Below are 72,089 nucleotides of genomic sequence, written 5' to 3'. Positions count from 1 at the left end.
AGGTTAGGTGGATTGGCCATGCTAAATTCGCCCTTACTATCAGGGGAACTAGCTAGTGTAAATGCATGGGGTTATGGGGATGGGGCCTGGGTGGGTTTGCGGTTGATACAGATTCGATGGGCAGTAGGGGTGGGGATTTTGAGAAATGGGGATCAGGTAAGATTTACACACAGAGGAAACTAGAACCCAACAGGGCCACATACAGTTAGTGCTGAGGTAAATAGATCTCATTTCTGCTGGTGTAAGTTCTGTTTCCTGCAGTGTGCATCTTACAATTTTTAAGAGTAATTTTTCTGTGAACAAGATTTATAAAACTATCAAGCTGTCAAGCTATTTAAATTTCCTCTTCTTTAAATTTTGAAGAAGATAGCCTGCCTGCATCAGAGTTGAAAGAAATCAGTTACTTGCAACTTCAATAATTTTTTGTTGACATAAGATTGAAGGTTATCATTATAATACTATTATTGCTTGACTGTTTCTTCTATCTATCATTATAATAGTAGGTGGCATGTAAATTCATTGTTTGATTGACAGCTCCAAGAGGTTATTAAGGGGTTAACAGACTTTAATGTGGAGTTATGAATACAAGTGTTTGTTTTCATTGAGAATTAAGTACTTGCTAGGGATTTAAATGTATTGAATGGGCTTTTGTGGTCCTTGAACATTCTCAGTTACTGGATCAGTAAGAAGACTCTCACTCTTGAACAAGACCAAATTACTTTCTGGGAATCATTGCGCTATCACTCCAAGAAAGATATTCAAAAACTGAAGTGAATTAATTACATTTTGAAGAAACTATCCCAGGTCTGTATTAAACCCATTCTCAATCGGGGAGAGCTAAGCAGCAAATCCATCAACATGCCACCCACAAAATCTAACAACTGCAGCACAAATGCATTAATTGGCACAGTGGTTAGCACTGCTGCCTCATAGCGCCAGGAGTCTGTGTTCGATTCCCAGCTTGAGTCACTGTCTGTGCAGACCCTGCATATTCTCCCCATGTCTGAGTGGGTTTCCTCTGGTTTCTTTCCACAATCTGAAAGTTGTGCTGGTTAGGTGCATTAGCCATGCTAAATTCTCCTTCAGTGTACCTGAACTGGTGTTGGAGTGTGGCAACTCGGGGACTTTCACAGTAACTTCATTGCAGTGTTAATGTAAACCTACTCCTGACATTAATAAATAAACTTAAAAACTTTAAATTCTACCTCGCAATGAATACATAGGCATAATCTGAATACTAGTCAAATAGTCATCAGCCTCAAATAAACACACAAGATTAAATTAAATTACACCTTGAATATTTATCAAAATTCAAGTGCCATTCTTGTTGTATGGTCCAATAACGAGAACATGAAGATGGAATCATAGAGTGCAGAAGAGGCACTTTGGCCCATCGAGTCTGCACCGATATGGGAGAAACATCTAACCTACCATCTAACCCCATTTACCAGCGCTTGGCACATAACCTTGAATGTTATGACATGCCAAGTGCTCACCCAAGTGCGTGGATTTATGGAGAATATGAAGATGAACATAACTCTGTACCAAATTCTCCATAAATCTAGCTTTTACTCACTGTTAAGCACTGGAATTGATTTAGCTCAGTTGCATAAATGGAAAAAAGATAGATCCTTCATTTTTTCTGCTCATTCAGATTCTCAGGTCACTCCAAAATGTTTCACAGTCAACTAATTACATTTGTAGTGTCATCACAGTTGTTGTCCAGGCAAACGCAGCAGGCAATTTTGCATATAGCAAAATCCCACTAACAATAGTAGATCTACTCCAGTGCTGATGGTTGAAGCATATGTTGTAATATACATTTAACAATGTGAGCATGTCTCTGTATTGTGCATTCCAGTTTTAGGTTCACTTTCACTTTAAGGAGCAGAGTAGAGAACAACTTTTAGGGTCTCCAAGGTAGGCAACATTATAATACTGTTCCCGTATACCTAATCTTACTCCCTGAACACATTGGGTGAAATTTTCCTGTCCCGCCCACCACAGGAATTGTAGTGGGCGGGGAGGTGGACCGTGCAAATATCCATTGACCTTGGGTGAGACTTTCCAGACTTGGGGCAAGTATGGGTGGCAAATCCTGCCTATAATGTACTTAGCCCAATCTTTATGAGTGATTGGTGCCCCATTTCTGATTCAGCAAATGAACACAAAGGACTTACATCTGTAAAAGAACACAAAATGTTGACCATCCAAAAATCAATTTTTTGAAAATTTGCACTGAAGCAGTGGCGAAATGCATATCTTTATGTCAAGGGAGTTTGGAGATTGGATGGAAATGAGTGTAAGCCACTTATTCCTGATTCTTTTCAATATTATGTTGAATTCACAAAAATACCTCTAGGTCTCACTATTGTCCTGGCAAAGCTTCAGCTCAAGCATATTTATTAAATTTATACTGATTTGGAAAGGGTCTAAATTTATGCTGATACTTCTAAACACGATAGGACACTGAGCTATATTTCTAGTGTTCTGTGGAGTTAATTTTAAGTGTTGTTTTTTAATTTGTCCTTACTTGAAGCTCACAATACATTTTGCATTGATCAAGATCTTTTGGTTAACTCCTCTGGTGGCTCAGGGAATATATTGAAGGAATGGTTGAGACATATAGACATTGAAAGTCCAGATTTGATCTGAGGACTATGCTGAGTTAGCTGATTGCATCGAGCTGGCAGTCGGAACTTTATGATTTATCTATTTTATATTTATTGCCGTACAAAACACATAGGCATGGTATTAAAAACAAGAACAGCAACCACAACATCAGATTATACATACATAGACAATACTTTGAGTAGGGATGTTAGCATTTACCTTAAACTTTATGAGCAACTGGTATGCCCACATCTGGAGTATGCACATCTGGAGCACACATCCACAGTTTGAAATCCCCACTTTTGAAGGGATATACAGTTATGGAGAGTGCAAAGAGGTGTTACTAGGAAAATGGAAGGCATGAGGAAATATCTTAGAGGAACGTAAGAACTCTTGGATTATGATCTTTAGAGAAGAGAAGACTAATTTTTGATTTAGTTGAAGGGTGGAATTTTCCCGTCCAGTCCGCCATGGCGGTCCTAGCAGGCGAGGGGCAGACTATGCAAAGGTCCGTTGACTGAGTACAGGATTTTCTGGATTTGGGGCGGGCATGGCCAGAAAATCCTGCCTGGGGTTTATAAACTAACATGTGGCCTTACTAGCCTGAACAGTTTGTTACTCGCAGTGACAGTACTTTGCATGGTTGTCTGTATAAACTGCAGAAATTTGGTCCATATGTTGACATTCACAAATGTCTTTTTCACATAGAATTGTTGATACACGGAATGCTTTGCCTGATTTTGTATAATGAGTCAGCAGGTGTGAATTGGGAATGAGAATATGAACCTATCTTTCCCATTTCTGAATAATATTAGGTGACCACCGCTCAAAATGTGCATGTGTACAAGTTGGAAGAGAGCAAGCCAAGATGTCCATTGAGACAAAATAGTCTGTCAGTGGTCAAGCCTGGATTATATCTGGGGTCTTAGCATCATACTTGCACTATTCACTCCAAATAACTCAGTGCCAGCATTAAGATAATTCTAGGCCTCTTTGTCAAGGCCCCACACACAGATGAAATGAGATACAGGAGTGTGACCCACACCTATGGAACTGCATGCAAAAACGAATCAACGCCTTTATGAGGCAAAGGTCGAGGGTTGGCAGTGAAAATAATTTTTCATTGACTCCTTGAGCCACCACAGATATGCTAAACTATCACATTAGGAAAGACCTGATCCCTTAACAAAATAAATCATCAAGCAAGAAGCCTTCCCTACTTACCAAGATTAGGCTGAAGATTAATAGTGATCCTTAGATCACCAAGTTAAAGTCCAACAGCTTTATTTGGTATCACAAGCTTCCAGAGCACTGCTCCTTCATCAGGTGAGATGTTATATCACTTACCTGATGAATGAGCAGCGCTCTGAAAGCTTGTGATACCACATAAACCTGTTGGACTTTAACCTGGTGTTGTGAGACTTCTCACAGTGCCCATCCCAGTCCAACTTCACTTCATGATCTTTAGATCACCAAGCCTCAACTTACTGACAAATGCACAATATTTCAAAATAATTGTGATCACCAGTCTATTAACATCTGGAGCATACATCCACATTGTAGCAATTCACTGCTACAAAACCTTACAAATATTATCAAAGTGATATTCACAAATATATTGTTGAACTAAAATGATCTATAAAACCTACCTTTTAGTAAATGGATGGTGAGGATTACAGGCTACTATTCAAAAATTTGGGTTTACCTCAGAATGTCATCCTTGGCTCAATGGTAACATACCTGTCCCAGAAGGTTGCTTGTTCAAGTCCCACCAGTGAAATGAGCCTATAGTCAAAGCTGATACTTCAGTGTGTACTGAGGGAGCGCAGAAACTATCTAAGGTACCAACTGAGGTGTTGAATTGAGGCCCCATCTGTTTGTTTATATGAATGTTAAAGAGTCCATGGCACGACTCTGAAGAAGAACAGAGGGTGCCCTCGCTACAATCAATATTCATTCTTCTACCAACATCACAACAATAGATGATCTTGGCCAGAAATTTCCTGTCCCACAGGAATTGTAGCGGGCAGAACAGAAAATTCGAAGGAGCATTTAAAAGTCTGTTGATCTCAGGTGGGAATTCCCAGTCTTTGGGCACAAGCAGCTGGAAAATCCCACCCCTTATTATTATCTCATTGTTAGTTTTGGGAGTTTACTGTGTATAAATGAACTGCCCTAAAATATAACAGCGGCTGCATTTTAAAAAGTATCTTGTTGGCTGTCAAGCAACTCGGATATTTCTGAGGCTTTGAATGGTGCTATATAAATGCAATGCATTCTTCTTTCAGCAATGTCCTCAGTAACTGCCCAGTTTCTGCTTCCTATCCATTTTCTATCCAGTACAGTATCCTCTCACTTTCTCACAATTAAAAATAGTGTTTCAGGATGTCACCGGCGGCTGTTCCTAATGCACAGGTTACAATACAGCTCCTGACACGTAACTAACTATTCCTAGACCCCATAAAAAATGAAAGTGCAGTGATTCTTTTCAGGGGGGTGGTGGGTGAACTAAATCCTATGCAGTTCTGTAGGGTAGAATTAAGAGCCCGGCAGAAACCTCTCCAAGATCAATGCATGGACAGCTTTGATCTTGGAACGAGCTCCTTTTGATTACAACTCTCAAAGTGTCTGCCTTGTCTCCCGAGAGTTCTGGAATCAAGCTTTTACTTTAATCTCTCCATCATTAGTGCTGCTTACACAGGAAGTTGACACTTCCCAAAGACCTCTGGGACTTTTGCTCTCAGGCTGAATTCTGAGGTTTGAACATCCACATGAAATCTCTTAACCATTTTCTACTTTCTTTTGCTGTCATGTTAAAAACATTCCGCACCCTGTGTCCTAGAACCAATTCTATTTTAACCTAAACATCTTTTATATTTAAATAGTATTTGCTAACCCATGCTTAGTTTTGCTCTCCTACACCTAACAATTTGTATTATATTAATGGAATCAGATATATCACTTCTGAGGAAAGAAATCGGGATGAAATGAAAGGCATTTAGATTCTGTACATCAGTAGGAATCTCATATGGCTTTTATTGATGTATTTATTTATTCATGTTTTCATTCTTTGTTTTCTCATTTCTGCTGTGCTGTGCGGAGTGTAGGAACTGTGCCTAAAGTGAATGGTAAATTCTGCGGCATTTCTTAAACACTGGTTGAAATAACCAGGTTAACGAATTCATTTGAAATTAACGTATCTAGGAATTTTACACAAATGCATTAACCATTTCATTAAAATTAATACCAAGGTATATCAGTCAGCTGGGACACTAGTGGATTCCCTGATAGTGGAGGGGTACCTTTTCTTGTTCAATCATGGGACATGGGTGTCCCCAGCCGGCCAACATTTATTGCACATCCCTAGATGCCCTTGCAAGTTACAATGTGACATTGTGAATAAAAGTACATCTAACTTTTTTTAAAGCAATCTTTCAAACTTTGTCAGGAATTAAAACTATAACGGTTACGGATACAATAAAGCCATCAGTTATAAACAGCTCGGACCCAAACAGGATGGTGGACAAACCGTCAGAAATGTCTGATGCTTAGGCACTAAGTGTTATCATCATCAAGAGCCATCACAAAATCAATCTGCAGTACTCTAGGGGGAATAAAGAGCACTCCACAACATGGACGTGGTATTGAAGGCTATTGAAAACCAAAGAAATATCTTGGACTATAAAAAGAGACAGTTTCTGGAGGGTGAACAGAGTTGATTCACCACACAGGACAGGAAAGAACTGTACCCCAATTATTCAATAGATCACTGAGGACAATACAGTTTGATCATCTGCACTCTCACTCTCAGTCAGGTATGCGCAGAATCACAGGTAACAAGGCCTCCTGTTACATTGCTTGACTCCATATCTCTCTCTGCTCCACGTTTGATGGTACTACCAGCTGTCACTGTGAAATTTCTTCACCTTGCTAACTTCTCTCACAACCTTCAAAATGGACCTCTTTACCATGCTTTCAGTGCCTTCCCCCAGTCTATTTGCTCCTCAGTTTCCGCCACCAAATTGGAAGTGGTTTGTAAAACGGAAAATGAAACCACAGATTGTCAATCGGGCTTAGACTCTGTCAACATTACAGTCAGGAACAATGGGGTATTTAAGGTATATTCAAGGGCTGGAAAATGATGGAACTCCATTGAGCTGGTAGTTCATTATTTTACGAGGCACTGCACACTGAACATGTTGCAGATCAAAGACTTCAAGTGCAATGCCGGGCAGCCTCATTAACTTCAAGTCAAAGCTGTGTGTGCCTACATTGGGGCAGAGTGCAGAGCTGTGCAGATTGGAACTACCCAGCACCAGGTGAAAATGTCATCTCCTCTCTGTCAGAGGACTGCAAAGGGGTCTGCTGTCACCTGCAGCTTCTGAAAGGGAGCCAGGAAAATCTGTGCTGCAGAATGAGTTGTACTATGATTTACAATCCTGTCAGCTGATCAGAGGTAGGGAATGGGGGTGGGGGTGGGGAGGTGGGGGGGGGGGTGTTGGTGGGGAGGGTGGTGATGCATGGTGATGAAAGTGACCTGGCCACTTCAGAATTTGCACAAATGACAGGCAGGAATACAGATGTTGATTCAGAGCTGCCTGAAATCACCATACCAAGGTGATCTTCAGGTCTGCCAGGTCTAGAAAGGGCAGTCCAGCCATAACACCCCTATCCTGGTGTAGAGTGGCAAGGTCAACCCCTTGCCATAGCCTGAGCCCACCCAACCCCCAGGACCCTTGAGAGACCCTTCCTGTGCAGCCTGGCATCAGCAACAGAGTAGACGACGACTGTCCGTATCTTCTCGAGCAACCACGGGTCGCAAGGTGCCAAGCCAGGATGTCAGTGCCATGTTGCCAGGGGCAATTCATTGTTGGCCATGATGTGTGGCTTGAAGGGGACTAAATTGACGTCTGAGGGGGAAGGGAGGATAAGTGAGAGGGGTTTGGGCGAGAGGGGAGCTGAGTGGAACGGGGGTCGACCCACCCTCATGCCTACATGATGTGTGGGAGAGTAGAGGTGGGGGGGAGTGAAGGGGCCACCCAGAAGAAACTCATGCAAACACGGGAGAATGTGCAAGTTCCACACAGATGGTGAGTCACGACCAGAATTGAATCTGGATCCCTGGCGCTGTGAGGCAGCAGTGCTAATCATTGTGCCACCATGCCATCCCATTTCTTTTGATTTTTTTCGATATTTTATCTGTTAATACATTTCCTAAAAGACACCAGCACAACGTGGGGTAGGGTGTTAGCGTGGATAGAGGATTGGTTGTCAAATAGGAGGTTGTCAAATGGGTGCTATTCGGATTGGCGGTTGGTGACTAGTGGGGTGCCCCAGGGGTCGGTGCTGGGGCCTCAGCTATTTACCATTTATATAGATGATCTGGAGGAGGGAACCGAGTGCAGGGTGTCGAAATTTGCTGATGACACCAAGATTGGGGGAAAGGCAAATTGTGCGGAGGGTGTGGAGAGTCTGCAGAAGGATCTAGATAGGCTGGGCGAATGGGCCAGGAAATGGCAAATGGAATTTAATGTTGGCAAGTGTGAGGTGGTCCACTTTGGTAGGAAGAATGGTAGGAAGGACTATTACTTACGTGGCGAAAAACTGCAGCAGGCGACGGTGCAGAGAGACCTCGGGGTCCTTGTGCATGAGTCGCAAAAACCCAGCTTGCAGGTGCAGCAGGTGGTCAGGAAGGCGAATGGGATGCTGGCCTTCATAGCGAGGGGGATTGAATATAAAAGTAGGGAGGTCTTGCTGCAGCTGTATAGGGCATTGGTGAGGCCGCAGCTGGAGTACTGTGTGCAGTTTTGGGCGCCGCACCTGCGCAAGGATATTTTGGCCCTGGAGGGAGTGCAGAGGAGGTTTACTAGGCTGATACCGGAGTTGAGGGGATTGAGCTATGAGGAGAGGCTGAATAAACTAGGCTTGTACTCGTTAGAGTTTAGAAGAATGAGGGGAGATCTCATTGAGACGTATAAGATGATGAATGGGATGGATAGGATAGAGGTGGAGAGACTCTTCCCGCTCAAAAAAGACAGTAGGACTAGGGGGCACAGCCTCAAGATAAAGGGGAGGCGGTTTAGAACGGAGTTGAGGAGGAACTTCTTCACTCAAAGGGTGGTGAATCTCTGGAATTCTCTGCCCGTTGAAGTGGTGGAGGCTGCCTCGCTAAATATTTTTAAGAAGCGGGTTGATGGGTTCTTGATAAGAGAGGGGATTAAGGGTTATGGGGAGAGGGCGGGAAAGTGGAACTGAGCCACAACAGATCAGCCATGATCTTATTGAATGGCGGGGCAGGCTCGAAGGGCTAGATGGCCTACTCCTGCTCCTATTTCTTATGTTCTTATGTTCTTATGTACGTGTCATTTTAAGTAGGGATTGGGGATGAGGATGAGCTGAGGGAGTGAGTTCCATTTGCCACTAGCCCTGTCTGTGAGGTTTGGGGTAAATTGTGGATGCAACATATTGTCAACTTGATGCTGCCAGCCCTGTAATATTTGAATTCCAGGGACAGGGATATATGGCCTGCTGCACATTCCTCGCCATAAAGATGGTGGCTGTGTATGCAACTGCGCAGGCGCAGTGTTGACAGCCATTTAAAACATGCAGTTCAATGGGTCTCGGCAGACTCATGTTGGACTTGATTCCGATTATGTAACACTGAGAGGCAGGAAGAGGTGTTAAACTCTTTGCATTCATTTGACTGGTAAACAGCAATGATACGTAGCACCATACAGCTAACTGTGTCCTACTAATTTTAAATGCTGTCTTAAAGAGTCATTACATTTCTTCACAAGCTATTCTTCATTCTTATTGTGAGCACACTTAATTCAGAAACTTTATGGAGTAATGCAGTTTAACCTGGAGCGCACTCCTCTCCCAGCCGAGAACTGTGTTTAATAGCAAGTCAGGTGAAGTAATCTGAGATGCAAACGGAATGGCAGGTCTTAAACTGAATTGTAATGTACATAGGGTGGAATTTTCCCATCCCGGCTGCCATGGGAATCATAATGGGCAGGACAGGATCATATAAAGGTCCATTGAGCTTGGGCAGGAATATTTGGTCTCGGGGTGAGCGCGAATGGATAATCCCACCCATAGGCCGGAATTTTACCGGATTGCCTGCCTCAATTCTGGGCTGGGCAAAGCTCGGAGAACGGCATTTTCCATTGGCCTCAGGTGGGATCATATGAACCTCGGGAGGAGGTGCCGGTAAAATTCCGCCCATGGTGTGCTTCCTTCCCCTGTCAATGTTCACTGCCTTGGGTGGCCTTGGAGAGGGAGCACATGGTGTCCACTGATACACCTGAGTGATTCTGTGATCTGTAGGCACCAGGGGAGATGGAGGGGGGGTGCTGGGGAGTAACATCACCCTTGGGAATGATATTTTGCTTTTGGTGGTTAAGCTTCCTTTCACCTTTTTGTGCTGGTTATAGTGCCCCGCCAGAGGCTTTCTGTCACCCCTCACATTTACTGATTTTTATTTAGCTTATTCATTTTTGTTTTCCTAAAGCAGCATAGTGTGTTTCCATCTTGAATTGCAAAGGAATACTTCTTGTCAGATAAGATTATCTTTGTGCGCAAGTATTCGGGGTTGGTTATAAACAAGCACAAGGAGGATATAAATGAAAGCCAGTGACTTCAATGTGGTTACATTTTGACATACTTCCATGAAAGCTCGTACAGATCATTTGGAATTCCAATGGTTGCCAGGCAAAGCTGATAATTCATGTGATGCACTATTCTGAATCAAATAAATATGATGTTACGCTTGATGCCTTTTGATTTTTAAAAGATAGGACCTTCGTAGACTTATATTTAAAAAGGCCCATTGATTTTTGTTGGCAAGATACTTATGGAGTCAATTGTTTATTGTTTCCTATGTCCATATTTACATTGTATAGAGTGACAAGGTGATGTAGTCACATGACTGTAATGGTGAACAGGACCACCAAGGGTCAAGTGAAATTAATATTTCAAATGTTCTTCTTCAAAGAATGTTTTTTCTCTTCACTTTTACATCCTTGTTGACTGATTTCCACAATGACCTCACCAAACCACACATCTCTCAAATAGTATAACTTAGAAGAATTAATATACAGGGGGAACGCAGTGTACAGGTCCATAGTTCCCTGAAAGCTGCAACACACGTCAATAAGGTGGTCAAGTAGGCGTACTGCATGTTCACCTTCATTCAGTTGGGGCAGAGTATAAAAATTGGCAAGTCTTATTGGGTTGTATAGAACTTTAATTAGGCCACATTTGGAATGTTGCATACAGTTCTGGAGGCCACATTACCAGGAGGATGTGGAGACTTTGGAGAGGGTGCAGAAAAGGTTTACCAGGATGTAGCCTGGTTTGGAGGGTTTTGGCTGCAAGGAGAGATTGGACAAACTTGATTTATTTTCACTTGCATGTCAGAGAATGAGGGCTGACCTGATAGAACTTTACAAGAGGTATGGATAGTCAGGAATGTTTTTCCTAAGGTAGAAATAACAATTACTGGGGGACATAGGTTGAAGGTAAAAGGGGGTAAGTTTAAAGGAGATGTGAGAGACACGTTTTGTACTTAGAGGGTGGTAATTGTTGGAATGCACTGCCAATAGAGATGTAGAAGCATATACAATAGCAACATTTAAGAGGAATCTTGGCAGATACATGAGTAGGCAGGGAGTAGAGGGATACAGACCAAGTAGAGGCAAAAGGTCTTTAGTTCAGAAAGACGTCATATGTCAGCACAGGTTTGGTAAGCTGAAGGGCCTGTACCTTGCTGTACTGTTCTTTGTTCCTTGTTCTTTGTTTATAGCAGGTTCCTAGTTGGTAACTGTTACAAACAGGTGAGGAAGGTAGGATAGTTTCCCTCTGTTTCTATTCCTTGTTTGGCTGCAACAGATTTTTTAAAAAAGAGAATGTGCTTGTTAATTCAACAAGCGTTTAGCTATGAATAGCTGTACCTTCATACAGACACTTATTTTTCCATTGAGGAATAGTGGAAGGATTCCCGAGCTGATCATTAGCCTGTTGAACTATGTTGTGAATGCTTTTTCCATGGCCAGCTAGTCCTGGCATTGCATTTGAACCCAAATGCTCTAGTCCAGACATAGAGACACTGTTACTGTGCCACAAATCTTCCCCTGTGATGATTAAAGACACAAACAAACAAGTTACCTTAAGTTTTAAAAAGAAAGGTTAGTATTTATTGTACATAACCCGGTTGAAAATGTTCCATTTCATGCACACGCCTACACACAAGGTGTTTACACACACAAGTGGATTACCGCATTAGGGGATAGATTAAGCAATTTAAAATTCAGGTTACATGGATCTTGAAGATTGTGACTTAGTTGGCTTCTGGCTGGACTCAATGATTCTTCTAAATTTGGCATTGATATCGTTTAAAGATGTCAGTAGACAATTTATTCTTCTTTTGAAGAGAGCAGCTGCTGTGTTGAGCTCCTTTTAAAAATAGAATAGTACTTGGGGAACAAAAAACAACAGGCAGGGTTCAAAACTTGTACATTGCATGGACAGAGAGAGAGAGACCCAAACATGGATCTTGCATCTTCAGCATCTCATTTGATTGGATCAATCTGAAGAGAAAACAGGTACGAAAACACACAAAGGTCAGCTGGCTTGTCACATGACCCTACCTCTCCAACTGCCCAGATAGCCCAAATATGGTTGTGGTATATTGGATTCCAGATGCCTGGATTATATGATTAGATTACATCTGGGCAAACTCCTTTCATAGCCAGAATCCCATTGTCCAAGTGATTCTACTTAATGGCTTGTCCCCACATAGTTGACTACTCAGGTAAATGTCTGGGTGCTTTGCTGATGGGCTAGGAGATGGCTCCCATTTATATCCTTCAAGGTAATTATTCCTGGTGAAGCTTTGCAGGCAGGTACTTTCCACTGCAATGGCTCTGATATGTAGGAGGTACAGTGATGCAAATGTGAAACCATCTTTGACTGTGATTACAACTGGAATGTGGGCTACAAGTCTCCAGCCATTCACGCCGGTGGGATCTTCCAGTCCTGCTGATGGCGCACTTCTGTCATGTGTTTGCCGGTGGTGAGGGGTGCATTCAATGGGAAACCTCATTGACAACAATGGGACCAGAATATCCCACCGCCACTATATAATGGTGGGTCACTTCCACCACGCCAAAACACTAGGCAGATTGTGCAGAAAATCCCACCCATAGTTTTATAAAAATCAGTTAGTGGGTTTCCAGCTAGTTAGTTCATTATGCCTTTTTTTGTCAAGCATGGCTTCATAAAGTAACTGGAAATTATAATACACTTTAAGAAATTTTTGGATAAGAAAGGGGGAATCAAGCCCAAGAAATGATGCAATCGTGCCTATCAGTGAACAATGAGTGGGATTTTCCGGGCTGCTGTCAACACCAGAATTTCCTGCCCGAGCTCAACCAACCGTTAAATGGTCTGCCAAATTTTCTGTCCCATTGTGGGCAGGATGGAAACTTTCCAGCCTACGATTTCAAAGCTACGTATAACTGATATTCATTAATTATCTTAATAGGTCTTTGGAGACAGAAGTCTGGTCATCAAAATCCCTTCATTTACAATCTCTAACAGCAGTGCATGAATAGGATGGGAGTAGAGGGATATGGTCCCCAGAAGTGTTCGGGGATTTTAGTCCAGACAGGCAGCAGGGTCAGTGCAGGCTTGGAGGGCCGAAGGGCCTGTTCCTGCACTGTAATTTTCTTCGTATACAGAGTGCTAGCAGTTAGCAGTCTGCCTCCAGGAGTGTCAGAGGAACTGACATTCCCAGTTAAGTACAAGACAAAGACTCCCTGATTGGCCCAATAATTGGATCCCTAGTCAGGGAGTTCACACTCCAATAGGCCAATCTCGATGGCCTGACTGACGTCATTACATATCAATTATTGAGAGTCTGATCATCCTTCGAAGTAAAGCACATTATAGTTGTGGGTATCTACAATTCAGAGATGATGCATTGCGGCGTTGATCTTTCCCATCCGGTAAGGCACGGTTAATTAATTGGGAGCAGCTTTGATGCCAGCTGTAAAAACAAAGAATTTGGATTTCTTGCTCATCTTATAGGTATCAAAGTCTTATAGGTTCATAGTCAACAGTCCTGTGTCAGAAGTGTGCCACCCAGCATTTTAGAGAGCAGATCGTGCGCCAGAGGTAGTGATCATTATCATTTTAAAGTTAGTGTCCAGTGCAGATTGCTTTCATTGTATTTCATGCTGCACGATTTTGTAAGATGGGAGAATCTTCCTGGATAGGAAGAAATGGATAATTAGTAAGAGGAGGGGGAGTAGGGGCAATATTGAACATCAGACCTCCTCCAGCATGAACTCTTAGAAAAGAATTCAGATGAGGATAATTTATTTGAACCATTTCTCTCCTCCTCAGTGCAGCCAGTCCTGCTATCCTTAGAAACAATGGGTTGATTTTATGCCCCCAGAGTGGGTTGGCAGGCAGTGTGGGGCAGAAAACTGAGTGCACCCAGCTGCCTGCAGCCACATCACAACTTTACCAGTGGGAAAGAGACATTGGGACCCAACTACCTTGGGCTAATTGAGGCTCTTTAGTCATCAATTAGTGGCTACTTAAGGCCTCCCACCTCCACTCTAATTGTACCTGGGGGTGAAGGGGAGGTGAGTGGGGAAGGGTTAGTAGAAACTGGAGCCCAGTGTCCAGCCCGACAGGTCTCACCAGGTAAGCTGGTGGCTGGTCAAGCAGGGGGTGGTGCTAACTTTTTGAACTCCATGTGTCCATCATACCCACCCCTCTCCAAGACCTTCCCACCTCTGTGTTTCCCCTTCCTGCTTTGCACGGTCCAGCTCCCCATCTTGGTGCACTTGCAGGTGTCAGTGAAGCCTGCTACTGGAGCCACAGCAAGACACCAGGCTTCTCTTAAAGTCCAGCCTCTATCACAGCACAATGTCTGCAAGACCACTGCAGTCACAGCAGTGATTGCCCCTCCCATTGGAACTGCTGGGACCAGAGATCTTTCAGCCATTGGATTGGCTGGCAGCTCTCATAAGAACATAAGAAATAGGAGCAGGAGTAGGCCATCTAGCCCTTCGAGCCTGCCCCACCATTCAATAAGATCATGGCTGATCTGAAGTGGATCAGTTCCACTTTCCCGCTTTCTCCCCATAACCCTTAATTCCCCTGTCTATCAGAAACAAGACTCTCAGAGGTAGGACCTCCTCCCTGGATTGGAGCAAAGTCCCACCTCAAGCTAAAGAATGGCCTGAGGGCCATTAGTTTGTTGTGGTTGAGCCGGCCTAGAGGATTGTCCCTGATTTGTACACTGGGCCCCCTGCTCTCAATAAAGTTCAACCCAGTTGTCTTCATAACGTCTGATTGCTCCTGCAATCCAGGTTCATGGATCTTCCCTTCACTTTATTACAACCATAAAAACCAGCATCAAATCTATAAATAAAAATCCACTACACCAACTAACTCCTTTTTTGGATACCAGTCAACTTGCAGAATTAAGCATCACACTTGTCCCAACTCCTGGTGCCAATCTCCTATGCATATTTTGTTTTACCAAAATGGCAAATTGCCAAGTTGCAACAATATGAAAGATGGAAGACACCTGATCCTGGACTGAGATCTTTGCAGATGGTTGTCATTGGCAACTGTATGTCTGGGCTTTGGGGGCAGCTGGAGTAGACTGAGCCAACAGGATTGTCTTTCAAGGGCATTGGCAGTGTGGGTGGTGAAGGAGAATGCATGCTGTCACATGCTAAATGCCTCTCCCATAAAGCCATTGTCATTTCTCTGGGAAAGTGTTTCAGCATTCGTAAAGCTCTGCTCCAGGACACGAGTGAGATAATGCAGTGGAAGCCTGTGTTGATGCGAAACGCCACAGCCTCGCAGCCCCTCAAGTTCAATTTCCATAGTACGTGAGGCTCCAGTCTCTGAATTAGTGCTTGTTCCCGGTCCAGGTTGAGTGATGGTGCATCTTCAAGAAGACTGTCCTTTTCTTCTAGAAGTGCTTTGACAGTTTCTACATCTGAAATTAAAGAGAAACAAGGATTAGCTTTTAATACACAAGATAACCAGAGACATGGCTGGCTCCTAAAAGCAGCTGTAGTTTGTCATGAAGAGCATAGAATGAGATGGAAATGAGGAGAGCAAAATAAGGTAACAATGTGAAATAATCAGTCCCAAAGCAGATGGGGGCTGGGGCGTTAAAATTAATACCTTCATCTTTCTTCCTTCTGTCATTGTTGTCAGCCTTGGATGAAACTGTTGGCCAGTGGATTAGAGTTAGATCCAATATCAACCCACGTTTTAGTAGTTGTGCAATTGCATAATGCTTGGTAGATGATTACAGATGTTGACTGTACCTTTATTTTAGCACAGAAATCTATCTAGCAGATAGATTTCAGCACACATGCACACATTAGTGATACATAGCCCAGAATTTCTTTTCAGCATGACTACTGCATAACCATTTATTCAAGGAAATTCATGCATAAATGATTTGTGCAGGTGTCTTTTTTAAAATTTGTTCATAGGACAAGGACATCGCTGGCTGGCCAGCATTAATTGCCCATCGCTAGTTGTCCTTGGAGGGCAGTTGAGAGTCAGCCACATTGCTGTGGCTCTGGACTCACTTGTAGGCCAGACAGGTAAGGACGACAGATTTCCTTCCCTAAAGGACATTAGAAACATAGAAACCCTAATGTACAGAAAGAGGCCATTCAGCCCATCAAGTCTGCACTGACCACAATCCCACCCAGGCCCTACCCCCATATCCCCACATATTCACCCACTAATCCCTCTAACCTACGCATTTCAGGACACGAAGGGCAATTTTTAGCATAGCCAATCAGCCTAACCCGCACATCTTTGGACTGTGGGAGGAAACCGGAGTACCCGGAGGAAACCCACGCAGACACGAGGAGAATGTGCAAACTCCACACAGACAGTGACCCAAGCCGGGAATTGACCCAGGTCCCTGGAGCTGTGAAGCAACAGAGCTAACCACTGGGCTACCATGCCACCCAAAGTGAACCAGATGGGTTTTTCCAACAGTTAGCAATGATTTCATGGTCATCAGTAGGTTTTTAATTCCAGATATTTTTTATTGAATTCAAATTGCAGCATCTGCCATGACAGGATTTGAACCTGGGCCATTAGCTGAGTATCTGGATTGATGGTCTATCGATAATATCACTAGGCCAACACCTCCACTGACATAATAATGACCTTCCCCGATCTTCTGTGCTGATTCTGAGATCAACCCAGTGAAATCCTTGGCTGCTCATTTACCTTGCTCTACCCAATACAAAAATTTACAATCAAAATGATAGGTGCAGCGAGATAAAAGGTCACTATTTCAAGTATTTATGGGGATTTTTAAAATATAGAAAGGCTACAGAAGAGAAACACCAGAAAGTTACCAGGGATGAGGCACTTTAGTTACAAGGAGATGTTGGAAACAGAAAGGGCCCTTCTCTTGGTAAAGAGATGGCCTTAGAAAGATTTTCAAGATGATAAGCAGGTTTGATAGAGTAGATTGACATAATCAATCCTCTCTAGTGAATAGATGGAAATCATTGGCAAGATTGGTGATGATGAGAAATTGTCTTTCAAAGAGTTTTGTTAAGATCTGAAAGCTTTACCCGAAAGGGTGCTGGAAGCTGATTCCATAAATAGCGATGGACAAAGACCAGGGATGTGTAACTAAGCATTTTGCTCAGCGAAAACGCAGTAGAGTTGGAAAAGGCATTGTCTATTTTTCAAGTTTCTGTGATGTTTCCTGACTGAGACCTGCACTGTACTTTCCACACCTCTAAATGTTTCCTTCCGGCATGAGAACCTGTTACATTAAAGAGAGCAAATCTTTCACAATTGACCTAAACATTCTACCCTCAATATCATAAACGATCTTTTGATGATTTTAAACCTCAATGTCCATGAATTCCATATGAAAGAGACGTAAAGAAAGGAGCTAACATATGTTCCACATTCCCCTCAAAGCCTTGATTGTTTAGGTTGCTTTCTGCTGCTTTTTGCATTCCAGAATGTGCTACTAAGATTTTCAGGAAATTTTGCAGCAAGTTGCCATTGTCAAAATAAATCATCAATCATAACCACAAATCGGCTTGGGAAAATGTTGACTCCCTTCAAACGGTCATGATAATCTCCACATTCATTTCATGTTGAATTTCTGTTCAACAGGAACTGTCCTTGCCATTTTATATCAGAGCAACTTCAAAACAAAATTCACATTAGAACTATCGTGTAGATTTACAGCACATGTAAGCTAATGGTGCGCCAAAATTATTCACTATAGTTCATTTCTCAGAGGTGATGGCCTAGTGGTATTATCGCTAGACTATTCATCCAGAAACTCAGCTAATGTTCTGGGCACCTGGGTTCGAATCCCGCCATGGCAGATGCTGCAATTTGGATTCAATAAAAAATACTTGGAATTAAGGATCTACTGATGACCATGAAACCATTGTCGATTCTCGGGAAAACCCATCTGGTTCACTAATGTCCTTTAGGGAAGGAGATCTGCCATCCTTACCCAGTTTGGCCTAATGTGACTCCAGAACCACAAAAATGTGGTTAACTCTCAACTGTCTTCTGAAATGGCCTGGCAAGCTATTCAGTTCAAGGGCAATTAGGAATGGGCAATAAATACTTGCCTGCCAGAGGCACCCATGTTCCATGAATAAAAAAAATGCTTATATTTGATCAAAGTATTTTGTTACACATTGTGTTCCATGTATTCTTGAAACACTTGTATTTTACAGAAAAATTGTGACATGGATCGCTGAAAATCTACTGAGCAGATTGAAATAATACTCTAAGTTAATTAATATTTATTTGATCTGTTGATTAGCCTGTCTTTTGAAAATGGATAATATTTTGGCTGCACTCCAGTCCTTTGGCATACATCGAACTCAGTAGAACTCTAAAATATACTTTCTAGGACCTTTGCCATTTCCTTCGCCTCCAATTCGCTGAGGATCCTTGCAATGTACCCCATTGGATGCTGGCATCTTATCCTTGTTTTGATTGAGCAACTTCTCTAACATTTTGATTTATTTTATAATATTTGCCCTTTTCACTTTTAACCAGTTTGACAATGGTTGTCCTTCTCTGTATCCCTTTTTGTAAATGTCAAAACAAAGGGCAAGATTTCTAGCCCACTCCATTCCCCCCACCTCCCCTCCCCAACCCCCACCCAAAGACATGTTTTCCAGTGGCAGAGGCAGCTTGCCATTAGCTGCCAGCAGCATTTTCCAATCCCACTGGGGTCTATGACCTTTTTCTGTGGCTCCCCTGTCCCACTGCCTGGGAACCTGTTGCAGAGGGGCTCGCCTTCGTTCAGACTATGAGATCCCATTGGCAGGAAGAGCTGGAAAATCCTGCCCAAAGTTCTTCAGTATTTCCATCCATTTTCCACTTAAAGTCTCCTTTCAGCCAGATTCTTTCTGCAATTTTTCTTTTACCGATATATTTGAAGACTTGATTAGGCTATGGCCTACATGTTATGTTCTAGCAGCCCAGAATTTAGAAGTTCAGAATTTCTGTTATCCTTCATTCATGTACTCATTCAGATATATTTCAGCACACCACCATGACTCAGTACTGGTGAGAGGTGTTTTACAACAAACATTCCAACATATGAGTCTCTACTGTTGGTCTAATTAAACCCTAAGAACCAACCACAGACACCATTGATCATTTATTCCTTCTATAGCAAGCACTAGCATGGCCATGGTGCTCCGAGTGGGGGAGGCAATGGCCTAGTGGCATTATCGCTAGACTATTAATCCAGAAACTCAGCTAATGTTCTGGGGACCTGGATTCGAATCCCACTACAACAGATAGTGGAATTTGAATTCAATATAAAAAATAAATCTGAATGTAAGAATCTGCTGATGACCATGAAACCATTGTCGATTGTCGGGAAAGTCTACCCGGTTCACTAATGTCCTTTAAGGAAGGAAATCTGCCATTCTTGCCTGATCTGGCCCACATGTGACTCCAGGTGTTTATCATCACACTCCTGACTTGTGCCTTGTAGACGGTGGACAGGCTTTGTGAAATCAGGAAGTGAGTTAGTCTCCACAGAATTCCCAGCCAATCACTAGCTCTTGCAGCCACAGTATTCATACGGTTAGTCCAGTTGAGTTTCTGGTCAATGTCGATAGTGGGGGATTCAATTATAGCAATGTGTTTGAATGTCAAGGGGCAATAGTTAGAAAATGGTTGGGCTGAAAACACTAACCAAAGATTTCCTGCAAGTAGTGTCCTAGGGCTAAATCACAGAATTGTTATGGACAGATATGGCCATTGGGTCCATCGAGTCCAGACTGGCTCTCAGAATGAACAACTCACCAAGTACCATTGTCTGTCTTTCCTGTACACCTACACATTCTTCCTTTTCAGATAACTGTCTAATTCCCCTTTGAATGCTTCAATTAAACCTGCCTCCATCTCACTTTCAGGCAGTGCATTCCAATCCCTAAGCATTTGCCGCATTAAAAAAAAATTCTTCTCATTAACTTTTGATTGACCTCCAACAACCACATCCACCTTACTTTGTGTGAGGTAGGACTCCAACCAATGGAGGGTTTTCCCCCTGATTTCCATTGAGTTCAGTTTTGTTCGGGCTCCTTGATGCCATGCTGGCTCAACTGATAAAATAAAAGCAAAATACTGCAGATGCTGGAATCTGAAATGCAAACAGAAAATGCTGGAAAATCTCAGCAGGTCTAACGGCATCTGTGGAGAGAGCGTAGACCCAATGTTTCGTGTCTGGGCTGAGAATGGTGCTAAGAGATTGGTATGTATAAATGGCAGAATCAAAGTACAGCAAGTCTTTTGTAACCACAAATTTACATTCCCTTTTGCCCTTTTATCTGTGACATCTTCGTTAATTACACAGCACCACCCGCCCCCCCCCCACCCCCACCCCCACCCCTACCCCGAGCCTTACAGTATAAATCTTGTCCTAATTTCTTTGTCTTTAGCTCTGACAACAGGTTATTCAGACTCCAAAGTTAGTTCCATTCCCTCTCCACAATGCTGCCAAAACTGCTGAGATTTTCCAGCATTTTCTGTTGTTGTTTGCTCGGCTAATGTCAAGGGCAGTCACTCTCACCTCAGCACTGAGAATAACTGTGATCTATCCTTACAAAATGAGTGACCACATTGAATTTCATCTCCCCTCCTCTCACTTAATCAATCAGCACCTCTTTGTAATTGGAGTATGGACAAGGCTCTTGATTGGTGGCATGGTGGTTAGTGCTGCTGCTGCACCAGGGACCTGGGTTCACTTCTGGCCTCAGGCATGGAGTTTGCAAGTTCTCCCTGCGCGGATTTCCTCCGGATGCTCCGGTTTCCTCCCACAGTCCAAAGATATGCGGGTTAGCCTGATTAGAATCATAAAATGCCCACAGTGCAGAAGGAGGCCATTCAGCCCATCAAGTCTGCACTAGCTCCCTGACAGAGCATCTTATCCAAGCCCAACTCCTGCCTATCCCCGTAACACAATGCATTTACCCCACTAATCTCCTTAACCTAGACATCTTGGGATAGGAAGGAGCAATTTAGCATGGCCAATCCAACTAACCAGACATGGGGAGAATGTACAAACTCCACATGAACAGTCACCTAAGGCTAGAATTGAACCCGGGTCCTGGCGCTGTGAAGCAGCAGTGATAACCATTGTGCCATCGTGCTGCCCATTTAGCTATGCCAAAATGACCCCTTGGCTGGAATTTTATTGCCCTGCCTGCCACAGAAATCAGAGAGGGGCAAGAGGCGGATCATGGGAATGTCTATTGACCTCGGATGAGATTTTACAATTTTGGGACAAGTGAGGCCACAAAATCCCATTGGTGCAGACTTGATGAGCCTCCATCTGCATTGTAGGGATTCTAAGATTCTATGAATTACACCTTGGTCAGTTTACAACCATTATATATTTAAAATAAGTGGAAAAAATATGACCCCCCCCCATGATGTCCAAAGATGTGTGGGTTAGGTTGATTGGCCATGTTAAATTGACCTAGTGTCGGGGGATTAGCAGGGTATAGGGCCTGGGTGTGATAGTGGTGGGTGCAGATTTGATGGACCGAATGGCCTCCTTCTGCACTGCAGGAATTCTAAAATATCCCTCCTGAATTAATGAAATAGCAGCAGAATCAGACGGTTAGTCCTTACTGCCAGGACCGACACTGAGGGGGGGGGGGGAGGTCGGTATCAGATCTTTACAGCTCCCTGACCCAGTGTGAGTCCAGTCTCAGGTTCCTGTGGAGGGCTGAGTGGGTGGGTGAAGGGTGTTGGGCTGGTGGCGTTGGCGCTGTGGAGCGGCTGATGTAGGCTGGCTGTGCCGCTGGTGGGGAGGTGATGTATTTCCGCTGTCTGTAACTGATCAAAGCTGCGGAGCGACCTGAGCAGATAAACAGCCAGACACACCTTCCCGCACGGTAGGTCAGTGCTCTCAGCCTGGATCTCAGCCGGGGGTGGGGGGTGGTGTTAACAATACTGTCCAGCCGGCCTGAGTGCGGGGCTTTATTTAGGGAGGGTCTGTGTGGATGGGAACCTTTATTAATGCACCGAAAGCCCGGCTCTCTGCTTCGGGAATCCCAGATGGAAGAGATTTGTAACATGTGCGGATTAGATTGCGGAGATGCAGCTCCGGAATTGGGGATTTTGTTTAAATTCTTCCTCCGATTGTTTTTCTTTTGTCTTGAACGTTTAAAAAAGATGAAAGCCATCCATCCCCTTGGTGCTGAGAGGGTGCTGAGTGTGTGTTTGATCACAGAGCTGCAATCACACACTCACTGGGCAGCTCATGGCCGAGTTTGAGGGAGCAGGAGAGAGGGATTGCAGCTAATAGAAAGGGCTAGGCAAGTGGCACAGGGAGGGGGGTGGCACAGGGAGAGGGGGGGGTGTCACAGAGTGGGGGGTGTCACAGGGAGAGGGGGTGGCACAGGGAGGGGGTGGCACAGGGAGAGGGGGTGTCACAGGGAGAGGGGGTGGTGGCACAGGGAGGGGGGGTGTCACAGGGAGAGGGGGTGTCACAGGGAGAGGGGGGTGGCACAGAGAGGGGGTGTCACAGGGAGAGGGGGTGTCACAGAGTGGGGGGTGTCACAGGGAGGGGGGGGTGGCACAGGGAGGGGGTGGCACAGGGAGAGGGGGGCGGCACAGGGAGGGGGGGTGTCACAGAGTGGGGGGTGTCACAGGGAGGGGTGGCACAGGGAGAGGGTGGCACAGGGAGAGGGGGGTGGCACAGAGAGGGGGGGTGTCACAGGGAGAAGGGGTGGCACAGGGAGGGGATGTTGAGGGGAGGGGAGTGGGAGGGGGTATCACAGGGAGGGGGCAGGAGGAGGTGTCATGGGGACGGCGGTGGGAGGGGGTGTTTCAGGGAGAGGGGATGTCACGGTGAGAGGAGTAGGAGGGGGTGTCGCGGGCCGGGAGGGGGTGTCGCAGAGTGGGAGGGGGTGTCGCAGCGAGAGGAGTGGGGGGGGTGTCACGGGGAGAGGGGCGTTACGGGGTGGGAGGGGGTGTCGCGGGGAGAGGGGTGTTACGGGGTGGGAGGGGGTGTCGCGGGGAGACGGTGTTACGGGGTGGGAGGGGATGTCGCGGGGAGAGGGGCGTTACGGGGTGGGAGGGGATGTCGCGGGGAGAGGGGTGGGAGGGGGTGTCGCGGGGAGAGGGGTGGGAGGGGGTGTCGCGGGGAGAGGGGCGTTACGGGGTGGGAGGGGGTGTCGCGGGGAGAGGGGTGTTACGGGGTGGGAGGGGGTGTCGCGGGGAGAGGGGCGTTACGGGGTGGGAGGGGGTGTCGCGGGGAGAGGGGCGTTACGGGGTGGGAGGGGGTGTCGCGGGGAGAGGGGCGTTACGGGGTGGGAGGGGGTGTCGCGGGGAGAGGGGCGTTACGGGGTGGGAGGGGGTGTCGCGGGGAGAGGGGCGTTACGGGGTGGGAGGGGATGTCGCGGGGAGAGGGGTGGGAGGGGGTGTCGCGGGGAGAGGGGTGGGGGGGTGTCGCGGGGAGAGGGGTGGGGGGGATGTTGCGGGGTGGGAGGGGTTGTCGCGGGGAGAGGGGTGTTACGGGGTGGGAGGGGATGTCGCGGGGAGAGGGGTGGGAGGGGATGTCGCGGGGAGAGGGGTGGGAGGGGATGTCGCGGGGAGAGGGGTGGGAGGGGATGTCGCGGGGAGGAGGGTGGAGGACGTGTTGTGGAGAGGGGTATAGAGGGAGGAGTCATGGGGAGGAGGGTGGAGGGGGGTGTTATGGGGAGGAGGGTGGAGGGGGGTGTATGGGGAGGGGGCTGGAAGGGGTATTGTGGGAGGGGATGGTGAGCGTGTCATGAAGGGAGTCACAGCGGGAGGAGGCGTGATTATAACAGTGGGGGGGGGGTTAAGGTTTTAATGAGTGGCAAGGTCTATTTAATGTGTGCCCTTAGAAATATTAGCAGACGGAGGGATCTAGGCGCGCAGATCCCCAGTTCCCTGAAGATGGCAATTCAGATGGACGAGGTGGTCAAGAAGACGCATGGCATGCTGGCCTTCATAGGTCAGGATGTTGAGTGTAGGAATTAGAAAATCATATTGCAGCTGTATAAGACTTTGGTTCGGTCACATTTGGAGAATTGTGTACAATTCTGGTCGCCATACTATTGGGAGGATGCTGATGCATTGGAAAGGGTTCAGAAGAGATTTACCAGGGTGTTGCCTGGTTTGGAGGATGTGGACTATGAAGGAAGGTTGAACAAATCTGGATTGTTTTCATTGGAGCATCGGAGAATGAGGGGGACCTGACAGAGGTTTACAAGACTATGACAGGCTTGGATAAAGTGGACAGTCAGTCTTTTTCCCAGGGTCGAAGGGTCAATTACTTGGGGGCATAGGTTGAAAGTGAGAGGGGGAAAGTTTAAAAGAGATGTAAGGGACAAGTTTTTCAACAGAGGGTGGTGAATGCCTGGAACATGCTGCTGGAGAAGGTGGTGGAAGCAGATTCTATAACAACGTTCAAGAGGCATCTGGATAAATACATGAATAGACAGGGATCAGAGGGATTGGACCACGTAGAGGCAAAAAAAATTAGACTAGAGAGGCATCTCTGTCGGCAAGACTTGGGGGCCGCAGGGCCTGTTCCTGTGCAGTACTGTACTTTGTTCTTTGTGTTTTACAATGAGCCCAGTCGGAGTTGTGTAGTGAGGAGAATAGAAGAGTGTTATTATTAGAATGGAGGGGGAAAGGAGGGGGTTGTAAAGGCAAGATAATGAGGCTGTAAATGTCAAAAGATATGAGGGAATGGGAGTGCTGCGGGAAATGGTCAGCAGATGTGACGTTGAGAGCAGTTATAACTTTTCAAAGCTGGTCTGAATATTGTCCCGTGTGTTTGGTATTTTGTCCCTTGGGCCCATTTAGCTTAGTAAAGCACTGGCAAGGGTGATCATCCCTTTCACTGTCTGCAGCAGTCTGGGTGTGAGGGGGGCCCAGAATGACAGCATCATTTTCATATCTCTTTACCTCCCCTTTACCAACTCCCCCCTCCCCCCTCCCCCCTCCCCCTCCCCCCCACCCCACATTCACCATGTCACTCAAAAGATGCCAAATATCCAGACACGACAATGATATCCCCCACCGCCCATCCGGTGTTGTAACATATGATACTGGCCACCTTATTAGAGATAATGGCAGAGAATGGAATGATGAGAGAACATAGGGTCATTCAATCACCTTGAGCCTGCTCCACAGTTCAGTTTGATCATGGTTTCTCTGTGACTTGAATCCTTCAACCTGCCTTGACTTTATATCCCTTAACACACTTGCCTTATAAAAATCATCAATCTCAAGCCTCAAGTCCATTTTAGGAGAAAAGAGTTCCAAATTTTCACAACACTTGCACACAAAGAAGTGTTTTCCGACAACGTTCCTGAAGGGCCTAGTTTGAATTTTAATATTGCGCTCCTTTGTCTTGGACTGGTTTTTCGAGAAAATGGATTTTCTCCAGCTGTCCAACCGAATCTTAATTATTTTATACATTAAATTAGATCACCCTTCAATATTCTATGTTCAAGGGAATGTAAACACAGTCTATGCATTTACTAAAAGTAGAAACTGTTGGAAGCGCTGACAGGCCTATGGAAGGGGACACAGATTTTGCGTTTGAACCTTGCATCACGGAACTTTCTGGCCCACCAATGGCACACCCCTGCCGCAGGTTTCACGGCAGCCAGGGGTACATTCAATGGGAAACCCCGTTGACAACAGTGGGACCAAACGATCCTACCAATGGCGGGGTGCCTCCACGGCAGATTGGGCAGTAAATCCCTCTCAATAGTCTATGCAACTTGTTATCAGAGTTTAACCCTTTAAACTGAAGTTTCATTCTGGGGAATCGGTGCCCTGCACCCAGTAAACCCACCCCCCGACTCCTCCTCATTCCTTCTTGAGGTCCAAGGCCCAGAATCGAATGCAATATTATGTAGTCTACCCAGAGCTCTGTACACGTGTAACAACTTGTTCAACTTTCTATTCCGGTCCTCTTAAAATCAAGACCAACACTCCATGAGCCTTACCAATTTTGAACCATTCACTACCTTTTAATCATTTTCAGTAGGTGAACCCCTAAACCTCTCCTCCATAGTTCCACCCTACGTGCCATTTACAAACTAGTTAGGGCTCTGAGGAAGAGTCATATTGGATTCAAAGTGTAGCTGTCTTACTGTGTCCACAGTTGACCTGCTGAACATTACTTGCACTTTCTGCTTTTATTCCAAAATAACTAGAACCATCTGGCGCAGTTTTCTCCATTTAATATATCAATGTCGCTTTGCAATTTTCAGCATTTATCTACATTATTTATAGGGTTTCCTAATTTAGTGTCATCAGCAAACTCAGATATTCCTTCATACAGACTGTAGTACAATGGAATATCAAAGAATCCCTACAGTGCAGAAGGAGGCCTTTTGACCCATTTGAGTCTGCACTGACACTCTGACAGAGCATTCCACCTAGGCCCTATTCCCATAACTCCCCGCCCCCCCACCGTATTACCTCCTCATACTGACCAGCTAAATCCCCTAACCCACACATCTTTGGATACTTAAGGGACAATTTAACATGGCCAATCCACTTAACCTGCACATCTTTGGACTGTGGGAGAAAACCCACGCAGACACGGGGAGAATGTGCAAACTCCACACAGATGATCACCCGAGGCTGAAATTGAACCCAAGTCCCTGGCGCTGTGAGGCAACAGTGCTAACCACTGTGCCGCCGTGCTGCCCCATGTTAGACCATGCCTCATAAAGACATGGATAGTCTGTGTCAAAATAGAAGAAAGTGACATATATTTGTGATCTGAGAGAATCTCAGAGAAAGCAGCATGGAAAGAAGCTAATGTCAGGGAGTGTTCCCATAACTGTTAATATATCATAATGTTAGAATCATAGTCACTGGCTGTGTTCAAGAGTTATTTAAACACCATAATAATGTATGGTAGTAAGTGATAAAAAGAAAAATCTCTCCTTCTATCGGATAGTTTGAAGGAAGTTGCAGGTTTTAATTGGGCTGAAACGTGGCCAAAATGGGACAAGGTGCTCGTTTTTGCACCTCACCCTGTCCTGCAGTGAACCAGATGGTGAGCGGGTCAGTACATCTTTATACACAGTGCATGACTTTGTGCATGGCATCTTAATTACTCTGGGGATCAATGAGGTTAGAGCCACATACGCCAAAGTCATTGACGTATTGGAGTCATATTTCAGTCTCTGCAAGATCACCATTGTGGAACATGCAAAGTTCAATAAGTGCGTCCTGAGACATGGGGAGCATAGGTACATTTATCAATGATTTGTACTGATTACTCAGAGTCTTCAGCTAATCTGGAGGAGGAGCTAATTTACGATGGAATAATAATCAGAATAATGGATGAATCATAATCATATAATTTGCATGATGTGCTAATGCTGGCTTTGGACTGGGTTGGGCACAGTAAGAAGTCTCACATCACCAGTTAAAGCCCAACAGGTTTATTTGGAATCACAAGCTTTCGGAGCACTTTCCCTTGCTCAGGTGAATTGTAATAACTTGCCATCCCAGGAAGGCTTGATGCTGGTGAAGGTGATTTCAAATAAATGGGCAGGCTGAGATCAGGAGGCTAAACTGATTGGTGGTCAGAGGAGAGAGAGCTGGCATGAATCCCAAAGTAACATATAAAGTTGAATTTGTCAGACATCATAAAGAGAAAACAAGAAGAAGGCAACGCATGTGAAATGAAAAACAATTAATGGCAGCAGACGGACAGTCACTGCTGCAGAAGGGAAAAGCACAGGAATGGGAATCGGCCCACCAAAGATATGTAATACCTTTAGTGGAAAAAGATAGACCATTTGTAGGCAGTATGTTGCCACAAAAAAAAGGCAGGACACTCAAAAAGAAAATGCTTTAAAAGGAAAGAATGATTTGATTTATTATTGTCACATGTATTAGAGAGTGAAAAGTATTGTTTCTTGTGAGCTATACAGACAAAGCATACCATTTATAGTGAAAGAAAGGAGAGAGTGCAGAATGTAGTCATAGCTAGGGTGTAGAAAAAGATTAATATAAGGTAGGTCCATTCAAAAGTCAGATGGCAGGGAACAAGCTGTTCTTGAGTTGGTTGGTACGTGACCTCAGACTGTATTTTTTTCCTAAGGGAAGAAGGTGGAAGAGAGAATGTCCGGGGTGCGTGGGGCCTTGATTATGCTGGCTGCTTTTCTGAGACAGCAGGAAGTGTAGACAAGAGAAAGTGGATGGGAGGCTGGTTTGCGTGATGGACTGGGCTTCATTCATGATCCTTTGTAGAGTACATGAAGTTGAAGACATCGGAATACCCTTCTTGGGAGAGATTAAAGAAATGGAGGCTATTGGAATGCACAAATCCTGGTAGAAGGTCATAGGAAACACTTTAAATTAGATACTGGTGCGGTGGTTTCAGTTCTTTCTGACATTGAACTATAGTTAAACAGGAGAGTTCTTCAGCCACCGGTCAAAAAGCTACAGGAACCAGGAGGAACAGTGCTAAAGGCTCTGGAAGAATGAACAGCCACTTTAAAGCAAAGAGTGAAGGGAATTATTGAAGTTCTGTACATAATTCAAGATCATAGTTTTCACTTTTAAGTAGAAGGGCATGTATGGAACTGGATCAAATCTGCAGATTAGAAGAAATGAAGAATAGTGAAGATCAATCAGGAGACTTCAAAGCAGAATCTTCGACGTTCATTTACAAGATTGGGAGAGTGTATCGTATAACTCTCAGTCAAGCAGTGAAATCAGTGTACTTAAATATATCCAGACAGGTTCCACATCCCTTACGTCCAAAAGAAATAAATCAATTTAACAGTAAGATGAGAAGTCATTTGACTTTAAGAGAGCCAATTATTTGGTGCTTGAGGATGGTACCAACTCCAAAGCCAGAGGATCCTGAGTAATATGTGTTGATCTCGCCCAATGGTATAACACTGTGAAAAGAAATGTCCATCCAATAATGTCAATAAATGAGAGTTTAGCAAAATTAGGGAAAAGCTCTATCTCTAACTTAATCGCGAACAGTGATTGCGGCAAAAACCCCTTGAGGAATCTAAACTTCTCACAACTTTCATTACACCATTTGGAAAATTCTTTTTAACAGCTTACACTTTGAAAAATCTCTGGTCCTGATGTTATTCCAAAGAACAATGTCAACTCTTTTAGCTGGCTTACACAGTGTTGTTTGCTGTGTGGGTGACAGGGTGAATCCTGCGTATGATGAAAGTGAGAACAGCGTTGAGCAGATTACAAGCGGCAGGACAGTGCAGGTTTTCACAACCAATAATCAGGTTTCTTGGTAGAGTAGGGCAGGAATCTCCAGCCTAGTCTGTGGCAGGACCTGTTGTGAGCGAGAGCAGGGAATTTAGCATTCCAGACAAAACTCCGCTCACTTGCAGCAGCACTGAAAAATCCCAGCTGGGAACGAGGACAGAGTTCAGCCGTAGTGAATGTTATCGGAAATAACGGTTAATCCACTGAAGAATCCACAGAATCATAAAGTAATTTCTAGCTCCAGGTTACATCATGGAATTGAAAAGGTTCATGCGAATGGCGGGGCAGGTGGCAACCTTTCTTAACAGGATTTTACAGAGGTCAAGGAGCAGCTGCGTCAGTTGTTCTGCCAAGGCAATGAATACTGTTGGGAAGGAACACAAGAGAGGTTGATATCATCAGAGGTATTAGCACACAAAAGAATTTGAGCGGTTATGGGGAGAGGGCGGGAATGTGGAACTGAGCCATGACAGATCAGCCATGATCTTATTGAATGGCGGGGCAGGCTCGAAGGGCTAGATGGCCTACTCCTGCTCCTATTTCTTATGTTCTTATGTATCCTCTACATGATTGGGTGAAGATCTTTCAGGTACAAAAAGATGATAAATGCCGATCACTCTATCATGCGTCATATTTATTAACAGAAACAGAGAGTGACACAGTAATTGAAAAAGAAGCCATATGTGCTTGCAGGGAATTTATTGACTGCATCTTGGTCTGCACATATAGATAGAAAACAGATTGTTAACCATTTGTCACATGATTGAATTCAGAAGCCTTGCAGTGGCACAGTGGTTAGCACTGCTGTTTCACAGCGCCAGGGTTCTGGTTTCAGTTCCAGCCCAGGGTGTCTGTCTGTGTGGAGTCTACATGTTCTCTCCGTGTCTGTGTGGGTTTCTTCCGGGTGCACCAATTTCCTCCCACAGTCCAAAGATGTGCAGGTTAGATAGATTAGTCATGGTAAACGTACGGGCTTACAGGGATAAGGTGGTGGGCCTTGGTAAGATGCACTTTCGGAATGTCAGTGCAGACTCGATGGACCAATTGGTCTCCTTCTGCTCTTTAGGGATTCCATGATCATTCCGTTCAAGAATTCAAGGGTTTAATGTGATCAACAGTTCAAAGGTTTAAGATTGATGATGTTTGAAACTTGTTCAAGGGAAAATGGATCACGCATTGAAACACTGATTCCAGAAATCATGATATTGAAATTTGGAAGAAGTTGAGGAGTTGGCTATGTGATGTTAGCAGCAACTACACAAAGGTTGAGTGAATTCAAAGAAGCTAAAGATCAAGTGAGGAATGTGAGCAGATCAGAGGGTTTTACATTAGAGGATGACCAACACTTCAGAATGTTCTACTTCACTTTCAAGGAAAGAAAAAATGTAAAACATGACTGTCTTTTAACATTCAGCATTCGTGACAATGTTAAGATGCTGACCATGGTGCTTGAGACTGTCACTGTCCAACATTTCAGCACTGCCTACCTTTTTTTTCCGAAACCTTCTATTCATTATGAAGATTTCTTTGAATAGGTTGACAAGACTCATCTTCAGTGAAATGGAATAAGTAGGCACTTTGTGAAGTTAAAGTTAAAATCTGAGTTCATAATTAAGGAGTGAAGGGAAGGTTAGTATAATGCAGTCACCTACAACAGGGGTTTTAGTTCAGGTGGGCAGCATGGTCGGTGCAGGCTTGGAGGGCCGAAGGGCCTGTAATTTTCTTTGTTCCTTGTACAGAAATTAAATGTGGTAATGCCATTGCTCTTTTAGCTTGGATTATTTCAATGTTATGTGCTAGGATTTTCCTTCACGCAGTGTTAGTTCTGGTCTATTTTGCATTTGTTTTAATTAAGAATGGTTTGATGTGGAAAATTGGTGGGTAAAAACAACTTCCTCCTTTTATGATGAACAGCATTCTGGATGTCAGCTGCCTTTTGCTGCTTTGTCCAACTGGATATTGTTCATGTATGACCCTTCACAGGAATAGTCTTTGTGGTTATCTCTTCCTACTCTTTATTGTCAACTTATCATTGGTGTTGCAGCCATATTGCATTAAGGACATATCTGTCCAGGGTTCCTATGCCTATTCAATACCCCATGTTCCATGTTGGAAATGTACATGTACTTTTCAGCGTAAGTCTGCAGACACATCCTCACGGTTCACAGAAGTGGAATGGCTTTCCAGATAAAGTTTACTGAATGGTGCTTGATGTTTTAAGTATATTTATTAGTGTCACAAGAAGGCTTACGTTAACACTGCAGTGAAGTTACTTGTGAAAATCCCCCTCATCGCCACACTCCGGCATGTGTTGGAGTACAATGTGCTGCCACATAGAAATGGTCCATCTTTTTCCACCAACGTGTCTGAAACAGCAATTCTGAAGTTAGTTAGTATCTTCAGAGACTGTGCTGGACATGGGGAATTGGCAAAATTGGATGCAGTGGCAGTGTCACAAGCCTCTCCCAGTTATCTCAATTCAATAGTAAGCTGTCACCACCATTTTGAAGTGGAAAATATTTTTACTTGTCTTGGTCTTGATAAACTCATTGCAAAATTCCAGGCAGTAAGCTCACCATTCATTGACAAAGTCAGGCCATAGGAGTGTGACTGGCATAGTCATTGTAGAGATCCTGCAGCATATTGTATTTTATTTTCACTTCTTTATTCTGAGGCGACATAGTGGTCAGCACTGCTGCCTCACAGTGCCAGGGACCCCAGGTTTGATTCCCAGCTTGGGTCACTGTCTGTGCGGAGTCTGCATGTTCTCCCTGTGTCTGCATGGGTTTTCCCCAGTTGCTCCGATTTCCCCTTACAGTCCAAAAGACGTGCTGGTTAGATGCATTGGCCATGCTAAATTCTTCCTTGGTGTACCGGAACAGGCGGCAGAGTGTGGCAACGAGGGGATTTTCACAGTAACTTCATTGCAGTGTTAATGTAAACCTATCTGTGACACAAATAAATAAACATAAAATATTTCAGAAACAAACTTCAGATTCTAAAGATAATGGGTAAGATTGCAACCAACTCATTCGAACTAAGGTTGAAACTTTTCTTTAAAAATACTCCTAATTTTCAAGCTGTTTGTATTTTCTCATTAGGAAATGATCTCCCTCCCCACTCCCAAGCCTGTGTTTTGATTTATTTCCTTATGCTGAAAATATTCATTGAAAAACGATCTGAAGTATTGATATTCGCGACCACCAGCGATTGTGGTTCTGACGGAGAAGTAAAAGCTGTCTCAATGAGATGACATTCATAAGTCATAATTTAACATCCGACATGTCTTTCTCTGCCCAGGTATAATACAACTTACTGACCGCTTAAACTTCAGTGGCAGAATAATAAATTGAATTTAAATCTGGGTGAGTTTTTATTATAAACATACTTAATGTGTAAAATATTAAAAATGCATGGACTGATTTGATTTTGATTTGATTTATTATTATCACATGTATTAGTACACGATGAAAAGTATTGCTTCTTGTGCACTATACAGACAACACATACAGTACATAGAGAGGGAAAGGAGAAGGTGCAGGGTGTAGTGTTACAGTCATAGCTAGGGTGTAGAGAAAGATCAACTTAATATAAGGTAGGTCCATGCAAAAGTCTGATGGCAGCAGGGAAGAAATTATTCTTGAGTCGGTTGGTACATGACCTCAGACTTTTGTATCATTTTCCCGATGGAAGAAGGTGGAAGAGAGTATGTCTGGGCTACATGACTACGCTGGCTGCTTTTCCGAGGTAGCAGGAAGTGTAAGCAGAGTCAATGGATGGGAGGTGGGCTTCGTTCACAGCCCTTTGTAGTTTCTTGCAGTCTTGGACAGAGCAGGAGCCATACCAAGTTGTGCAAAATGTTTAATAAATGACATTTGAAAATTGCAGCAAAGGATAATACAATGCTGCAGTTGGTGTAAAATTGGACATGCCTTCTGTTCCCAGCTACCTCGTGCCTCATCTTGCTAAGTGCAAACATTTTATGCATGGAAACATTTTTAGTAAACAAGCATGTGATATTTGAACAAAGAAAAGAGCCTTTATCGCACTGGGAAATGCAGCATCATCTCAGGGTTGTTATTCTACGCACCACGCGGTCTTGGGGCCAGAACTGACCATAATAATGCTTTCATGCTTTGACAAATTAAGAACAGGCAGCTCCTGCACTGACGTGGGGTGATGGCATCTTCCATGACATCTGATCATAAATCCTGATGCTAATAATCAATTTGTCACCTTTGCGGTAAAGCTGCCATACTTTGGGTGGAATTTTATCATTTTTTGACTTCATTTCCAAAAGCAGTGTGCTCCCCTCTGGCTCCACTGCTGGCTTTTCCCGCCATATTTAAAGTTAAAAAAGATTGTGGAGGTGGGTCCTATGAGAACCCATCCCAGCAGCAACCCTAATCTTCAAGAAGTCTGATAATAAGAACGTGAACATAAGAACTAGGAGCAGGAGTAGGCCATCCGGTCCCTCGAGCTTGCTCCACCATTCAATAAGATCGTGGCTGATTTTTTTGTGGACTCAGCTCCACTTACCCGCCCACTCACCCTTAACTCCTTTACTGTTCAAAAATTTATCTATCCTCACCTTAAAAACATTCATTGAGGTAGCTCTAACTGCTTCACTGGTCAGGGAATTCCACAGATTCACAACCCTTTGTGTGAAGAAGTTCCTCCTCAACTCAGTCCTAAATCTGCTTCCCTTTGCTGAAGCAAACTCCTTCCCCGCATCCCCCCCACAAAGAAATAGGGAGCCCATCCCATCCGCCCCACGAAACAGCCTCTGCCGATATTTCCTGGCCCGCTGTTCTACTGCAGCAGTGCACTGAGCTGAGAGAATCACCTCCTATATCTGGTGTGCCAATGCCTGAGACTGACATTCTACATCAGAATTCAATGAGAGAAGGTATTTATATTTTGTTTCATGAACCTGGCTGCATCGTGTGCAGTTGGCTTCATCACTTCAAAGCATTTTTTGTTTGAATCTGGACTGTATCATGCGTTTGAAAACATTGAAGTTACACTGCCTTAATAAAAACTCTTGGAGCATCACATGATTTGAGAAGCAGTAGTGTGCACAGAATAGTGAAACTCGAGCAGGGTTGTTGAAGCAGGTTAACTGAATGTTATTAGCTCTGAGTGAGTTCAGTACTAATCCTGTGCCAAAGAAAGCTTTTTAAAGCCCAGGTGTGCTCGATACAAATTTGCATTGAACCTTCAGCTGTGTCCTTTGCATTTGTCTAAGCATTCTGCCCAGTGCTCCGGTGATTAATAGTCATTAAGTATACAAATCCCCTGAAAGCAAGGTGTGTTGTTATCACATTTGGTGTTTCAGTTTTCTGTGCAAGAGAGAAGTGAGATGTGCATTTGTGTCTTCAGCCTTTTCCAGCCACATTGATGGCCAGGAAGGAAAAAAAAGCAGGAAACAAAGAAAATGTCTCCTCTCGTGGAGAAGGGCATAACTATAGCCCTTCAGTTTAAGGTGGTAACCCAAGAAACGCAATATTCAGAAGAAACTTATTTGCTCAAAGGAGCGGTAGAAATGTAGAATTTCCTGCAACAGGGAGTTTTTTTAAAATTCGTTCATGGGACTTGGGCATCGCTGGCTGGCCAGCATTTATTCCCCATCCCTAGTTACCCTTGAGAAGGTGGTGGTGAGCAATTGATACAACTGAGTGTCTTGCTCGGCCATTTCTGAAGGCAGTTGAGAGCCAAGCACATTGCTGTGGCTCTGGAGTCCCATGTAGACCAGACCGGGTAAGGGCGGCAGATTTCCCTCCCTAAAGGACATTAGTGAACCAGATGGGTTTTTTTCCGACAACCAACAAAGGTTTCACGGTCACGAGTAGACTCTTAATTCCAGACTTTTCTTTATTGAATTCAAATGCCCCCATCTGCTGCGGTGGAACTCAAACCTGGGTCCCTACAACATGAGCTGAGCTGCTGGATTAATAGTCTGCCGATTAATACCACTAGGCCATCACCGAGTGAATAGTATAGATGCATCTCTGGGGAAGTGAGGCAAGCGTATGAGGGAGAAGAGAAAATGTCCTTACAATGATAGATTTAAATGAGAAAAATGGAAGGAGATTTGATAAACATCACAGGTTGGGTCAACTAACATGTTTTTGTGCTGCGTTTCCTGTTCTATACTATGAAATAATACAGCACCTATTGCTTCAAGTTCAGCAATGGGAGAAATCCCAAAACTTCAAAATACAACCAGTAACCCCCAGATAGTGAATAACTGTACGGTGCTTGAAAAAGAGAGGAAATACATTCAAAAAAGGAACTCAGTGTGGGCGGCATCGTGGCGTAATGGTTAGCACTGCTGCCTCACAGCGCCGGGTCCTGGGCTCAATTCCGGCCTCAGGCCGCTCTCCATGTGGAGCTTTGCACGTTCTCCCCATGTCTGCGTGGGTTTCCTCCAGGTGCTCTAGTTTCCTTCCACAGCCTAAAGATGTGCGGGTTAGGTTGATTGGCCATACTAAATTGACCCTAGGGTTAAGGGGATTAGCAAAGTAGATATATGGGGTTACAGGAATAGGGCCTGGGTGTGATTGTGGTTGGTGCAGACTCAGTGGGCCGAATGGCCTCCTTCTGTACTGTGCGGTTTCTATGATTCTGTGAATGTGTTGAATAATAAGGTCTGAATAAACCTCAATTCTGAATGAGAGTTACTGCAAATAAATATGTGTATTTTACTGAGATTTGCGATGCTAGTCACAATCTGAACCTTTAGTATTGGGTAAAATTGAACCCCGTCTTTACCCTTTCTTAAAGATAAAAGCATCGGAGAGATGGGTGTGCTAAGAAGAAACTCCATTCTGCATCCTCTGGATGTGAAGTAATTGAAATGGCCGTTCCAATTCAATAGATAACAGTTGGCAAATCTATTCAGAACTGAAGGAGTGAAGGAGCTGTGGGTATAGAACTGTTGAAGGATTCCTTTCTTAGATTAGAAAAAAAGTAACACCACTGAGTATAAAGATACTCAAAATCCACAACATTGTTCATGTCACTTGAGCTTGAGAAGGATGCAGAAGCACTTCACTATGAAGCAACGTTTGTGATAACATGTTGGAATATAACATGGCATGTTACCCTCTCCTGTTGCATTACCTGTCTTCATAGTTCTTCACACTGCAAATAAATTACTGATGTGAAAAAGAAATGCAAAAGTTTTCAGGCAGTTATTACCTGCAGTGATTTCACTGGGTCGCTAGTCACTTCACTGCTTAGTTTACTTCTAAGTGTTCACATTTATACATAGTTTAAACAAGGTTTTGAGGTGATGATGCTCTGTCATTTAGAACCAAAATCATAGAAGCCCTACAGTGCAGAAGGAGGCCTTTCAGTCCATCGAGTCTGCACTGACCACAATCCCATGTAGACCCTATTCCTGTAACCCCACTTGTTTACCCTGCTAATCCCCTGACACTAAGGAGCAATTTAGCATGGCCAATCCATCTATCCCACATATCTTTGGATCGTGGGAGCACCCGGAGGAAACTCACACAGACCCGGGGAGAATGTGCAAACTCCACACAGACAGTGGCCCAAACCAGGAATTGAACCTGGGCCCCTGGCACTGTGAGGCAGCAGTGCTAACCTCTGTGCCACCCTTTGACTCCTCCTCTGTACTGCATTTACCCATTTTCCAAGAGCTTTGCCGTATGTTGATGTCAGGAGAAAGTAGATGGAAACATACTTAATCAAACCAAATAAATGTGCTTTGCATCACTTGTTTCACAGTGTTGTGATCTGGGTTTATTTTTCCTGGAAGGGGAGGGTCTGGCTCTGAATTAATTAATTCTCTGGGCATATTTGAAAAGACCCGAGGCCATGTTTTACATTGTGCATTAATATTTGTAAGTTGTTCACAAACCATGACTTTTGAGGAGTGTTTTCATCCGAAGGTTCTTAAGCAGGGACAGAAAAGATTTTGACCTCCGAGGCCTTCTCAAAAGGCATTAAGAAACTTTTAACAGATTTAGTTCAGGCGGTGGGGGGAAAAAAAATGAAAAGTTGAGTGTTTGTCTCCAAATCGGGTCTGGTATTAGTCAGCTGAATGGAGTTTTTCGGCACAGAGCCCTGGGTGCAGTGACCATATCTTATGGTTCAGGTTATAGAGGTTGGCAGGGACACAGGGGTCATTGGGAGTGCACCATTCATAACTCAAGCTACCCCAGGCAGTGATGTATGGCAAGAAAATTAGCTGCCTTGGCAACCCCAACTTTCCTTGATTCCCATATCAATCCTCTAGTGTTACTTTACAATATAGTTGCCTTACCTCGTCGCTCGCTCTTGAGCTATGGAACTTCCTTTCGGGATCTGTCAGTAGCTAACACTGAGGCCATATTGTCTGCATTCTTGCACTAAACCTGCTGCCTTTTGAACATGCTTAAGGACCCTGACATTGTCCACTGTAAAATTTGCTGTTTGTACAAGACTACGGAATATACACATTTAACACATTTTTTGTTAAAAAGATGAAAATGTGACAATTACCACAATTTAATTGCCAGATGCTTTTATCTAAGCTTCAATATAGCTCATTCATTGAGAAAAATTTATAAAAGTTAGACAAATAAAATATTTGACTGCTCTGAGCTATTTAAAACTTGGCAGTACAATAACAAAGCCATTACCTGGCATCACTGGGCGATGGTCCTTCACTGTGGAGACTTTTTACAAGAATACAAACATAAAAGTATTGATTTAAAGCAAAAAGGCTGATATTTTCACTAACTGCTGTGGTTTAAAAGGAAATGCCTTTAGATAAAAGAAGTACAGCAAGTTAAGGATCACAGTTCTGACTGAGAGTCTTCAAGGTGGTCACAGAGGCACAGTGGTTAGCACTGCTGCCTCACAACGCCAGGGACCCAGGTTCAATTCTGGCCTCGGGTCACTGTCTGTGTGGAGTTTGCACATTGTCTGTATGGGTTTCCTCCCACACTCCAAAGGTGTCTGGGTCAGGTTGATTCGCAATGCTAAATTGCCCCTTATTGTGAAGGGGATTAGCAAGGTTAATACAAGGGATCAAGGGAATAGGGCCTGGGTGGGATTATTGCCATTGCAGACTTAATGGGCTGAATGACCTCCTTCTGCAATGTAGGGAATCTACAATGCTATGAAATCGGAAGAATTTTAATTACTTCTTTGTATTCAGTCACTGTTACTTTATATCATATAAAGGGCAGCATGGTGGCATAGTGGTTAGCACTGCTGCGTCACAGCAACAGGGACCCACTTTCAATTCCTGCCTTGGGTGACTGTCTGTGTGGAGTTTGCACTTCCTCCCTGTGTCTGCATGGGTTTCCTCTGGTGCTCTGGTTTCCTTCCACAGTCCAGAGATGTGCAGGTTAGGTGGAATGGCCATGCTGAATTACCCCTTAGTGCCAATTATAATGTAGGGAAACACAGCATAATACGCTACGCGGATAGGGCCTGGGTGGGTGCAGACTCAATGAGCCAAGTGGCCTCTTTCTGCACTGTAGGGATTCTGTGATTCTATTATATGCTTTCTTGTCCCCTAATTGGTGCTCATCTAGTAAAAGACGCACAGGAATCGACAGCTGAGCCACAAACCCGACAAACAGCACAAGAGATTTGTTCAGTATCCTAAAAATGTGTGGTATTGACTGGGGCAAATATGCTTCAACTGTTGTAAACTTCTTGCAAGTGATACTTTAATTAGATTCTCGAGTTTGATTTGGCGTCTAAAAAGCAGCATGTGTTTGGCGGACACATCCTGTTAGTAAGCTGCCTCACTGTGGACTCCAAGTAAAACAAGCACTGTTACATGGTAGATCAGCAGGTTGCAAGATTGTCATGTTGTACTCAGTGGACCTTATTTAACATTTTGTTATTGTATTTTCCTTTGTCTGTTGGAGGCAGTAAAAAAACGTCAGTGGATGGATCAGTGAAAGCTCGTTCTGCCCTACCCTGAGAGCTAAAAGCATTGGCTTGAGTTACCTGAAAGACAGGTCATACCTTCAGGCAATAATTTGGTCGTCATTGTGTGCAGGTGCGTGCTGGCAATGCTTATACAAGGAGTTAAATGACACTTCTATTAAGATATTTTGTGACAGCGAAAATAATGGGAATTCTATTTCATAATAAATCCTGTAACTGAATGAACTGTTTATTTTTTTAAGTCATAATTGTTGCAGTCTTTTTTCCAGTGCTTTTACTTGCATAATTCCCTTGGTTTTAGTGTCATGGGTAGAACTTATTAGGAGCTGAAATCTGCATTGTTAGTCCCTGCCTGATTTGCATTCAAGGAATAAGTCCAGCAACTAAACTCCACTGGCATCCGTGAGAATGCCAGTGGAGGCTCAATGCAGCGAGATGTGGAAGTTGCAGATCTTGCCAGTGAGATTGCGACTTTTCCCACTGCCTCTCACCAGTGATGTAATCCGGTTCATGCCCACAATGGCTGTGAATTTGATTTACATGCATTTTAATTTATTTCCATATTATTAAACACTTCGGCCAGATATTAAGCCCTCACCGTATATTCACACAGCGCCAGTAACTGAACTGCTCCCCAAAAATTGAGTAGATCACAAGACTAACTGAATGTTTCACACAATGTCCATTTAAAATATGTGATAGAATTGATTAAAACCTGTAGTTTTCCCCATAATAACTGCATCTCAACAGGTCTGTGTTTCACACATATTCAGCCCATCGAGTCTGCCCTGACAGTCCAAAAGAGCATTTTGCCCAAGCCCACCATCCCCACCCTATCCTGGTAACCCTGTGCATTTACCCTGGCACAGTGGTTACCAGGATAGGGTGGCACAATAGGCGGCACAGTGGCACAATAGTTAGCAGTGCTGCCTCACAGCGTCAGAGACCCAGGTTCGATTCCCGGCTTGGGTCACTGTCTGTGCAGCTTCTGCACGTTCTCCCCATGTCTGTGTGGGTTTTCTCTGGGTGCTCCGGTTTCCGCCCATCGTCCGAAAGATATGCTGGTTAGGTGCATTGGCCATGCTAAGTTCTCCCTCAGTGTACCCAAACAGGCGCCGGAGTGTAGCAATTAGGGGATTTTACAGTAATTTCATTGCAGTGTTAATGTAAGCTTACTTGTGACACTAATTTTTAAACTTTAACAAGTGGACATAATAATAATGTGTAAATCAACAGCCATTATATTGGTATTAGCATGTATAGCAGTAAGTTTGTTATGTAATAATGTTTCTATAGTTTTCTGTAACTATCATTTTCTTGTTCACTTTCCCAAACGCAGTCAGAATGTTTGCAGTTGAGCCATTGAAGGTCCATGAAATTTCTTCAAACTCTCTGTTTTGCAAGGGGTCACTTGACGCTCAAATCAGAAATCAAGCCATTGGTGCAACAGAAGCCAAACAGGACAAGAACTTCAACATTATGGAAGATTTGTATGACAAGAATGAAAACCTTGGGCAGCTTCACTCAGATGGGACCGTGTTCAGAAACAGCCTCAACCGAAACGGTGAACCAGATTTACAAGCGGAGAAAGAGGTGGGCAACTGTTTCCCGGCAAAAGGATCCTCAAGTTTGGAATTGGGGAGAAGACCACTCTCTGTCGAGAATGTCCGTGTTCCACCAGAAGGGGCTGAGATGGGCCACACCAGCAAGCCTGGCACAGTGAAGGATTGCGAAGAGTTTGCTGTTTCTCCTTCGGATGATAACGGCTATTCCAGCAGCTGCCTGAGCATCGAAAGCCCCGACAGTGTGGAAGGAAGCATCTGGGAGACAACCGGAACTATGAGCAATCTCGATCTGTGGCAGCAAGCTGCAGCGACCGAGATTGACAATGTTCCAGGGAGTCCACCGGCGGCAGACTCCTTGCTGCCCTCGATACTTGAGGCCGTCCAGAGCCTCCAGGAGAAGCAAAGGTTCAAAGTGCAAGAGAAGGAAAAACACCAAACCCAGGTGATCATGTACCGGCGGCTGACCTTGCTGCGTTGGATCCGCAATCTCCAGCAGAATGTCATGGACCATCAAAGCCGACTGCAAGAGAGTTATGACACCATTTTGAACAACCGCAAAGAGTTGCTCAAATTCATAAAGCAAGGCGTCGTCTAGCAGCAAGCACCAGACAGCCGATGTGTCAAAACACAACTTCATTGGGCACGAGCAAAAAGATCTGGAAAGGAGCAAGTTAGATCTATTAGTATATCAGAAAATACCATTTATATCTTTCATCATAAGTAAGCTAAATTCTGGATGATTTAACTGTAAACCGGACAAAGCGCAGGTATTAATTCAGCTTCAAAAACTGTGTATTTAAATGGGAAGTGTTAGCACCTTTGTCATGTATTTTGTTTTGGACAGGGAGGAATGAATTTCTGCTTTCCCACGACTTTTGGAACTGTCTCTCTCAATAACCACCTCCCCCCAACTACCCAAAATACGACACAAGCAGACCATTCCTGTTTTTGTTTGCTTTTTCTTCCCCCCCCCCCCACCCACCCAACCACCTACTCCTCCTCTTCTGCCACAGGAGGGTACCCCCATTCACCACCCCACACAAGAAAAAACTAACACGAATTGTAATATGTAATTTTTGAGAAGAAAGAGACAGAAGGCAACAAACTACAGGGCAAAGCATTGCAGGGAGCAACAAGGGTTGGATGTGTTTCGAAAGAGAAGTGGCAGAGCACGAGAAAAAGGGGAATGTCCTCCCTCTGTCCAACCCCAAAAATCTCTCTTCCATCTCTCCTCCCTTTTCTAATAAGCAATTAAACAGAAATTAAACAAAGGAAGCTATGTTCACACTTTGGTGAAAGGACTCATTTTATCACCCACCTGTACACAGTCAAACATTTGTGGCCATCTCTTGATCTGACACCAATGACCTTTCTCTCACCAAGAGTACATTTGTTTCTTCTCTGTATGATCCGGGAAGTTGGTCTCCAGTCAAAAAAGTCAGAACATTATCCCACAGAATTACACACATTATAGTACATTCCTTTTACACTTAACCATTTTGCAAATTAAACCACATCTACAACTATTTGTTTCTTTTTTAAATGTGACATAAAATCCTTATTTTTCATGCTGTTTGATTAATAAATTATAACAACAATACTTAATGCTGGTGAGGAATGTATTTTTGTTGCAAAACAGGAAAGGTATCAAAGGTTAACTGGTGTCTGATGTCAGTACATAAGACACTGTTGTTGATCTTGACTCTGAACAGTCTTGTTGCCTTTATTCACAAAATTCTTAGGTTTAGATACAATTTATATTTCCCCCGCACACAATAGAGACATAGTTAAGCTTTACTTGGTGAATTCCTTAAAAAAAACAAAGACTTCCTTAATGGAATTAGAGAAACTTCTGCAACATGAAATACTCCATTGTTCACTTTCTATTTAAACTGAGACAACATTATATTTTGTTATTCTTTTCCAGAACTTCTACTGGAGATGCGCAGGTTAGCTAAATTGGCCACGCTAAAATGCCCCTTAGTGTTCCACGAAGTGTAGGTTAGAGAGAGTTAGCAGGGGAAATACGTGGGGTCATAGAGATAGGGGTTGGCAGGATTGTTGTCAGTGCAGGCTCGATGGGCTGAATGGCCATCTCCTACACGCGAGAGATTCTGTGAGCTCTTTAAGATTGATAAGGTCATTGCAAATAAGATGCGTTGCATGAGTTCAAATCTTCTGATTTCTACAAAACTGGATTCATGTAACAGATTCTCAAGTTTTAACAAAAATGTTAAAAATTAACGTATGGAAGGAAGTATTGCAGTGTTTCCTGAGTTCATTATGCATAGGGGATATTTGTAAATTGACTTTGCTGTACATCAGAAACCGTGTTGGCTGACTCATTGTACAGAGGGCCACTTAACTGAATACATTACAGTATGGATCTTTGTAGGAGAGCTCTGAGCTGAAACTGCCTCATACTATTGGTTGAATATTGCATTCCTGAAGCTGTGTAAACCTTATTCTGGACAGAATAGCAGTTGCAGAGGGGAGGAAATTTACTGCTCTGGTCTTCTGCAAAGTTGGAGTGAGGCAGCAGTTAAGCTGTTGCAGCTGGCACATAGCCCATCATGTCTTTTTGACATACCATATACAAGTTACATAGGCATGATCACTCTGTGTGAAATATAACACTATATTCATTATCAACCAATTTGTGAAAGAGAGAAAACTATTACTCTCTCTATGCTGCAGATTTGTTTTAATCTTAAACTTTGGTTGACAAATGTTTGCAGAACTGTTTTCCTGATACTATCACTAAGATTGTGTGATTGATCTAAATTTCAGATGTGCGATTAGCAATACACTAAAAAGCAAAGTATTCCATTTTATGTACCCGATAAATATAAATATATATGTATGTGTGTGTATGTATGAGTGTATGTGTATGTATACATAAATTATATATAATATATATGCAGAATTCAATGCTGAGCTCCTCGCAATTTGTCAAAGTATTTAAAATAAATTAGTTATTTATGAACATTGGTCTTTGATTTTTAATGAAGCCAGGAAGGATGTGTTGAACTTGGAAATACCTCAAATTATTTGGGAGGAAATTTCTCATGCAATCATCAAAATTATCCAAATAAGTTTGCATCATGAACTTAAAATATTGACTTAAGGAGTCGTCTTGCACTCATATCAACTTTGGAAATGCTTAAGCTCTATTTTTGTTGTGTTTAATTGGCATGTAGGATATATTTACAACTGGTACAAATTAACATATAAATTAAAGCTCTGAAGAAGTCATACTGACTTGAAATGCTGTGTTTCTCTCTCCTCAAATGTTACAAGACCCGCTGGGAAAAGGAGTAAGTTTTTGGTTAAAGAGGAAGCTATTAAGAATGGACAGTGCCAGTTTATAAAATATGACCTATTCCTTTTTACATCACTCATTCTCGCCAAGTTTTCATGCTCCCCCTCTGCTCAGTGGGATGGGATAATGAACAGAATCCTGATGTTGATGTTTAAACAAGGAACAGTCATCATCATCCCTCCATCCGAAGATACAACTCTGTAGTTTTGGCCTGGTCTTGGCAATCATTTCTTAGCCATTGTAAAAATTTCCTTAATCATTGTAAAGCAGTCCAAAGAAGCTCGACTGGTGATGATTGCCAAGTGATTGTTATTTATTGAACTTTGTATTTGATCTCAGTCCTATCCTCACTGATAATGCAATACACCTGAACTGTCGGTGTTGCTATTATTTATTCATTCATTGCTAAAACTGTTGGTTATCTCCGTTACAGCCTTTTTAATAGTAATAGGTTTAAAACACAGCTAGCTCACTCACTATCTGTGACACTAATGGTGATGGGGGAGAGTCTCTGGCCTCCCCATGGTGTGATTCTCAGCAGTGGGAGGCAGTGTACCATCAGCCAGCAGTGGGATCTTCTGGTCTGGTCTATAAAATAATGAGGGGCATAGACAAGGTAGATAGTCAGTATCTTTTCCCAAAGGTAAGGGAGTCTAAAACTAGAGGACATACGTTTAAGATGAGAGGGGAGAGATACAAAAGTGTCCAGAGGGACAGTTTTTTCACACAGAGGGTGGTGAGTGTCTGGAACAAGCTGCCAGAGGTAGTAGTAGAGGCAGGTGCAATTTTATCTTTTGAAAAGCATTTAGATAGTTACATGGGTATGACGGATATAGAGGGATATGGGCCAAATGCAATTGGGATTGGCTTAGGGGTTTAAAAAATAGGGCAGCATGGATAAAGGGCCTGTTTCCATGCTGTAAACCTCTATGACGCTATGACCACTGTCAATGGGATTTCTCTTTGAAGCCACTCCACAGCACCAGGAAATCTGCGCTGGCGGTGCACATTGGTGGGACTCACTGACGCAACGAACCGACATATCTCACCTGTGACTTTCTCAAAAGCAGCGTCTTAAATTAGATAAGTTGGATTTGTTTCAAAATGGCTGTTCTACTAACATTACAGAAAATTGACCAAATTCCAACTCTGGATCAAACTTGCTCTGCAAATTATAAGCATTATTATGTGTACTCTGTATCCCAGAGAAGATGTTAAATGCCCATCAGTTAAAGGCAATTTTTATGTGTTTCACATTCATCATTAACGTGTAAATATCGACCAATGGTTTAGAAGTAATAATGCAAACAACTATCATTGTTAGAGTACTTATCTATTATTTATTATTGTCATATAGGCTTAGATTAACACAGCAATGAAGTTGCTGTGAAAATCCCCTATTTGCCACACGCTGGTGGCTGTTTGGGTAGACTGAGGGAGAATTCAGCATGGCCAGTGCACCTAACCAGCATATCTTTTGGACTGTGGGAGGAAACCTATACAAACACGGAGAGAACGTGCAAACTCCACTCAAACAGTGACCCAAGCCGGAATTGAACCCGGGTACCTGGTGCAGTGAGGCAGCAGTGCTAACCATTGTGTCACCATGCTGCCCATTGAATCTATGCCATTGAACTAGAAGTGCCTTCAGATGTATTGGCCGTATGCTCTGGAATTCTCTCCTTTTAAGCCTTTCCCTAACAGTATAAGAAATAGGAATAAAAATAGATCTGCTCTGCCACTCAGTACGATCATGGCTGATCTACACCAACTTTACCTCCTCACATTATCCCTATATCCCTTAATTCCCTTAGTATTCAGAAATCTATCCATCCCTGTGTAGAATATACTTGCTTGGCTGAATTTCCACGGCTCTCAGATAGAGAATTCTAAACATCCACAATGCCTTGAAGAAATTTTCCCTCACATTAGTCTGAAATAGTCAATCCTTAAATTACCCAGACTGTGAGCCCCTCAGTCTATTGTTGGCAATCAAGGAAAACATCTTTCCAGCAGCTACCTTATCAGACGCCTTTGGAGCTTTATGGGTTTCGATAAGATCACTTCACATCCTTCTAAATTCTGGGGAATATGATCTTAGTCAATTCAATCTCTTCTCACAGGAGAAACCTTCATTCCAGGAATCAGTGCAGTGAACTTGCATTGCACTCCTTCTAAAGCAAGTATATCCTCCCTTGGGTAAGGCTGCCAAAACTGCAGATGTGGTCTCACCATAGTCCTATATAATTGCGGTAAGACTTCTTAAGTCTTTCATTCCAAACCCAACATAGTATTTGCTTCCCCAGTTCCTTTCTATACCTGCATATTAGTTTTCATGTAATTCTGTGTGCAAGGATAAGTAGCCTCTCTCAATACTAACATTTTCTAGTCTCATAATTCATAAAATACTCTGCTTTTCTGGGGTTCTTTCTTATACGGTCAGTTAACTTATCAGTATCATTTTGCCAACGCTTTGTGTCCTCACAGTTGACCTTCCCATCTAACTTTATTACAAACCTGGATCCATCACCCTTATTCCCTTCATCTCAGTCATCGATGTATCTTTGATTTTAGTAACTTGTCTTTTTTTTTGTGGCAAATTTTGTCTGCTGCCATTCCTGTGAAGTTGCTTAGGAGTCACTTATTGCATTAAAAGCATTCTATCAATGGAAGTTGTTATTCAAGAAATTAAACCAGAGAATAGACAATACAGAATATTATGATGTGCGTGTTCATTGAACTTCCGCTGCCCTTTGATCGGACATATTGGAGGTTGAAATGTCCTGATAACATTACCTCTTTGTGTGTGACAGATTCTTTCAACTTCCAGACACCAATGTTCAGAATTAAAAACTCGAGATGCTCACAATTTACGCTTGCACTTTGGGGAAGTCAACCACTTGCATTCATTGATGCACCCAAAGCACCAGGGGTAAAAAGGGGCCAGCAATGAAAAGCAGAAGCAAGTGGGACAATAGTCATCCATGGAGACATTGCAGACATTTCATGCCCTAACTACACAGGCTACGTTCAACAAAAAACAAAAGTCATAAGGCATCTTATGACAACAAACAGCACATCTGCTACTACAATGAAAACATTGTAAACGTTACAAAGATTAAATATTTATAACCCACTTACAGCAACTACCACTTTCTTGGAACATGGCCCCTCATGAATCAGACATGTAATGAGATGAATAATGAATGATTTAGCTATTTTGTTTACTGCTCACAACAAACTGTTAATCAAAAACAGAACATATGCGAAATGCATAGCAGATTGGTGTTACAAAGAGGAAAAAATAGAGTTAACACTTTTTGGCTTGATGCTTTGTGAGCACAAAAAAAAACAAAAGATAAGCAATTATTTTAGAAGGGTTGGGAATAAAAATGAAACCACGGACATTAAGCTGATAGATAAAAGGTTATGGCTGCAAAACAGATTGATGGTATATAAAAGGAAATGGAAAGTCAGTTAAAGTAGCTCTTCATTGTGCACTGAGCATTATCAGAACATATTTGCTGCACCTGCTAATACTACAGTTCAGTTAGCACCAATTATCCAAGAATTCTTATACTTTGAGCCATAGAATATTTACAGTACAAAATGAGTCCATTCAGCCTGACCCTGCTCTCTGTAAGGCTATTCAGCTAGATTAGACCTGGTCACTTGTCTTTTCCTTGCAGTTTTCCTCTCTTCAATTAATTATCTGATTCTCTTTTGAAAGATATGATTTAATCTGCCTTCACTACACTATTAGTTAGTACGTTTCAGATTCTAACTACAATCAGAATGCACACACTACCAAAGGGTGACACAGTGGTTAGCATTGCTGCTTCACAGCCCCCGGGTTCAATTCTGGCCTTAGGTCACTGTCTGTGTGGAGTTTGCACGTTCTCCCCTTGTCTGCGTAGGTTACCTCCGAGTGCTCCAGTTTCCTCCCATACTCCAAAGATGTGTGGGTTAGGTGGGTTGGCCATGCTAAATTGATCCTAGTGTTAGGAAGATTGGCAGGGTAAATATGTGAGGTTATGGGAAAAAGACCTGGGTGGGATTGTAGTTAGTGCAGGCTGGATGGGCTGAATGGCCTCCTTCTGCACTGTAGGGATTCTATTATTGTATGATTCAAAAGGAGGCCATTCAGCCCATTGTGTATGTGCTGGCTCTCTAAAAGAGCAATTTTTTACACATCACTCTGCACATTTTCAAATAACAATCTAATCTCCTTTTGATTGCCTTCAAGATTACCTCCGTGACATACTCAGGTCATGCACTCCAGACCTTAGCCACCCCCTGCATGAAAAAGACTTTTCTCATACTTTCCAAATTGCTTCGAATCTGTAGCCCCCTCACTCTCGATCCTTCTTAAGTGGGAAGTTTCTCCTGTTCATTACTTGCTGCATGAACAGGTTTTTCTTCATGACACCTTTGGTTTTGCCAATCACCTTAAATCGATGTCCTTTGATCTTTGACCCTTGCAACCCTGAGAACTGTGTGGATCGGTTGTGTTTAGATCATTATTTCTGTTACTCATAGACAACACTGACCAATTTGCTAAAGATATCTAGCAATTAAAGCCTAGTTATATTGTTCAGTCAACAACTAACCTCTTTGCAAAAGACTGCAAACAATCCTTAATTGAAGTACAAATATCACACCAAAGGAAACTGATTATGAAATTGGCCCCTCTTATACTGCACGTAATCTCACAACACAATAACACAAACTGGTGCCCTCCTGAGTGAGGGGTTCAGAAGAAGCAGAATTTATTGGATGGTTCATTGATGCCTTGGAAAGTGCAAAATGACATCCCTTTCATTTGGAAGATTTTCATTGTGTGTGGCCACGTGCTATTGCAAGGGAGCCCCAGGGTTCACTTCAGGCTTTCAAGGTCATATACATCATAATAATTCATTTTTGTTGTAAACATAAAGCATGTTCACCAATGACAACCTGTACTTAACATCATGAAACATCTCGAGGCACTTCACAGGGATATTATAAAACACAATATAACACTGAGCAATATAGAATGATGGAAAGGTCACAGCACAGAAGGAGTCCATTTGGCCCTTCAAGTCCAGCTTTCTGCAAAAGCAATTTAGTTAGTCCCATTTCCTGGAGACATGCAATTTTTTTCTCTTCAGATGTTTATCTGATTCCCTTTCAAAAGTAATGATTGTGTAAAAGAAACCTAATTGTGTAAAAAAAAACTTTCCTCCTGTCACCTCTGATCCTTTTGCCAATCAGATTAAGTTTATGTCCTCTGGTTCTCATTTCTTCCACCAATGGGAGCAATTTCTCTCTATCTATTCTGTCTAGACCGCTCATGATCTTGGTGTCTTTCAGATTTTTTCTTCAAAGGAGAACAATCTAAGCCTCACTATGAACCCAAGTAACCAAAGCCCCTTATCGCTGGAGCCAATCTTGTAAATCTGTTCTACGTCCTTTGGAACGCTTCACGTATTTCTACAGTGTTGTGCCCAGAATTGGACACAGTTGAGGCTGAACTAGTGTTCTATAAATTTTCGTCATAATTTCCTATGTATTCTATGCCTCTACCTATGAACTCCAGGATCCCAGATGCCTTTTTTAACCCTTCTCAAGTTGCCCTGCCACCTTCAGTGATTCCTACACATATATCTGCAGGTCTCTCTGTTCTTGCACTCCTTTTAGAACTGTGCCCTTTAGTTTAAATGACCTTTCCCCATTCTTCCAAAATGTATTATTTTATACTTTATTGCGTTAAATGTCATCCCCCAAGTATCTGCCCTGTCTATGTCCACTTGCGATCTATCACTGTCCTTCACAAAGTTCACCACACTTCCAAGTTTTGTGTCATCTGCAGATTTTAAGTTACGTCATGTCGCCCAAGTCCAAGTTATAAACGTGTATCAAGAAAAACAATGGTTCTCGAAAACCATTCTGGAACTGAACGTCTTCCTCCAGCTGAAAAATAGTCATTCACCGTGACTCTCTGTTTCTTGTCATTTTGCCAATTTTGTACTAATGTTGCTATTGGCTCTTTTATTCCATGAACTTTTCCGGTAAGCCTATTACGTGATATTTTGTCAAACACCTTTCCATAAACATTACATCAACCCTGTTTGTTTTCTCACCAAATAACTCAATCAAAATTTGTTAAGCAAAATTTGTCTTGAATAAACTGTGCTGACATTTCTTAATTAATCCACATAAGGAGATATTAGGGCTGATGACCCAAAGCCTGTTCAAAGGGGCAGATTTTGAGGAGTGTCTTAAAGGAGGAAAGTGGGGCCGAGAAGCGGAGAGGTGGAAGGAATCTATTCGAGAACTTGAGGCCAAGGCAACAGAAGGCATAGTCACCAATAGCAGACTGATTAAAATCAGGAGTACTCAAGAGAGCAGAATTAAATGACCTTGGATATCACAGGGGATTATGGGCTTGGAGGAGAGTACAGAGAAAGACAAGGACACATAAGGATGAGAATTTAAATATCAAGATGTTGGTTAGCGTGTATAGTAGTGATGAGGGAATGGGAATTGGTATGAGTGAGGACACAGGCAATGAGATTTTGGATGATATCAGTCTATGGAGGGTAGAACTTGGGAGACCAGCCAGGGTGCTTCGAAATAGTCAAGCTTGGAAGTCACAAAAGCTATGGATATGACTTTCAGCAGCAGGTGAACTAAGGAAGAGGTGGAGTTAGTCAATGTCATGGGGGTTAAAATAAGCAATCTTCAGGATGGTGCAAACATGTGATCAGAAGCTTACCTCAGAGTCAAATATAACAACAAGGGTGTGATTGATTTGGTTTGCCCTCAGATTATTCCCAGGGAGAGGGATGGAGTCGCTGGCAATGGAGCAGAGTTTATGACAGGACAATGGTTTCAGAACACCCATAATTAATTGAAGGGAATTCTGTTCATCCAGTTATGGATTTCGGACAAGCAATTTGACAACATGGGGAAAGCAGAGGGATTGAAAGAATTAGTGCTGAAGTGTATGAGCTGGGTGTCATTAACACACATGTGGAAATCATTGACTTTTCAGATAATATCAGTCAGCATATCGCCAAGAATTAAGAGGCGGCCAAGGATAGTCCCATAATGGACATCGGCAATAACAACCGAGGAGCAGAGAAAGAAACTGGCTATTATTAGATAGATAAGAAGGAAACGGGTGAGTGCAGTTCCAACCAATTGTTGTCGGAAGGAGTTGGGTAAAGAAGGGAATTGAAGATCTAGCCATGCCGACAGGTATCATCTCCACCAGCATCGAGGCCATGGGATCCAAGATCTCCCTCTCCAAGAAAGGCTACAAAACAGTGATGACAATGCCCAAGAAGGGCAAGAGGGAACATAGGTGGAGCAGAAGGGAGAGCTATTGCATCCACATTCCACGGTGCTGAAGAAGGTCCATCTGGACATGGGCAACCCCTCCAAGGCCATGAACATCATCAACTTGTTCATTAGCGACATCTTCGAACAAGTTGCCAGCAAGACTTCCTGCCCAATTTATTGTGTGAAGTATTTAGGACATTGATGCAACAAGGAGACTTGTAAAAACACATTTCTTTATTTTCATGATTTTTGCATTCTTTGCAAATTGCCACACAGCTAAGAATCTATCCTGCTAAGCAGACTAATCTTTGGTGCTCAACACACCAAAATTAGGAATATAAATTGAATTCATTGCATGTGCGTTCCTTGAGAAAGATATTTGGGTTCCAATGGCAGCCAGGAATTTCCAATACAGGACTTGTGCAACTCTATTATAGAGCATACCATCCAGCAACATCAAATATCATGGCTGGGCCATGTCTTTAGAATGGACAAAGATGCACTATAACAAGAGATTGATGCGGCCAGTAAGGCAGCTGAACCCTAAGTTATATTGATCCACACAAAATGGGAAGTCATTTCAAAGAACAAAGAACAAATAAAATTAGAGCACAAGAACAGGCCTTTTGGTCCTCTGAGCCTGCACCAACCATGCTCCCATTTGAACTCAATTCCCCCTACCCTTCCAGAGCCCATATCCCTCTATTTCCATCCTATTCATGTATTTGTCAAGACGCCCCTTAAAAGTTACTATCACATCTGCTTCTGCTACCTCCCCCAGCAACAAGTTCCAGTCACCCACCACCCTGTGTGTAAAATCTTGGCTCATACATCTCTTTTAAACCTTGCCCCTCGCATCTTAAACCTACACCCCCTATTAATTGATTCTTCCACCCTGGGAAAAAGCTTCTGACTGTCCACTCTGTCCATGCCCTTCATGAATCTTGTAGACTTCTGTCAGGTCACCCCTCAACCTCTGTTGTTCCAAGGAGAACAAATCAAATTTCTCCAACCGCTCCTCATAGCTAATGCCTTCCATACCAGGCAACATCCTGGTAAATCTTTTCTGCATCGTCTCCAAAGCCTCCACATCCTACTGGTAGTGTGGCGACCAGAATTGAACTCTATATATACGAAGTGCGGCCTGACTAAGGTTATAAAGCTGCAGCGTGACTTGCCAATTTTTAAATTCAATGCACTTGCCGATGAAGGCAAGCATGTCATATGCATCCTTGACTACCTTCTCCGCCTGCATTGCCACTTTCAGTGACTTGTGTATCTGTACACCCAGATCCCTCTGCCTATCAGTACTCTTAAGGGTTCTGCCAGATTGAACTCACAAACTGAGGCCTCTGCACTGTCTTTAAGTCTTCATTGTGGGGAAGGGAGATTTGAAGAATTACATCTTCAGACTGCATTGCAGGAAAAAAATGGTGCCACTGTAGCTCCTACATTAGCAAGTGACAACCTACAATACCCCACGGTGACCAACAATGCCTGGTTTGAGTAGCTCTGAACTTCTACCTATAGACTCGCATGGATGAACAGTAGATGTGAATCATCATAAATGATGGAAAGCCAAAGAGAGATGTTTTAAGCAGAATATTAAAAGCTTAAAAGCCTGAAAGATAAACAACGTTCAAATGGCTATGCAAACAATCATAATAGCTGTGATTCAAAACGAATTGAAATCAGTTCTCCAAGAATTCTGATTCAACCACCCATGGTCTATAACATTTACACACAGCGTTTCATTATGGTACAAAGTTCTGGCTGTTTTCAAAATTCAGTCAACTGATAAAGGCCATTAAGATGCAGCAGACAAGGTGGTTAAAGTTTACCAGAGGGAATAAATGCTGTGCCCACAAAACTCCATAGAGAAATTTTTTTTAACACTGCCAGCAAAAATAATCTTTGCCAACATTATATTTGACTCTTCTTTGCCTAAAAGATTTAAAAACACACTGCAGTGCATAAAAATAAATCAAGGCGTGGGAACAAACACAGAAAATGCTGGATAATCTCAGCAGGTCTGACAGCATCTGTGGGGGGAGAACAGAGTCATCGTTTCAAGTCTAGATGACCCTTCGTCAGAGCATATGGAAGCCCTGTCATTGGTTAGAACATCAATGGCCCAGTGATCACCAACTGTGACAGCTGACCTGGTGTTTGGCAAATTCATGTCAATGCCATTTCCTCAAGAAAAACTTTTTATTTCAGTTGATGACTGAGTACTGCAGAACGCATGTAGTAAAGGAACCATTAGGAGATGCGCCTAAGTTAAGATCCAGGTGAAAGAGGGGAAAGAAGAAACTCGCATTAATCTCTAACACGCTTCCTGAGCTGGAGATGTTCTAAAGTTTGACTGCAGCCAATTCAGTAGTTTTGAAGTGTAGAGCTGTCATTAAGTAGGAAACATGGCAGTCAATTTGTACACAGCATCATCCCACAAACAGCAAGGTGATAACGTTCAGATGATACTTTTGTGGAGAGAAAAATATTGTCCATGAAATCAAAATCATATCAATATTCATAACCATTGTAAAAATTTGGTAAGATATTCATTGTGGGCAGATGTTTGTACATATCCCATAGTATGGATTGTTGAAAAGAGACATACCATCAAAGCTTTTTGTCTTGCACACATCACGACAACTGTGCTACACAAATCAAGAATAAAGAACATTTTAAACTGCATGGGAAGAGAGTGCTGATTGGTTGGCAAGTGGACTCTGACTAGTGGAGGTGTTGCTATGGAAACTGTCGCAGAGAACTATTCACTGCCAAACCTTTGTTTCAAATTCAAACTAGGAAGGTTGACTCTGGTCAAGTATTACAATGGGGAATGAATGAGGAAATGGCTATTTCTCAAGCCTTTTTTTCTCATTGGAAAAAACATAGTGTGGGGACATGCTCTTTCTGTCTGCAAAGAACAGGACACTGTGTGTGAATATATGTAGCTTCTAGTATATGTAACTAAAGATCCCATCTGTGAGAATAGCTGGAAAAATCCTGCCAATGTCCAAATTCACCTCATGTGTTGTAGTGAGCAGCTACATCACTAATATAAACCTATACTCCTCTGCATGGCAAAAGCAGTCATTTACTTGCTGAAGCGAATATTAGCTGTCGAAGCTGATATGTGAAAGACACTATGATATGACAACATGCTATAGCTGCTTCTCACAGTTTTACTAATGTCAGACGTTATCAGGTGGCTATATTTTAAACTGTTTCTTTTAATTCAAGACAAATCAGAATACTCCAGAATGGGGGATGGTGATCATATTGAACTGTGTCTGGAAACAGGCCCACGTGATTTGGGGCAGAGGCCAGGTTGTGACTCATAAAAATTCAAATGCCAGTGTTCACACATTGACACAATGTGGCTTTGCTGTACACAGACACTCAGACTCAGATAGACAGAAAGACCTGGAAAGGAAGCACGGAGACAGATAGCACTGTGCCCAGCAGAGGGAAAGTTTGTTTTTGTGTTAACCACTAATGAGAACATTTTTCCCATTTGAAGAGACAATACTTGTAGAAGTTTAAAAACCAAAGGGTGGCCAGAGGATGCCACATTGCTGGAAGTCAATTCAATGATACCCTATCAAGGGGTTTGAATTAAGGGACTTTCAAAGTGCATTGAATGACTCACCCTGGAAGGGTAAGGAAAAGAGAGTCTCTTGAATAGCCAGAGGCAGTTCAGGTGTTAGCCACAAGGTTACAAGTCTGCTGAGAGTATGGTGCAACTTATAAAGGTGGTGTGGGGTTTTCAGTTGTATTAGTTCATTAATCCTGGCCATTTAGTGGTCAGGATTTTTCATCATAGAATCCCTACAGTGCAGAAGGAGGCCATTTGGCCTAACAGGCCAACTTTCTGACAGCATTTTACCCAGGCCCTATACCTGTAACCTCACATACTTATCCCATTAGTTCACCTAATTTGCACATCTTTGGACACTAAAGAATGAATTCTCCTGTTCCACCCGCCATAGGAATCATAGTGGGTGAGGGATGGACTATGGAAAGGTTTGTTGACTTTGGGTGAGCGTGGCTGGAAAATCCTGACCTAAGAGGCAATTTTGCATGACCAATCCACCTAGCTTGCACATCCTTGGACTGTGGGAGGAAGCTGGAGCACCGGAGGAATCACATGCAATGGTCTTGCCTTGGCTTGTCAGGTTAAATCATCAACAGTCAGCTCTCCCTCTCAAAGTGGGGAGCAGCCTATGGTCATCTGGGACTATAGTGACTTTACCCGCTGCCATGCTTAACAGCAAAAGTCATGACTACTTCTATTTTTAATAAGGAACACTAACACCTGCCAATGAGTCCTCCCAGCACTGGTGGTGCTGTGGCTGAGTTGTCTTGCTCTGCCCATCACTTTAAAATGAACCTACATGCTCTGAGAGCCAAGAAAACAAAAAAATTTACATGAAATTTTATACATAATTCCATAAAATTTCTTCCATTCCGTTGGCTAGTTTCATTCTTGTTGCCTTTTGATTTCCTGGTTGGCTTCCTTTTGCTTATTTTCCCTCATCTCTCTTTCAAATCCCTCCTTCTGTTTCAGCCCACAATTGTGTCCCTGGCCTTGCAACTCACTGATGTAAGGGGAAGTGGATGGCACAGGAACTTTTGGATGATGTTCAGAGGAAGAGAGATGAGTACAGAGTGTGGGCTGGTAAGAGAAAACACAGCATCAAACGTAAATGGAATGTGCGCTGTATGAAGAGGATATTGGAAAGGGAAACAGATGGTGACACAAAGCTATTGTTCACTACAGAAGGGCTCGTGTGGATGGAACAGGGAAGAACATGGATGTAGAAAAGCTGTTTCCTGGAATCACGGAGGAGTTACTGTTACAGGCTGTATGTTTCGAAAATCAATGGACAATAAATGCTGGTCTAATCAGCGATGCCTTCATCCTTTAAATAAATTTTAAAAAAAGAATCTGCTGAGGTTTCATTTAACTTAAAATCAATCAAAATATCATGGGAGCAATTTCCCGCCAAAAAACCTAGTACCCAATAGGCAGGAAAACAGGCGATTTTTCCACCTATTTTTTGGACGAACTAAGTTGGTTGTATTTCCAGCACTCTGTGCTTCAGAGTCCATTGGGAGATTCGCACCGGTAGTTGGGGGGGTGCCTAATCCTGCCTGAGAGGCCGGTATTAGCATGCTGAGTGGACCATTGGGAGATCAGCGCATGCATACTGGTCCTCCCATCGCCGGCCTTCCAATGGCTTCCTCAGCCCCCCATCACAGGCCCCGACTCCCAACCCTTCCAGATCAGCAGTCCAACTTCCCCAGGCACTAGCTTTCCATCCGCAATGGCAAGCATGACCACCCACTGATGGCTGGCTCAACTCCCCATGGCTAGCACAACCCCTCCCCCCCACCATGGCCAGACCCAATCACCACCCTCCTTCCCTCACTGATTGCTGTGCAAAGTGCACAGTGGTTCCCCTCTCCCCACCACCACCCCTGAACTGGCCCCAACCCCGAGTAGGCCTACCCCATTGGCACTGCCCGATGCCTGGTGGGCAATGCCAGGGTGTCAGGCTGGCACTGCCAGGTTGGCATTGCCAAAGAGGTGGCCCCCTTGCCCTAAACGTCCCGGTGGGGGGGAGAGCCTCAATGGCCTCTGCCCCCACCATTGAGGTCTCCATGCCTGGTCCCCCAAGCTAGGGACCACCTTTAATCCCTGCAGATGAGACCTTCCCCCAAGGGGGGATTGGGGGGGCAGGAACTTTAACGAGCCTGGACGATACCATACCAAGCTCACTAATGAGTTTCAAATGCTGATCATAATATTGTCTTCAGCCTCGAGCTCTTCCCCTGTGCGACGCTGATTACGCCATCAAAAATGGCCCAGGAAAGTTGTAACCAGCTCACTACGCTCCTCGAGCAGTGCAGTGGGCTAGGAAAATCACAGCCCATATGTTTTATCAGCACTACAACAATAAGTATTAGTTATTGCACTTCTTTGATATTAAAAAATATCCCATGGTGTGTCAGAGGTGCCGTCAATAAAAATCAATGCTATGTCAGAGAATGAGGTAATAGCTGTCTTGATCAAAATGGGTTCTCAGGTAAAGTCCTTAAATAGAGTTGCCAACCCTCCAGGATTGGCCTGTATCCTTCGGAAACTGAAGATCAATCTCCAGGACACCACTGCACGCAATCCTGGAGAACAATTATTGTGACCTGAAAAAAAATGTTTTTTGTTTGAACATTTATCTCTTCGTTTGGTATAAAATATTGAAAATGGCAGTGGGGTGGTGTTTGGTCGAACATCTTCTAATTGGGTAATGCATCTTTTTGCTTTCCAATTGGTGTAGGTAGGAAGGCAGTGCGTCACAATGATGGATGTGTTGGCCAACAAATGGCTGCAGTATGAGAGCAAGCCATGTGACGAAACCTCCCAGAATACATTTCATCACAGTTGGCGACCCTAGCCTTAAAGGAGGACAGCGTGGAGAAGGTTGGAGGGAGAAAATTCCAGAGTTTGGAGCTTTAATGACTGACGGCCCAACTGTGGGGTACAGGGAGATGCACAAGAGACTGGAGTTGTGTCCCTCTCTAGGGACACTGCGTACCCCTCCCTAGGGATACATGGTATCCCTCTCTAAGGATTCGCTGATGCAGATATAGCTGCACAAAACATGAAGATGGTTGGGCCAAACAACTTGCTTGAATGCCAGTTGCTTTGGCCTATTAATGACCACCTTGGCCAGGGGCAGTGCAATGAGGCTCTCCATTGTGGATGCTCCTCACTACACTGGTGTCTAAAGATCGGGAAGGCAGGACTGAAATGTAGCCAGAAATTTCCATGCTAGCCCCTCAAATAATGTAGTAACAGCCGCAACCTCTCACCTCCTGCCTGGATGTAAAACATGGAGTTCTCTAGGACAATGGTCTCATGGACCTTACTACAAGACTATTAATCCAGAAACTCAGCTACTGCTCTGGGGACCTGGGTTTGAATCCCGCCACAGCAGATGATGGAATTTGGATTCAATAAAAGATATCCAGATTTAAGGATCGACTGATGACTGTGAAACCATTGTTGATTGTCAGAAAAATGCATCTGGTTCACTAATGCCCTTTAGGGAAGGAAATCTGCTGCCCTTACCAGGTCTGGCCTACATGTGATTCTAGAGCCACAGCAATGTGGTTGACTCTGAACTGCCCTCTAAGAGTAATTAGAGATGGGTAATAAATGCTGGCCAGCCAGCAACACCAATTTCCCATAAATGAATTTTAAAAAACTGAAATTACAGGAGGCTAGGAGTACGTGACAAGGCTCCATCTACTGTATTGGAGAACTGATAGGTTTAAATTCTTATTCTCAGAGGGACTAAAGGATGTAAATATCCATTAAATACTGCAAATACATAGACACCCTTACCAAGACTGCACATATTTCCAAAATGACGCTGGTATGGATTTGGAATAAGTCTGTGGCTGGGATTTTCCGCCTCCCGTCAGTGGTTTTCCCAGCGGCAGAGGCAGCTTGTCATTTGCCCGTGGCGAGATCTTCCAGTCCCGCAGAAGGCAATTTTCCATGTCTGGCAGACCGTGCCGCCATGGAACACAGCAGCCAACAACAACCTGCCTCCATCACCGGTAAACCCACAGTGGGGGAGGGGGCGGATAAAGGATGATCATAATTTAGACTTTCTTCTGTCATGAGTGAAAACTCGCTTTTCTTTTCTTACTGAGAAACCTACAGCTTTATAAAAAGAAGTTAAATGAATTTGGTGAAACGATGATAGCAATGTTGACGTCATTGTAGTTCTCCACCATTGACTTTTATTCAGTTGGGTTGGTGTTGGGGGTTACTCATAACATTTTTTTATTGACGTGATTGCCAAGATGCTACTCATGCTGTAAAATTCTTGTACTTTTCTCTGAAAGAAAATATATCTGAATATTGCTGCCAGAGGAGCAAAAATACTTGCCGTCAGTGACTGTAGTAACCATGGAAACATTTGGAGCCACAAACACTTGCCTCCACCCAGACATGTACAGTAGCCACTGCATAATTTCATCAGTTATACTGAGAGTCAAGTGCTACATGTTCTCTCAACAGGACTAGAATACTTTAGTTTAAGTTTAGTGTCGCAAGTAAGCTTACATTAACACTGCAATGTAGTTACTATGAATCCCCCAGTCTCCACACTCCGGCACCTATTGGGGTACATTGAGGGAGAATTTAGCATAGCCAATGCATCTAACCAGCACATCTTTCAGACTGTGGGGGGAAATCGGAGCATCCAGAGGAAACCCACGCAGACAAAGTGAGAACATGCAGACTCCAGAGCTCTATTGAAAACTTCTGTACTCTTTCTAATTAAAATCATTACTAACTTTCCTGTTATATAAGCGCCATTTATTTCAGCAAAGAGCTTCACAAACTGCAACTGCAACAGTTCTTGGCTGAAGAAGGAGGCTAATGTTCTTTCAAAGCAGGAATGATATTTAGGTGGGGAATTTAATATTATTGTCTAAAAAAAGTCAGAGCAAGGATGTTGTCCTGCAATGGATGAAAGGTGGGGGGAGTCAAGCAGTCCTGTTCAACCCTATAGCATTGATCATAAACTAGAAACAGACACTGGGCTATTGGGAGGACCTGTAAACACTCCAGCTATTCCACATGAAGGGACAGTAAAAGGTCAAATTGGGAAACAATCTGAGTTTTTACAATCTCATACCCAGAGTCACGTTTAGCATATGGTGTTTTGCTATTAGATTTTGCTGTTAGATCGTGCCAAAACATTCTTTGTCCAGCTGCCTGTGTTTGATATGATTTTTTCCTTTCTGAAGTATTTCCATCCTGCCCTTTGACAGAGCTAGTCTCCCTAATCCCTTCATATCCGCAGTAGTCTGGGGAATTCACCATTCAAAATATGATCTGAAGAGAGTCAGCCTGTGAGTTAGACTCTTTTTCTAGATGGTGGCATGGTTGGCAAGTGCTGTAGATGATGGTTTCCAGAGACTGGACCCAATCAGTGCAAAAAGGGAGAATACTGATTCTTAGATAGTCATTGTTTCATGAGAGCAATACTTCAATGTACCCCACTTTTAAGCATTGATTATAAGAGTTAATTCATAGAACTCATATGGTGCAGAAGAAGGCCATTCAGCCCATTGATTCTGCACCGATCCTCCGAAAGAGTATCTTACCCACACTCACTTTGCCTACCCCCATAATCCCACGCATTGATCATGGCCAGTCCACCCAACCTACATATCTTGGGACACTAGGGGGCAATTACCATAGCCAATCCACCTAACTTGTACACCTTTGACATTAGGGGGTAATTTGGGATGGCCAATCCACCAAATTTGGATATCTTTGGACTGTGGAAGGAAACCAGAGCACCCAGAGGAAACCCACGCAGACATAGGAAGGACGTGCAAACTCCACACAGACAGTGACCTGAGGCTGTAATCAAACCCTGGAGCTGTGAGATAGTAGTGCTAACTACTGCGCTGCCCTAATTCTAGGTTCACATTTATTTTCTTAATGGCACTTCCATGTGTAATGTAGCTATTTCTTGTTTACATCCCTATGTAAACTGAACTAAAGCCCCCTACCCTTCCAGGACCATATCCCTCTATTCCCATCCTATTCACGTATTTGTCAAGAAGCCCCTTAAAAGCCGCCACCATATCCATTTCCACTACCTCCCCTGGCAATGAGTGCCAGGTACCCATCACCCTTTGTGTAAAAAACTCGCCTCATACATCTCCTTTAAACCTTGCTCCTTGCATCTTAAACCTGTGCCCCCTAGTAATTGCCTCTTCTACCTTGGGAAAAAGCTTCTGACTATCCATTCTGTCCATGCTCCTCATATCTTGTAGACTTCTATCAGATCACCTCTCAACCTCCATCGTTCCAGTGAGAATAAATCAAGCTTCTCCAACCCCTCCTGGCATGGAGAGCTAATGTCCTCCATGCCAGGCAACACCCTGATAAGTCTTGTCTGTACCCTTTCCAAAGCCTCCACATCCTTCGGATAGTGTGGTGACCAGAATTGAACACTATATTCCAAGTGCAGCCTAATTAAGGTTCCAATAAAGCTGCCACATGACTTGCCAATTTTTAAACTCAATGAGTAGGCAACAAGATGACAGATGGAGTATAATACAGGAAAGTGTGAAGTTATTCACTTTCATTGTAAGAATAAAAAGCAGAATATTTTTAAAAGATGTGGAAGTTAAAACTGTTGCTGTTCAGAGAGGCTTGGGTCTGTTTGTACTAGGAATTTAGTAAGTTAGTGCACAAATATAGCAAGCAATTAGGAAAGCAAATAACATGTAGGCCATTATTGCAAGGGGCTTGGAGTACAACAATAAAAAAATCGTTCTAGTTATGTAGGTTTTGATGATACCACACCTGGAATCCATGAGCAGTTTTGATCTCCATATTTAGAAAAGGAATTTTTTTCTTACTCATTTATAGTTTGTAGGCATCACTGGCTTGGATAATATGTACTCCCCCCCACCTCCAATTGACTTTGAGAAGGTGGGTGTGAACTGCCTTCTTGAACTGTTGCAGTCCATGAGGTGTAGGTACATCCACAGTGCTGTTAGGGAGGGAGTTCCAGGATTTTGATCCAATGACAATGAAGGAACTGCGATATATTGCCAAGTCAGGATGGTGAGTGGCTTGGAGGGGAAATTCCAAGTGGTGGTGTTCTCAAGTGGCTGCTGCCCTGAGTTGAAGGGTTGGAAGGTGCTACCTGAAGAGTCTCGGTCAGTTCCAGCAGTGCATCTTGTAGCATTACACACGCTGCCACTATTCATCCATGGTGAAGAGAATGGATTTTTGTGGAGGGGTGCCAATCAAGTGGGTTGCTTTGCTCTCAATGAGCGTCTTGAGTGTTGTTGGAACTGCACTCATGCAAGCAAGGGAAGAGTATTCCATCATACTCCTGACATTGTGCATTGTCATAGTGGACAGACTTTGAAGGGGTCAGGAGTAAAGTTACTCACTGAAAGATTCCTAATCTTTGACCATGCTCTGGCAGTCACTGTATTTTTATAGATAGTCCAGTTCATTTTCTGGTCAATGGTAATACCCAGGATCTGGATCCTGGGTGTTTCAGCAATGATAATGCCACTGAATGTCAGGATGGTTGGATTCTCTCTCATTGGAGATGGTCATAACTGGCACTTCTGTTGCACAAGTGTTGCTTGTCAATTGCCAACCTGAGCCAGGATATTGTCCAGGTCTTGCTGCATTTGGACATGAACTGCTTCAGTATCCAAGAAGTCATGAATGGTGCTGAACATGGTGCCATCATCAGCAAACATTCCTACCTCTGACCTTATAATGGAGGGACGGTCATTGATGAAGTTGCTGAAGATGGTTGGGCTGAGAGCCATGAGGATATTCTCAGTGAAGCTTCACTAAATTAGTCTCTAGGATGTGGGGGTTGTCTTCTGATTAGAGGCTAAGTAGGCTAGGCTTATATTCTCTGGAGTTTAGAAAAATGAGAAGTTTGTGTAAAGTCTCTGGGTGGTTGCCATGATTCTTTTCACCCTAAGGCCATCACAGTTGCTGCAGTTATTCATGGCACTGGTGAGACAATGTGAATGATTGCAGGGAGACATTAACAGACAGCCCTTTGCTAACATGCCAGTGCTACAGTCACTGCCATAAGGGCCATCAATGAGGAGGCCATTGGACCCCCAGCTTTGACCAGTCAATGGAGGGTAAGGGAGTGAGGTGAGGTGGGTTTAAGCCCCTCAATAGGGTCTGTCAAAACTGACTCAGATATCAGACCCCAAGATGGTCCTGCAGGGAGGTAGAGACCTCCATGAAGGAGAAGCAGAGGAATGGTACAGTCCCTCAGAGGACAAAGTATTGGATGAAGGTCACCCAACCTTGCATGGACTTGCAGAGATCCATTTGTTCAAGGCTCAAGAACAGAAGGGATGCTCAGCTCATAGTAATTCAGGCACATGCCATCTGAGAGCCCCTCATCCAGGAAGTAGGAATGTTACTAGGCTAGTAATCCAGTATCTCAGATTAATGGTCCAGAAACAGAACTTCAAATCCCATCATGGCTGCTAGGTGAATTTAAATGCATTAATAAATCTGGAAAAAATACTGGCCTCATTAATAATGTTCATGAAACTCCCAGACTGTCATTAGAAACCCATTTAGTTTACTGATGTCCTTTAGGGAAGGAAATCTGCTGTTCTTACCTAGCCTGGAATATGTGTGACTCCAGACCTACAGCAAGGTAATGGAATCTTTAGCTGCTCTCTGAAATGGTTGAACAAGATACTGCTTGGTACTAAATTATCACAAAAAACAGCACTGTATCAACACCACATGGACTGCAATGGTTCAAGAAGGCAGCTCACCATCATCTTCTCAAGGGCAATTAGTGATGGACAACAAATATTGGCCTTGCCAATGATGCTCACATCCCACAAACAACAAAAAATGGTTCAGTACCTTGACTTTTTATGATGGAGGGTATAAATCCATGATAAAAACCTCTAATATTCCCCATGTTGCCTGGATGCCCAATTGCCACATTAATTCAACTAACACTAATGTGTTATGGTTTCACTCAGAAACCCCAAGAGTTTTATGGAGCCCACCTGAATCATAACTTTTGCATCTTGAATTTGGCTAGAATAGGTATGATATCCACTTCAGGTGTGATTCAAAAGACCCACTAGGGAGCTTTCATCAAACAAAGTTTATTTAAGAATATATTTAATATGTATAGTAAGATAATTAGTAAAAACTTTTATCAATTACAAACAAGAAACACACAATTATGATAATGTATATTGCTTAATGAATAAATTTAAGCTGTCCCAATTAAAACCAAAATCTCCCTTAAACAAAAGACCCTTTTCAGAGGTTTAGCACAGCACAGACTAATGCTCACTTGATACTGGGATTGAGGCCAATGCTGCAGTCCAATGCTCTTGCGACTCAGAACAGTTTGAAGACAAGAGAATTTCCAAAATTCTGGTCCAACACCCAACAACAGCAGGTTTTTACCCTTCAGGAAACCAATAGAACTTTCAAAACCACAGCGAGAGAGAGAAAACACTTCTTTTTAGCTTGCTGTCCCTTCTAAAACTCAAATTGAAACCTGCGGCTCCAAACTGAAACTGAAAATGAAATCCCAGTCACCTGAGCTGCCCATTGTTTTTCCTCCTCCCAATAATGACATCACCCAAAGCTATGAGCATAAATAAAATAAACACTTAAAGGTACACTAACGTCACACATGCATTGTGTGTTACATCAGAGGCTCTATATTTCTATTCAGCTGAAAGAGGCTGTATTTGCCCTTCATCCTCTGAGGTGGACAGCCTATTGTTGCCTTTGTTTCCCTTCTCTGATCTGTCATTTGCCGTGCACCACACGTTCAATAATCACTTGTGGTCCCACCAAGGTGAATGTGTCTGCGCTGGTGGAAGAGATGCTTGTGTGGTATGATAGCATGGGTTAACTCATTTCCTTGTACTCTGCAGACAGAGGTGGTGCTGATACTCTGACCTGCAACATCTCCGTCCCACATGTGGCCCCATGAGAGAAATAGAAAGTGGTTTCACTAAATTACCTCTATTATTATCTGCTTCCACAGAGGTGAAACAGACCCTCAGAGGGATGGGGGAGCTCCATCGCTGTTACCCAAGGATGTGCAGTTCTTTTCATCTTGGATGGGCACCTCTGTGACCATTACCCACTCCTTCATGAGCTATCACCTTGGTAAGGTTAAGCACCACTTCTTTCATGGCTGTCAGTATGCCCAGATTTGGCACTCTGTCTGACAGAACATTATACATTCCCTTTTCCTACAATATCAAGATGGTGAACATTAAAGCTAATGTGTACTTCTTCACCACATCCAGCTGCACAAACTGGTGATGGTGCTGGCCACAGTTTTGCCTCTAGCACTAGTTCTCAGCTTTACCCAGTGTTGTTCTTGGACACACATGCACTGACTCTTCAGGAGGACTGCTAGACTTGTGTGTGCTTGTGACTGCTGACCGGGAAGCCAGTCACCCTGGGTGGGGGCATGGTCCTCATCTCACCAGTCCGCAGATGGACTCAGAGTTTGCGGCACTGAGTTGAGGTCTTCCTCACCACACTATGTCCACTCTCCATCTCTGCCATCTCCAGAGAAGACTCAATGTGGCAGAGATCGTGGCTAGCTGGCTGTCTCCTGTGGTTCTCTAGGAATAGAATGGAGTAACATTCTGCCAAAAGAACCTCAAAAGACAATATCAAAGTGAGGGGAAGGGAAGCGCACCCTCTCATGGGGAGTTGTCCTTCTGCTGGGCCGGGATTTCATTCTTTCTGCCTGAGCCTTCTAAGGCACCATTGCTCCTTCATGATGGGGAAATAGATCCTCTGTCTACATCCCCTGTTGTGATGGATTCTACAAACTGATACAACAGATTCAGGCACAGGTTACAATCGCTTTATTTTTTCATCATGCACTGAAAACCTAAACATGCGAGGACAAGTTTAGCCAACAGGGGATGAAAACCTGATGCAGCAAGTTCTAGCCCATTGTCTGCTTGTTACGCTCAATAGAATTATCCCAACTGGAGCTCAAGCTCACCTTGTGCAAATACTTGGCATCCTATTTCCCCAAGCTCCCTTCACTTACTAAAGGGCAACTTTAGTATTCTTTCCAAACAATGCAGTTTTTAAACATGTAATGCTTTCGGAATAATTTTTCGGAGAATTGGCCAGGACACAGGATCTTTGACAATGTAAGTTCTCCTCCTCTTCTTTTTTTCACATATTGCATTGGCTACAGGACGGGTGATTAGTCAAAGAGTCTGGTAATGACAGGGTGAGAGCTAACACCAGAACCAGTTTGAATGAGGTTAGTTCTCAGTATGGGGGAAAGAGAGGTAGGGGAACATTTGTCCTCATTGAGGAGAGAGATGATAGCCAGGCCTGAGGGAATGAACATGTATCCACTTTCACAGATCAGGACAACATCAAGCACTTCCAGGGATAAATTTTATTCCTGTTGTGTCGTGTTCTATTCAGAATGCAAATCGGGACCTTATCCATATACTCCCCACTGCCTTCCGGCCATTAAATTAATACATCTATTTTGTAATACACAGTGGACGATTTAGTGGACTTGTTTGTTCCAGACCTCTGCAGCGGTAGTTTGTTCACTTTCTTCATTCACTCATGGGATGTCAGCATTGTGGACAAAATCAGCATTTATTGCCCATCCTTAATTGCCCTTGAGAAGGTGGAGGTGACCCGCTGCCTTGCACCACTGCAGTCCATGGGATAGTGTGTTCATCCCTTGAGATGAAGGTGACCAGCTGTATCATTTGGCGTGTTTGGCAATGTCCCGGTATCGGCTACGGCCAATCTGTGCCAGGAAGATCCTATTGCCAAGAGGACAGGATATCACAGACAACTGAGTTTTGGACAAGGGTTTTTTTCTTTCTGAGTTTCCTCTCTGCCTCTGATATCCACATGCTTTTGAAGGAAACCATGCTTTATTTTATTTGATTGCACCATTGTGCAATGATCCCAGGAGAGCTGCTTGCAGAGAACAACATCAAAACCTCTCAGCATGGCTTTCAGCATGTCCTTGTGACTGTCATGATGTGCACCCCAGACACTTTCGCTTTGGTAACAAGTATCAGGCTGACCAGCCCAGCTCTGTTGTGCCTCTCTCAATATGGTGTGGACAGTTGGCATTGCCAACTGCACGTTCATGGTTACAGCTCTTGGAGAATCCACATTTGCTGTTACTTTGTTTATCCATTGCCACAGGGTTCATGACAAGGCAAATGCACATGATTAATGTGACCTGTGCATGAATTGGATTATAATGAGGGAGAATTGCACATTGTCAGCCTTACTCTCTAATCCTGACCTATCTTGGTCCTGTGACGAGATGATGCTAGATGCTGGAGATAGATCCAGATGTAGTGAGTGACCAGAATGTCTCCCATACCTTGTCAAAGTCTACGCATTCCACAGTACAGGAGTGAACAAGGGGTTGACCCAGATTCAAAACCATTGAACCTCAAATTAGCCTCATCCGCCCATTCTGAGCTGGAGGTTGGGGAGGGTGGGGGGGTGGGGGAGGTGGTGGGGGGGGGCGATGTGGGAGAAAGGTGGTAGGGTAGGGGTGGTAGAGTGTGGGGTGTTCAGGCCTCAGAAAGAGATAAATGAATATCTAGTTGCATGAGGCTGTGAGTGCATTTGTGTGTGTGCTTGTGTGAATGTGTGTGCGTGTGTGAGGATGTGAGTATGTGTGTATGTGTTTGTGTATGTGTTTGTGTGAATGTGTGTGTTTGTGTGTGAATATGTTTGTGTGTGTGTGTGTGTGTGCGTGTGTGTGTGTGTGTGTGTGAGAGGGTGAGCGTGTTATTTACTTTATTCATTTTAGGGGATATGGGCGTCATTGGCTGGTCCAGCGTTTACTGCCCATCCCTAACTGCCCTCAGCATTTAAGAGTCAACTACGTTGCTGAGGATCTGGAGTCACATTTAGGCCAGACGGGGTAACGATGCAGATTTCCTTCTCTAAAGGACATTAGTGAACCAGATGGATTTTTACAACAATTGACAATGGTTTGATGGTCATTATTAGACTTCTAATTCCAGATATTTATTGAATTCAAACTTCACCATCTGAGCTGGTGAGATTGGGTGTGGGGAGGGGTTGGAGCAATTGGTGGATGAGAAAGAACTGGTGGTCATGCTTTCTTATGCATTGACCCTTTAAAGTCTGGCCAACAGCTGTCAGCACCAAAACTCTTTTATTTATTGATGTGTTATCACTACTATGATAACTTTATATAAGTGCTTTCAGACATTGACACATGTTCTCTTATCATAATGTGCACCATCTGTTAATGTTCCAAAGGTTCTTTCGATGACGTTCTATTCCCTCGGGTCTGTCTTCTATAATTTCCAGGTGAGCTGGGATTCAGAAAGTGGAGAGCTCATCAGTCCCAGTTTAAGAGCAGCACCCACGTCACACACACAAACAGACACACTGGGCCACATCCTCATCATCCAGACAGGTATCAGTTGAGAATTCCCCTGAACCCTATGCAGAGGGCACAGAGGTGGTTCCCCCACCATCCACCTCTGAAAGGCTCAGAGGGGAGGAAATTATTCATTCCCTGGACATGGGTGTTGCTGGATAGCCAGCATTTGTTGGCCATGCCTAGTTGCCCTTGTTCAGAGGGCAGTGGACAGTCAACCACATTGCTGTAGCTCTGGAGTCACAAGTAGGCCAGACCAGATAAGGGCAGCAGATTTCTTCCCCTAAAAGACATTAGTGAACCATATGGGTTTTTGTGACAATCGACAATGGTTTCACGGTCATCAGTAGATTCTTAATTCCAGATAACTTTTATTGAATTCAAATTCCACCACACTGCTGTGGTGGGATTTGAATCCGGGTCTCCAGAACATTAGCTAAGTTGCTGGATTAATGATCTAGCGATAATACCACTAGGCCATCGCCTCCCCAAATGGGCCCAGGTGCATACGTGAGCATATCGCATTTCGGCCTTTATATAAGGCCTGCCTCTGATGCCATTATGGAGAGGTGAGGCTGGTGAGGTGACAGCTGAGCCAGTACTGTGAAGTCACTTCTGACCCTTGTCATGTGAGAACATTTCACTAACTGTACATAATGGCCAATAGGCTTTTAAATGTGACAACAATTGCCCAGTGCCTACTCCAGCTTTGCTAGCTTCCTCCATTTCTCATGAGACTACCACGCACAGCATTGACCCACTGCTGTACTATCTGTACCTGCACTATGTTTACCTGCACTATCTGTTCATACACTATCTTTACCTGCACTATCTATACCTGTGCTATCTATACCTGTACAATCTACACCTATACTACCTATATCTGCAGTATCTATACCTGCACTATCTATATCTGTACTAATTATAATTGTACTATCGAGACCTGCACTATCTATATCCGCATTACCTATACCTGCGCTATCTATACCTACACTATCTATACTTGTCATATCTGTACCAATACGATCTATACCTCCGCGACCTACACCTGTACTATCTATAACTGTGCTATCTATCTATACCTGTACTATCTATAACTGTACTATCTATACCTACACTATCTATTGCTGCTCTATCTATACCTGTACTATCTATAACTGTGCTATCTATACCCCAGTCCATTTGGGGCGGCACGGTAGCACAGTGGTTAGCACTGCTGCTTCACAGCTCCAGGGTCCTGGGTTCGATTCCCAGCTCGAGTCACTGTCTGTGTGGAGTTTGCACATTCTCCTCGTGTCTGCGTGGGTTTCCTCCAGGTGCTCTGGTTTCCTCCCACAGTCCAAAGATGTGCGGGTTAGGTTGATTGGCCATGCTAAGAAATTGCCTCTTAGTGTCCAGGGATGCGTAGGTTAGAGGGATTAGTGGGTAGGGATATGGGGGTGGGATTGTGTTCGGTGCAGACTCGATGGGCCGAAGGGCCTCTTTCTGCACTGTAGGGTTCTATGATCTATACCTGCACTATCTGTACCTGTACAATCTATAACTGTACTATCTATTGCTGCACTATTTATTTCTGCTCTATCTATTGCGGTGCTTTCTATACCTGTACTATCTATACCTGTACTATCCATACCTGTACTATCTATATCTCTGCTGTGGAGATGCTGGCGTTGGACTGGGGTAAACACAGTAAGAAGCATCACAACACCAGACTAAAGTCCAACAGGTTTATTCAGTAGCACAAGCCACTAGCTTTCAGAGTGCTGTTCCTTCATCAGGTGAGTGGGAGTTCAAACAGGGCATATAAAGACACAGTCAATTTACTCCTTCACCTGATAAAGGAGCAGCGCTCTGAAAGCTTGTGGCTTGTGCTACAAATAAACCTGTTGGACTTTAACCTGGTGTTGTGAGACTTCTTACCATCTATATCTCTGCAGCCTCTCCCAGGCTTTGAAATCCCCACCCGGATTTATGTCTTCTCAGCTTGACCTGTTACGTTCAAACGTTTGTGGAAAAGCAGATCTATCTGCTTCTAAAACTTCTGTTTCAAATTTTACCATTTAGTTTAAAAGGCCTCCCCTCATTCTTCTTCATGGATGGCATGGTGGCACAGTGGTCAGCATTGCTGCCTTACAGTGCCAGGGACCTGCGTTCAATTCCGTCCTCAGGTGACTGTCTGTGTGGAGTTTGTACATTCTCCCCGCATCTGCATGGGTTTCCTCTGGATGTTCCAGTTTCCTCCCAAAGTCCAAAGATGTGTGGTTAGGTGGATTGGTCATGCTAAATTATCCCTTAGTGTCAGGGGGATTAGCAGGTAATGGGGTAGGTCTGTGTTGCATTATTGGCGGTACAGGCTCGATGGGCTGATTGGCCTCCTTCTGCACTGTAGGGGTTCTATGATTCTTACAAAATGTAATACTTCACACATTGCATTGTGTTAAATTTAATCTGCCACCTGTATGCCCATTTCAGCAGTCTATGTCCTCCTGGTCTATTCCTATTCTCCTTATTGTCTACCACATTTCAGTTTCTTCAAACTGAAATGACTCTCTATCTCCCCCACGTCCGTGTGATCAATGTGCATCAAAAAGAGCAGTGAATCTAACCCCACTGCTGCGTCGTAAGAATGAAAATTATTGGATGGAAAATGGCAAACGGGCAAACACCAGGGGAGACAGGATGGCAACACCACTCTTTCAAGGAGTTGCTGAGAAGTTGTCTGGCCTGCTGGCCCTCAGTCAGTAAGAAGTCTCACAATACCAGGTTTAACGTGGTGTTGTGAGACTTCTTACTGTGCTTACCCCAGCCCAATGCCAGCATCTCTACATGATGGCCCTCAGTGAACACAGACCTTTCCAGGAAGCTGAAAACTCTTTTTTTTTACAATCGGACAACTGTACTCAAATAAAAATACAAGGAGCTTTGTGAATACATTTATAGCAAATGTACAATGGGAAACATTTTTTCCCAGTTGGGTTTGAAAAGTATTTATCGCTGTTTGGATGTTTGACTGGGGAGTGTTTCCTGAGGCAGTAACACCACTAGGTGGTGCAGGAGACACAGCCTTAGGGTTTATATCCACAGGCCATGGTTACTTTACTGGCCTAACATTCTGGGTACTGGACTGCAACCCCAGCCGGAGATGAAGATTCTTCCTGTCCTCCAGCACTCCAACCAGCTCCACAGGAGCTCAGTGGCCTCCTCCAGAGTCAAATGGAAGCGTGCTTTGCATTGCCAATGAAAGTTAAGACAATACCGAGAAAAGCTGGTGTAAAAGATTAAATACAGTTCAGGGTGTTTCTTTAAGAAATCAAACATGCCAATGTCGCAAAGCCCACACAACCTCTTTTAAAAGACAAATAAGAGTAATTGGGATAACGCTGACTGCAGAGGAGCTGATGGACATTCGCTGAAACTAGTGACGTGGGGATCTTTATCTCCAATTGTAACAATTATCTATCATTGCCT

General features: G+C 43.5%; 1 protein-coding gene across 5 annotated transcripts; it reads left to right on the top strand.

Moving 5' to 3' along the window:
• The first annotated feature begins 15,742 nt into the window (after nt 1–15,742).
• c19h1orf216 (chromosome 19 C1orf216 homolog) lies at nt 15,743–43,889 on the top strand. Of its 5 annotated transcripts, none has more exons than XM_080211610.1 (4): nt 15,743–15,771; nt 32,752–32,816; nt 39,355–39,484; nt 40,712–43,889. In XM_080211610.1, exon 4 carries the CDS (start codon nt 40,717–40,719, stop codon nt 41,530–41,532), a length of 816 nt encoding a protein of 271 aa, XP_080067736.1. In that variant the 5' UTR covers nt 15,743–15,771; nt 32,752–32,816; nt 39,355–39,484; nt 40,712–40,716; the 3' UTR covers nt 41,533–43,889. The 5 variants fall into 5 exon arrangements, with proteins under 5 accessions (XP_080067736.1, XP_080067734.1, XP_080067735.1 ...); XM_080211608.1 differs by lacking the exon at nt 15,743–15,771 and adding an exon at nt 21,961–22,088; XM_080211609.1 differs by lacking the exon at nt 15,743–15,771 and adding an exon at nt 21,961–22,088 and having other exon boundaries at nt 39,351–39,484.
• The last annotated feature ends 28,200 nt before the right edge of the window (nt 43,890–72,089 follow it).

Source organism: Carcharhinus amblyrhynchos, chromosome 24 (assembly GCF_965287045.1).
Source record: "Carcharhinus amblyrhynchos chromosome 24, sCarAmb.v2.hapA, whole genome shotgun sequence".
NCBI classification, from domain to species: Eukaryota; Metazoa; Chordata; class Chondrichthyes; order Carcharhiniformes; family Carcharhinidae; genus Carcharhinus; species Carcharhinus amblyrhynchos.
This window is presented reverse-complemented; position numbering and strand designations above follow the sequence as displayed.

Bases quoted from the DNA above. Each gene is read 5' to 3' on its own strand.
- c19h1orf216 (XM_080211610.1), top strand. From the start codon at position 40,717: ATGTTTGCAGTTGAGCCATTGAAGGTCCATGAAATTTCTTCAAACTCT.